Below are 72,089 nucleotides of genomic sequence, written 5' to 3'. Positions count from 1 at the left end.
ATCACGCATAGCTTCAGCCATGGCATGAGTCGCAGCTATAAAAGCCTCTGCACTTCTCACAGGGATATCTCCCGAACTCTCCCGTCGTATACCACGTCTTTGTCTCTGTGCAGCCATCAGAGTCCTGTTCACATCCCACATTCAATATCAAGGTGATCAATATTAACGTTTCAGGTAGAATGTGAATAGTCTCTAAAATGGTTACACAGCGACAATCATGCAACTTATATCTCATAGATATCCTTTAAGCATGAGACACACAACAGAGTATGCAATAAAGCACAGTCAGTCCACTCCCCAGGCTCTACTAGGAATGAACTGCTCTGATACTAAATTGTAACGATCCAATTTTCAGTACGCCTAGGACATACTAGAAACTGAGCGCTACCAATTTTTCATCCTAATTATTATCTATTATTTATTATATGAGCCTGATTCGTTGTTAAAAGCGTAGTTAGTTTGCGAGGTACTTTACTTTTTTTTAAAAATGTTTAGATTAATAAACAGAATCATTTATAATCAATTCACAAATAATAACAGATAAAACAGTTATAAACAACCACACATAAATACATCACATGTAGTTGACAACACTCGGTGATTCAGCCTTTATTAGAGTATAAACTTTTAGTTAGAACACCCCATGGATATAGCTAGATAATAACTATATATATATATATATATATATATATATATATATATATATATATATATATATATATATATATATATATATATACATACAACGTCCCAGGCCCTGACCTGTTCAAAAAGTCCCTAAGCTGGCACCCAGGCTAGCCTAGACTCTATACTCACCTAGTCCCTCTAAACTACTAAAGCGAGGGAAAGTACGCTCTAAGTCTTCAAAACTCAAGTCAGGTGGAACTTCATCAAAAAGTAGAACATCATTTGTTACTCCTCTTCATGATCAGACATTGCCATATGACGTCTCTCTGGTACCTCATCAAGTAGCCACACAATAGGAGTCTCGTACACAGGATTTAGGTTAAAGTTCACGTACAAACGGGGTGCAAACATTGGCTGATCTCACAGTATATACATATAAACAGAGAACGAGATTCACCCTAGACTCAAAAGACTACCTAGAGCGGAATCCTTTTTGGGAACGATCATCAGTGAACTATGGAAGGGTACTCATGCTTCCATCTGAAGGGGGAAGGGAGAGAGAAGGGGTAAGAACTGGGGAGTTCTTAGTAGGGTCGGGGTTATTAGTTAAGTTTATTAATTCTGTGTTGTTTAGTAGATAAATAGCAGAATATAGAAAAACAGTAAATAGAAGATACAGATAAATAGAGAAGATAGAGAAAATATATAGCAGAATACAAACAAAAGAATACAAGAAAATAACACGAACACAGACACAGAGAATAGAATACAAACAAAGAAAGCATACATTCATGCAACAATCATAATAGAGAAAATGCACAACCAAGTATGATGCATGTCTAGCCCTAGCGCAGGTAATGAGCTCATTTGTCGATTTCTACCCGCTCCCGACGTAACCCGAAGCAGCTGAAATGGATATGGTTTTCCAGTTAGCATAGGTACAGTTCTCACTAACTGACATATGCGTCATATCTTCTGTAAGCAAACTCTGCCTTACAGGTGACGGCATTCCAGCCGTGTATGAAATAATATCCTCTGCAAGTGATCCCAGGTTATCAGTTGTAGGTATAGCTTTCAATAGCTGTGTAGCACTGGAAAACCTTCTGTGGTCATACCACTATCTATCTGACTGCCTTCACACAGCAGATCATCAAACAAATAATTCTAGAGTTGCCTTAAGGCAACAAATGACCTCTCAATAGGTCATCTGCTCTGATTTCTCTGTTTAACGTTAGTATTTAAAGCTTATGTAAATTTCGGTATGAATAGTTAGCCTGTCCCAAGTATAGGTTCATTAAGTCTATACTGAAACAGTTTAACTGTTCATATAATACCTAACCCTAGTCGCAACTTAAGGACTAACTATGTTGCCCTAGTTCGTTCGCTAGTCTCTGTCTGTTTTTCTGTCATTAAAACTTTATAGACTTTTTCTTTGGTTTTTATCTTTTCTTTAACTTTCTATCTTTCATTTATCTTTACCTCACGGATATGTTCTTACCACTCCTTAAGTGTTTTATGAAGGTAATTATGAGATTCTGTGCTTAAAGTTGTCTTTCTAAAGCTTTTACAGAAAACTGCTTTTTTCGCATTATTTTATTATGTTTATTAAAATATTATTTTTAATTAAATATTATTATTTAATATTTTAATATTATTTATTATTTTATCATTAAATTTTCGAGAATTACCCTACTTTAACTTTTAACCTTTAAAAATTCACTTTTTACCACTTGTAACTTTTAATATTTCTACTTTTACCACCCTAACTTTCAGAAATTACAAAATAACCCCCAAACACCAAAATATTTACTTCCTTACCCTTTTTAAGATCTAAAAGGTGTTCTTTAATGTTCTTCATCACACTTAAAGTGTTCTTCATGTTCTTCATAAATTCTTCAGATTCTTTCTTTGTTTTTATCCGTTTTTCAGTCTTTTCAGCAACTGATTTTTATTATAATTCATAATAAATTAGCAGCCACTAAAACTCCATCTTTTCTACATGATTTCAAAACAAATTGAACCTCAATTTAAGCCTAGGGTTTAGTTTTTCCAGCAGTCCCAAGAACATAAACTCAAAGCTTGAATTTCATCAAATTTCATCAAAATTTCACCAAGAATCAATCATATATGCAACCAATTTTTAGCACAGCCAAATCATACAACATTCACACAACTCAAACACAAATAATCAAGATTAATTTTGTGACACCCTGCCTAGTTTTGCTGCTCCTAATTCGGTTAGACTTTCAGGTGGTCTTTAAGCACTTTTTCCTCCTAAATCACATCAAGAACAACTTTAAATCCAAAAACCCTCAACTAACCAAATCTCACTCAGCTTTTTAGGAAGTGATTTATAACCTTAGACTTGCTGGAAATCCACGTTTCTTGGCTTTCAAGTCAAGTTAAGCATGATTCCTAAGGAAGAACATCAAGAAAACACATTTCTAAGCATGTTTCCTTGAAACCGAATCAAAAGGGAGATGGTGTAGCCAACTCACCTTGATTCCAGCCTTGATAAGTCATATGATCATGTAGAGAAAGAAGAGAGGATCATTTTGGTTGGATTGGAATTTGGATTGGAGTTTTAGTTCAGCAGAAATCAAGCTTTGAAGATTTGGAACTAAGAACTTTTCTCTCTTTTTCTCTCTTGGAAATTTCGGCCACAAAGTGAAAATGAACCAGCCTTGGGAGTCTTGGGGGTGTAGGATGAGTTGTGATTGCTTGGCTTGGAGGTGGATTAAAATAATATTAAAATATCTCAGGTGTATAACTACTAAAACTAGGTGTATCGAAACACTTGTAAAAACATCTCTAAAAATTATTTTCTGAGCTACTAGCATAAGTGACATTAGTAACATATTTATTATGAGAGTAAAACATGTATAATGAGGCCTTAGCATTGCTAAAATCATCAGAGAGTGCTGGTGCTAAGCTGCACCAGTAAACTGTGAACCCGGTTAAACCGATTTTCTGTTTTAAACTAAAACTGGAAGGTAACCTTATAATATCATTCAAGAAGCTTATAATACTAATATAACGATAATATTATCCTATTATATCTCTTCTCTCATTAATCAAATCCGGTTCGTCAAACAAAGACTAATTACGAAAAATAGGATTCAAAACTCCTAACCGATACGGTTCAAAAACTAGGTTCTTCGTGACTGCGTTATCGAGCTTTCCTCACAAAGGTTCTAGCTTAAAGATGACATAATGGCAATGAGGATTGAGATGCTTGATGATATAGCAGAGGTTCTCCCCTTACTGATCTTTCGGAAAAATTCGTACTTTAGAGAAGATCTCGCGTACTCGAAAACCGGGGTTGTTACAACAAGCCCCTATTCACCCCTTTCGCTTGAAATAATGAGAAAATAGCCTGAGAGATGGTGAATGGTCTAACAGTTCCATCAATATCTCGAACGCCCGAACAAAACCCCAGGAGTTAGGGTGAAGCTGGGTTGGGACGCAATTCAACCAATACAAAACCCCATACTCAAACTCGGTAAAGGAAAGTCTCACACCCAGCTCAGTGAATAGACAACTATACATGTAGAAGAAGTACCAATCATCTAATCGGTCACAGACCCGGTCATCCCTTCCACAAGGTAATAACTCTATCCTAACATTACTACCGTTTCTGACCCAAATATTCGACCCCAACAGCCTCACCGACTCCTCATCATCAAACTGAGACACACGCTCTTTTACCCTAGCATCAACCCAATCATATGGGTCACCCACATTACAGTTCTCCATCAAGGGCAAGGAAAGAAAAAGCAAGAAAACAAAGCAGAAAGGTAGGAAGAATCAAAACTGACCTTGCTTACTCATTTTCAGATAAGAAGAGAAAATAAACTTTTTTTTTCCAAAACCCAGCAGTTTGAAAGAAAAGAAGTATAGCAAAAGATAACTCCTATAAAGCAAACGGTTACCAAACCTTTTCATTTACTCCAGATTGTCAAAAAAGAGAGAAGCATTAAAACCACTACTAAATCCAACGGACATGGGTGCCTAGAAAAATGGGACAGTTTCACATCAATCATGTCATGATGGCGCACAGAACGAAGCTACTACTACAAAAATGTTTTGAATTCTGCACAGAACCAAGCCGAGCTTGGGGGCTGTAAGGAACATACACGGCAACAACTCAGCGACCGAGGATTGCGGTATCCCTGGTTTGAAAGCTCGCCTTAGTCCTGTCTAAACCAAGGCAAGCTTGGGGGCTATGATACGTCACCACTATCCTCGGCCGCCCGAAAAGCTCGGCACATGAACAGATAAGATCGGCCTCGCCCATTTAAAAATAGAGAACGTGCTTAACAAACCTAATCACCAAAACAGAATACCATAACCAACCTACAAACTCGGACTTATCCACATTAAACGGGTAAAACAGCTTCTATAAAACCGAATTAATATAATACATTTTTACTTTTAATATTCTAAGAATTAGTAATCAATTACCAATTTTTTTGTTAAAAATTATTTGTACAAAATAAAAATAATTACAAAAAATTGGAGTATTATTCTAAAAATATACGAAGGATGAAGTTTATTGTAGATGCTTTCCCTCCATATAAATATTAGATTGGTGTAACTTCTTAGCCTTAGGAACAAGAATCCTCTTAACTTTCTATTTGGTAAAGGAGAGTTGAGCATACTTGCTCAATATGAGTATGAAAGAATATACATATGGCTAGAACTTTGATTTCCCTATTCTATAAAAGAATTGATTGTTCCTGCTACACAATTTTGATATAAGCATATGTTCTTTGCTTTTCCTTCTCTCACATTCATAGAATTATATCAAATTTACCTATGAGATTGAGAATTTAATCAAGGGCATGCCCTAGTTCATAATCATCATCGTCAATTCATTAACATGTTCATATTATTAAAGAAAAGTACATTGTGATGATGAATGTACGATGAAGACTTATATATAAAGATTTATATGTTCTAATATAATATGACACAAGTGATTTTTTTTTTGGTGCAGCACAAGTGATTATTTAAAATTTATAGTGCTAATTTATTACATAAAATTGTGCAAAAAACATGAATTAAAAATAAAAAATAAACGGTGCCTGATTAATTTAAATATGACTTTTGATATTTTTGGCTGAATTATAATTTTATTTTATAGAGAATTCTAAAAAAACTAATATTTTTAGTGTAAAAAATAAAAAAGTAATTAATATTAATTTAAATATAAGACAAAAATAAAAAATAATCAATTAGATTTTTTCTTATTCTAAACTAATTAAATTATAACTGAAGGTTCTTGATGGTCTAGAAAGGGAGGTTGAATTTATGACTTTTTAAAATTGCCTCAACCAAAAACAGTTGACTTGGTTTCTGTTTGGTCTATGTAAATGATTATATAGAAGATAATTTCATTTTGTCTCATGAATCGTAAAAAATAGAATTAGAGTAGAGAGAAAGAAGATAACACAGTTAGTGAAATTTTTACTATCATTTCAAGTATTACATATACCAATTTTCTAGGATTCAACGTAATCTTATGTGGACACACAAGTTTCAACATAAACTTGACTTGGCTATGTAACTATCTAGACTCAATACACTAAATACTTATCCAACTTAGTAGGGGATATCTCTCAGGTACATGACACAAAACAGAAAATACAACCAAAAGAAATTCGAAATCACTCTTGACTTTTCTCTCAAGTGTTTCTCTAAGCCTTTTCACTCAATGATATTTTCTCAATGCCTCTCTTTCTTGCATTTTATCTCAGAAAGATATACATTGAAATAGAAATACAAACAGTAAAACATGAAGGAGATGATGATTCACAGCCTTTATGCTATAAGTTGAACTGGATTTAGCTCTCTCTGATGAAGCTCTCCATCTTGAAGGAATGTTTCTTTGATCTAGAAACACTGTTCAAAACGTTGAACTCTCACATGGAAGCTCTCTATGAAACTCAAATTTTGGTCCTCTCTCCTTATCTTTAAATGAGAATCATTTTTCTTTTTGTATGTTGCTTGAGCCACAGCAAGGGTTTCTTCAAAGTCAATTTCTTGATCCTTAGGCTAACTGAAATTCTCCTTTTTTTTTTCTTCTATCAACCCCAAAAATTAGGAATTTTGAATAAGGACTTAGCACCGTAGCAGACATAGCAGTAGCACAATTCAACTTTTTCAACAAGCTTAGCAAAATTCAAACCATTAGATTTGTGCTTTGACTCCAATAAACACTTTCAACCATTGATTCACAATAGAAATGTTCAGCCACCACTTTCTTCATTTTTTTTCAAAATAGTGGTGCATAGAGTAGGAGAAGATGTGAAGTAATTAACTTGCATGCAAATGGAAACAAATTACCTTTAACTTCTGAACTTACTTAGCATGCTTTTGATTAACTTAATTTGACAATAACTTCCTTGATCTACTTTTCCTTTCCTTCTTCTTTGGTGTTTGAACTCGAAAGTGAAGCGCTCTCTCTCTCTGGTGTTTACCCGAAGTGAACACATGCTGGGAGTTAGCTTATGGTTCCTTTTCTTTTGCTTGGAAACTAGTAGGCTTGGTTAATGAATCATTTTTTATTCAACTGCTTCGGTTCATTTGGTTTCTAAGGCTTGGGCTGTAACATAAACAATTTGGGACTACACACTTGAATCACATCATCAAAATCCACTTAGGTTATTAACCCAAATCAATCATGTTTGTCTTCATCAATATGTTATTTATTTTTCTAACTCAACAATAACCTTTCAAAAAGTAAATTGATAATTTAGGTTTGGTTTAACAAAGTCTTTTACCTTTTAAAATAACTTATGAGTTCTGCTGGGCAGACAATAGAAGGTACGAACAACGTGAATATTGGGCTGCACTTCACGCCCACTAAGACAAAAAAAATATTTCTATTTATCTACCATAATCCTAGCCTCTCATCTTTCGCCTTTCTCTCTTTTTATCGTAGCCGCTTCACTCCCCGTTTCCTGTAGCGCCATCACCAACACACCTCACTGCCGTTGTTACCGTCTGAAGAAGCAACGCGCTGCACCGTCGTTGCACCTTCTTCTCCCATGCATCGCGCCGCCCATGTGCTCCCTACAACCGATGCCACCGATGCTCCTTCTTCTTCCCTGCATCCCGCCCCCTGCACCTCAGCCCTTACTTCCACACTGCTGCGTCGTGTTTTTGCCACTTCATCCGTAACGCTTTACTTCGTTCACCCAAATGGTATGACCCAAATAAATATCCACGTCATAGTGAAAAGAACCATCCGCATATATAGTAAAATGAACATCCTACGGAGTATGTGCATGTAAAATCAAGCAAATCAAGTACAATACCAATGGTATAACCAAATAAATATCCACTTTAGAATGAAAAGAACCATCGGCATACATAGTAAAATGAACATCCGACTTATTTGATAAGAGTTGTGAATGGTGCGCGATTTATAACCTACAAACTAATCGACAAGTGCACCAGGTCGTACCAAGTAATACCTCAGGTGAGTAAGGGTCGATCTCATGAGGATTGATGGATCAAGCAACAATGGTTAAGTGATTTACTTAGTCAGACAAGCAGAAAATGGTGTTGAGATTTCAACAGCATTAAACAGTAAATTTAGAATTAAAGGCCCAATAAATTGATGTGAAGAATATGGGAGAAAACAGTTAAGGTTTCAGAGTTGTTTATCTTTCGGATTTCTATTTCTTACCAACTATTTTAATTATGCAAGATTCAATTCATGGCAAACTATATGTGACTAAACCGTAATTTCTTAATAATTTAGTCTCCTCTAACTTAGTTAATCGCCAATTCCTTGGTCACTTAATGTCAATTAGAGGTTTAAGTCTAATTCTAGTTTATTAGCTACAAAAACCCTAATTACCCAAAGTTAACAGGATTATACGTCACGTATCCCAATTAGTTCATGTAATTAGCAATATAGGAAGAAATTACTTTCAAACTATGTTCAGGTGAGAGACCTCTTCCAAGGGTCACAAGAATGCATCTAGAATAAGGGTCATACTTCCATTCTACCTAGATTCATAAAATCAAGTATGAAAGTAATCCTTAAAACTGAATCAATACATTAATTAAAACAGAAAAGCAATAATTGCAATCCATAGAAATAAACAGAACTCCTAACTTTAACAATGGAGGTTTAATTGCTCATGGAGAAAATAAACCCTAGCAGAGAGAAAATGCAAAAGTGCGGAAGAGAGAACTCGGCCCAAAGGACTGAATCTTTTTCCTTTTATATCTAATCCTAATTAATGTAAAATATATTTTCTAAGACTAAATAATATCTTTTCTTATTATAAAATAAAATAAAGTTTTAATCAAAATTACTTGAAGATCTTGTGCTAACTTGTGCATAGGCGTGAGGACCACCAATTTTGCTGAACCTAGCGCCAAACTTGGGCTGGACCAAGTTTGGCGCCACTCCACCGGTGTGATTATTGTGGCTTTCCTTGCTCTTGGTGCCAAACTTAGAGAATCCCAAGTTTGGCGCCACCAAGGCAATGCGTTTGGAGAGTTTGCAATGATCATGGCGCAAAACTTAGACTATCCCAAGTTTGGCACCACCAAGGCCGTGATTCCAGACAAAGAAGTGCATACTATTATATATCGTTAGAAAGCTCTGAAAGTTAGCTTTCCAATGCTGCTAAAACTGCATCAATTGGACCTTTATAGTTCAAGTTATTCCCATTGGAGTATGACGAGGTCAGGGTTTACAGTATCATCCACTTTAATTTCTTCCTTTTTCTTCTACAGGAACTCTGTCAAATCCGTCTGAGTGCTACCTGAAATAAACCAAATTGCACACAACTCAAAGTAGTGTTCATAGTGGCTCAAAAATACTAAATCTTGATTAAACTTAACAAATTCGAATGCAAATTCACTAGGAAAAGATAGGAAAAATGCTCACGCATCACAACACCAAACTTGAATTGTTGCTTGTCCTCAAGCAACCAAAACTAATATCCACTTAAGATGTGATTTTGCATGGGATTTGAGTTCTCAATTAAGCTCCTGTCTGCCTCAAAGTGAGGCTAACAACATTGAAACCTTGAATAGTTTCGACATTTCACTATCCTTTGAATCTTAGAAATGTTAATGTCATTCGAAATTAGAATCTAGATAATATTATGAATTCTCTAGTCTTTTTACTTTGGATTAATCCTTGAACACAGCAATTTCCTTTTATTTTCTTTTATTTGGTGCTTTGCACCTTGAGCCTAGCCGTGACTTTAAATGCTTTGTCTCAAGCTTTACTTGACACAAAAACACCACAAGCACTCAACTGGAGAACTCTCTTTGAGTTCTAATTTTTCTTTTAATTACTCCCAGACAGTGGTGCTCAAAGTCTTTGGCATACTCTATTAGTTGCACGTGATCTCGACTCTTAGTGCTCTATCTCAAGGGTTACTTGACACATTCACACCACAAGCATATGGCCAGGAAAACAACTCTTTGAGCTTTTAATCATACTTGACCTTCCTAGCCATTAATGCTCAGAGCCTTGTACTGTGCTTTTCTTTATTTTCTTTTTTGATGTTTCTTTTGCTTCAAGGATCAAAATTTTGTTTAATTTAGAGAATTCATAATATTTCTCTAAATTCCCGTTCCTCATGCACCAACATCCTTTGATTCAAATTCAAATATGCACTGTTCATATCATGCATTCAGAATCATAGGTAATACCATCACATTTAAGTAAATAAGACTACTCTTAAATATAACTCAATTTCTCATGCAATACATCACTTCTTTTTCTGTTGATTTTTCAAACTTAATGAGCGGTACATGAGACACAATTTTTTTAATTTAAAAACAAACAACAGAATTAAACTAAACCTAGGAATTGAAAATGCTAAAAATCATGCAGGCACTCAACGCAACAGAAAACAGGAGATAACGAAATAAAAGCAGAAGGGAAAATAGAATGAAAGGAACTCAACCACCTCGATTATCCTGGTGGCCATCCCTCTCTTCATCATCTTTTAGGCTATGTAGAGCATAGCCTCCAACACCAAACTTAAAGTGGTTGCTTGTTCACAAAGAAAAATAGTGGTGATGGAATTATGAATAATCATGATTAGTTAGAGAAAGCCATTAAGTGAGGCAAGAGCTAATTCAATTAAAATAAACAGAATGAAAACAAAATGAAATTAAGGACAGAATAAAAGGTTACCAACGGTTGAGTTGCCTCCCAACAAGCACTTCTTTAACGTTACTTGATTGACGGTTGATTGTTGCTAAGGTGGAGGTTGATCATAGTGCTTCAACTCCTCCCCTCTCATTGTGAATCTTCTCCCTATATCCCCATGAAGTAGCTCAATGTGCTCAAGAGAGAGGATTATGTTTACTGTATAAGTCAACACTAGATTACTAGTCAACACCACCTTCATTCCTGGGAAAAAATCTTCAGTGGGATCTTTTTATTTCTCCATCCTCTGGGTACTCTCTTATTGGAAACCTCTTCCTTGGTGGATGATGCATTTCCAACACCAAACTTATATTTGATGTTAGGGGGAATTCTGTTGATTGTCACCAAAGGAGGTTTCGGCTGCAGATCTTGTTGTGCATCATCAGAGGATTTTTAAAGGTTTGGATCAATAAGCTTAGTCTGCATGCACCCCTCCTCTTCACCTGATTAATGCATATTTTTGAAGACATGAAAGACCAATTGCTCATTATGCACTCTAAGCACTAATTCACCTTTTTTCACATCAATCAGAGCTCTCCCAGTGGCTAGGAATGATCTTCCTAAGATTATAGAGGCATTTTCATCCTCCCCCATGTCAAGAATCACAAAATCTGCTGGGAGGAAGAACCTACCCACCTTGACCAAGATGTTCTCCACTATTCCATGTGCATGCTTCAAAAGATTTATCTGTCATTTGTAATGCTATTCTTGTTTGTTTTTCCTTTTTGATTTGTAGCTTTTTTATCACAGACAAGGGCATTAAATTTATACTTGCACCCAGATCACATAAGGCTTTCTCAAAGGTAGTGCTCCCTAATGGTACATGAAATTTGAAAGCTCCCTGGATCTGACATCTTCCTTGGCAAGTCATTCTGAATTATGGCACTACATTCCTTAGTCAGGACAATTGTCTCATCTCCCTTTAAAGGCTTCTTTTTTTACAACAACTCCTTCATGAATTTAACATAGAGAGGCATGTGCTCCAAAACTTCAGCAAAAGAAATATTAATTTGTAACTTTCTGAAAACTTCCAAGAACTTTGAAAACTACTTGTCCTTGGTCTCCTTTTGAAGTCTCTGAGGATATGGCATCTTAGGCATTAGGAGTGTTCGTGGTGCGGTTTGGTTCGGTTAGTTAGGAAAAAATCATCCGATCCGATCGTTTATTAAGACTGCAGTTCGGTTTGGTTTGGTTTTTTATCGAGACCATCCGAACCTAACCAAACCAATTAATATAAAATGAAAAAAAATAATTTACATTTAACATAGACCAAACCCTAAAATGTCCCAATTTCACAAACCCTAACCTCAATTTCAGAGCAAGAATATAACTCAATCCAAATTTATCAATTAGAATTCAAACCCTAAACATAATCCTAATTTCACATTGACAGAATTCAAACCATAGCAATTTCATCAATAAAAAATAAAAACATATATTAAAATCTGTGACAACGCCGGAACAGAGGCAGGCCAGAGGCAGAGACGGTGGCGAAGCTGTGAACAAACTGCATAAACAAATACCACAATTAACAATAACCAGCAATTTTAAAATACACTAAACATAGAACAAAAATTATTCAAACAGAAGCAAAAATTCAAACAAAATAAAATTATTAACAATTTAAAAAAATCAACAACAAATAAATGAACCATCAACAATAATTAATACCTGAACAATCAACAACAATTAAAATCAACAACAATCAGTAACAAATACATAATACATAGAATAGAAATTATTCAAATTAATACCTGACTGGGAGGCGCTAGTTCGGCGAAGATGGTAGGGGTTGGGAGGCGCTAGTTCGGTGAAGATGGTAGGGGTTGGGAGGCGCTGGTTCGACGGGGCTGAGAGGGGCTGCTGGGAGGGGATGGGAGGCGCTGTTTGGCGTGGCTGGGAAGGGCTGCTGGGAGGGGCTGGGAGGCGCTATTTGGCGGGGCTGAGAGGGGCTGCTGGGAGGCACTGTTTGGCGAGGATGGAAGGGGCTGGGAGGGGCTGCTGGGAGGTTAGGATAATGGGGTTTCTTTGAGAGTTTTGGTTGTGGGGGGATGTGGGGGTGCGGTAATGGGGACGCTAGGTTATCTGATGGGGGGTGGGGACGTGGGCCATGGGGTAATGGGCTATCGGACTGCTTAATGGGTTAGGTTAACTAATGGTTTTTTTATGATTTTTTAGTTACCAGTTCGGTTTGGTTCGGTTAAATTTTTCAGTGTTAGAACCGAAAACCGAACCGAACCGCATAAAAAATAGCAAAACATGATTTTTTCGGTTTTTGATTTTTTCGGTTCTTGATTTTGTTGGTTCGGTTGATCGATTTTGTTCGGTCCGAATCGATTTTGAACACCCCTATCAGGCATGTACTCAAGAGCCTTAGGTAATGTCAGATGTGTGTCAAAAGTGACTCAAAAAGGATTGTATACACGCCTAGGTGGGGCATGTTCAGCCTCCTCCTTTTTCTCCTCTAGAGCTTCTTTTTCAACTAGCTCCTCACTAATCTTTGCTTCTGAACCTGCCACTGGTCTACTTACCAAGTGAATAGCCTTGCATTCTTCTTTTGGATTCACCACTGTATCACCAGGAAGGGTATTAGGAGGCCTCTCAGGTATTTGCTTGCTCAACTGACCTACTCGCATCTCCAAGTTTCTGAGTAAAGCTCTAGTCTCCTGCATAAAACTTGCAACTAGCGATTCCAAGTCAGTGGACTTTTGAGGTTGAGAAGTTGCTTGTTGAGGCTGAGCGGGTTGGAATTGGTGGCTATTGAAGTTGTTCTGATTAAAATCACCCTGAGAATTATGAAATTCTGCTATCTCTGAGGTTGATCTCTCCATCCAAAGTTTGGGTGATTTCTCCACCCCTGATTAAAAGTCTTGGCATATGAATTATTGTTGGGGTTTCTAGGAACATTCCCCATAAAGTTGACCTATTCAGGAGGAAATTGAGCATATTCATAATTCTCACCTTGAGTAAAGTCACCATTCATGTCATATGGAGCCTGTTGAGGGGCATTCTGAGCACTAACAGCTGAAATTTGTATCACACTCAAATGCTGAGTAATCATACTGATTTGTTGAGAGATGGCTTTGTTTTAAGCAAGAATAGTATTCAAGGTATCCAGCTCCATGACTCCTTTCTTCACATGATTCCTCTCAGAAGTGTACAGGTATTGGTTGTTAGCAACCATCTCAATCAGATCATTGGCCTCTTCAGGAGTTTTCTTCATATGTAGAGATCCACCTGTAGAATTATCCAAAGACATTTTGGCCATATCAAAAAGTTCATAATAGAAAATATTTACCTTGATCCACTCTAAGAACATGTCAGGAGAACATCTTCTGAACATCAGCTTGTACCTCTCCCAAGCATCATAGAGGGACTCATTTTCTCCCTGCCTAAAGGTCTGGATAACTGTCCTGAACTTAGTCAGTCTCTAAGGGGGGAAGAACTTGTTGACTACTTTATCCTATGTATTCAAGCTTTCCTTGGGTTGAATATCAAGCCACTCATTTGCTCTATCCCTCGCAGCAAATGGGAAGAGCATTAGCTTATAAATCTTGGGGTCCACTCCATTTTTCTTTACAGTGTCACATATTTTCAAGAAGTTAGAGATGAATAAATTAGGATCTTTTTGTGGGAGTCCATGAAACTGGCAAGTTTGTTGCACTAGAATGATCAATTGTGGGATGAGCTCAAAATTGTTTGCTCTAATGGGAGGCACACTAATACTCTTTTCATAGAAATCAGGAGTAGGTATAGTATAAGAGCCCAAGGTCCTTCTAGGTTGTACATTCCCATTCGGATCTATGGTGAACTTTCCTTGTTCCTGCACACACAACAAATAGAAAATAAGAGAAAAGTGAGAATCTCTACATCAGAGTACAGAGAATTCTCAGTGAGGTAACCTGTGTAAAAGAAATAAAATAAAATAACTGAATAAATTAAACAAAAAATTCAGACAACTAATAAGCAAAATAGAACACAAAATTTTGAAAATAAATAAATAAAAAAATATATAACTAGAAAAAAATTTTACGAGAAAAATTAAAAAAAAAAAAACACTAAATTTTTGAAAAAAATTAGAGAACAAGAACAAATAAAAACTAAAATTAAGAACACCTAAATTAAGGAAACCTTTTTTTTAGCAAATTTTCGAAAAAAAGAAAATAATAAATAAAATTAAACTAAATTAAAGCAAAAACGTCTAATCTAAGCAATCAAATAACTGGAAGTTGTCAATCACAGTTAATTTCCAGCAACGACGCCAAAAATTTGGTGCGCGATTTTTAACCCCTCAAACTAACCGGCAAGTACACTGGGTCGTACCAAGTAATACCTCAAGTGAGTGAAGGTCAATCCCACGAGAATCGATGGATCAAGTAACAATGGTTAAGTGATTTACTTAGTTAGACAAGCAGAAAACGGTGTTGAGAGTTCAATAGCATTAAGCAGTAAAATTTAGAGAATTAAGGGCAAACAATAAATTGATGTGAAGAATACGGGAGAAAACATTTAAGGTTTCAGAGTTGTTTATCTTCCGGGTTTCTATTTCTTATCAACTATTTTAATCATGCAAGATTCAATTCATGGCAAACTATATGTGACTAAACAGTAATTCCTTAGTAATTTAGTCTCCTCTAACCTAGTTAACCGCCAATTCCTTGGTCACTTAATGTCAATTAGAGGTTTAAGTCCAATTCTAGTTTATTAGCCACAAAAATCCTAATTACCCAAAGTTAATAGGATTATATGTCACGTATCCCAATTAGTTCATGTAATTATCAATTTAGGAGGAATTTACTTTCAAGCTGTGTTCAGGTGAGAGACCTCTTCCAAGGGTCACAAGAATGTATCTAGAATAAGGGTCATACCTCCGTTCCACCCAGATTCATAAAATTAAGTACGAAAGTAATACTTGAAACTGAATCAATACATTAATCAAAATAGAAAAGCAATAATTTCAATCCACAGAAATAAACAGAGCTCCTAACCTTAATAATGGAGATTTAGTTGCTCATGGAGAAAATAAACCCTAGCAGAGAGAAAGTGCAAAAGTGCGGAAGAGAGAAGTCGGGCCGAAGGACTGAATCTTTTTCGTTTTATATCTAATCCTAATTAATGTAAAATATATTTTCTAAGACTAAATAATATCTTTTCTTATTATAAAATAAAACAAAGTTTTAATCAAAATTACTAGAAGATTTCGTGCTGTCTTGTGCATAGGCGTGAGGACCCATTGTTGTCAAACTCTCGAGTTAACTCGTAAACTCGTACGAGTTTACGAGTTTAGATATGGAATCGAGTTAACTCGGACATAGACTCTATCCTGAGTAAACTCGGCTAGACTCGGTCAAACTCGGACAAACTCGTGAGTTTAGAACCGAGTTAGTGAGTTTGTGTTTTTTCTTCATTTTTGCTCAAAAAACGTTATTTTGAATAAAAAAAACACTTTTTTTTATTAGAGTTACGATAACACTCCCAAAGAATGAAAGAAAACTTACTCACAACTCACTCATCTGCGTCGTTTCTCTCAAGTCTCACTTTCTCCATGTTCTGCCGCAATCGTTGTTCCCCGTCGAGTTGTCGCTGTTCGCCTGCGTCTGCTACCTCTGCTCTTATTTGCGCCATTGTCTTTGTGAATTTTACCTATGTTGCCCTCTGCTTTGTATTTCGTCACATCTCCACTATCTGCAACTCCATCGTGCTATCACCGTTCACGAGTTTGACTACTTCTCCTACAGTCCTATCTCTGCTCTGGTTTTCACCGTTGTGAAATCCATGACTCTTTGTCGCCATTGTTTCGTGCTGCGTGCTGTTACACCCTCACCACCGCTGCCTGCTGCACCCTTGCCTTCGATCTGCTGTTGCTGGGACTTTGCCCCTTCTTTTCTTCTGTATCCTCTATTTTTTGTATGCCATTTTTGAGTGTTTACTTCTTGATTTAGTTTTTTTTTATTGCTTCTAATTTTAACCTATTGCTTATCGCTTATGTTAGATAGCCAAATGGTTCATCCATTTATGGCTGATTAGTAATTAATTATTTTGATTAAAGTTAATTTGATTATTTGATATTGTTCAATGTTCAATTAAAGATTTAGTATTACAGATTTAGAATTTTTAATTTTGTGTGTTCTATATTGTATTTGTATAAGAATAATTATAGAGGATTTGAATGTGTATTTTAAAATATTTGTTATAATGTATGCTACTATTTTAATTTATTATGTGCTTTAAGATTGATATTATTAATTTTGAAGGGTTATAATTGAGTAAATATACATTATATATATATAAACTTCATAACAGGTGAATTTGTACGAGTCTACGAATTAACTCGTAAGTCGAGTCTAGATCAGCTCTACGAGTTTACTTAGACTCGCGAGTTTGACAACCTTGTGAGGACCACCAACTTTGTTGAACCTGGCGCCAAATTTGGGCTAGGCCAAGTTTGGAGCCACTCCACCCGTGTGATTATTGTGGCTTTCCTTGCTCTTAACGCCAAACATGGGATGTCAGTGCGTTTGGAGAGTTTGCAATGATCATGGTGCGAAACTTGGAAAATCCCAAGTTTGGTGCCACCAATGCCGTGATTCCAGACGAAGAAGTGTATACTATTATATATCGTTGGAAACCTTTGGAAGTTAGCTTTCCAATGCCGCTAAAACCGTGTCAATTGGACCTTTGTAGTTCAATTTATGCTCGTTAGAGTGTGAGGAGGTCAGGGTTGACAACATCGTCCACTTTCTTCCTTTTCTTCTAGACGAACTCTGTCAAATCTGTCCGAATGCTACTTGAAATAAACCAAATTGCACACAACTCAAAGTAATATTCATAGTGGCTCAAAAATATTTAAATTTTGATTAAATTTAACAAATTCAAATACAAATTCTCATACGGACAAGTAATAGCTGTAGTTGCAAGAACCTGATCGGACATCGGAATAGCCCATTTGACCAAAAAAATGACGAACCAAACCATAAATTGGTCCGGTTTAATCTACTGAGTTGGGATTTGAAGCCACGCTCAAATGGAATTTTTGCATCCCTCTAGCCAGTAGCCAGTGGGCTATAATGTGTTGCACTTTGTTATGTGTGTTGCTTTACATGTCAAAAAATTATAATCAAATTGGGCCCTTTTTTTTGTCAGAGTTGGGCAACGGATATTTGTTTTTCTTTTTCCCCACTAGATATTGTTGGACTTGTTTAAGTGTTCCATGATTTTCATCTTTTAGAAAAACTAAAATTAAAAAAATTAAACCTTTATTTTTTAGAGACCATAGACAATAATTTCTGTTTATCAATTTCAATTGGACTAACAAATTTAAATAAATAAATTACATGGTTATTTACACATGAATAATACAATGTAATAGGTATAAATTAATTAATAAATTTTTAAAATAAAAAATTTAATATAAAAATAAAAATAAAATAAAAATTACTTGTTACAAAAAAAATTATATACAATTTAATATAATTTATGAATTGTTATTTTTATTGTGTCAAATTAAGATATTATTGTAGTAGTACTAATTAATTTTATGTTTATCTTTGTACTAGTTATTTTAGAATTTGAGACTTAATTATTCTTAAAATATTAGTAAATATATGTATTTCAAATTTTAATTTTAAATTTTTGACTATTTTATATTTTTAATTTATATAGAACCGATTCTATCGGTTCAATAATAATCTACCGATTCAATTAGTAATCTAATAAACCAACAGTCTAATCGGTTTGATTATCAATTCGATTCTAATAATTATAGTAGAAATCGTACGTAGTATGAATATGTTTAAGGGTGCTAATCCTAAATTTTTAAATTTGACCATATTTAATTAATTAAAAATCTAAAATTTAAAATTACTTTCACATTTCTTTTTTAATCCGTTATTCGCATTATTTAATATATACGTTATTTTTCTATACTTTTTCATAATTTATTAATGCTAATTTTTAAAAAATATAAATATCTATATTTAATAAATTAAATTAAAAATAATTTTTAATAATATAAATATAAAAATTAAATTAAAAAAATTATTAATATATAAAAATATATTAATTTTTTTTATTTTAATAAATATAAACTAACATTTAAAAATACGATTGCCTTAAGGGTAATGCTATGGTGCTGAGAGAGAAAATTTTCAGTAGGTGCTGAAATTAAATGGCGCAGTAGAGGAGTTTACACGTGTGTTTATTGTTTCTAAGGTTCCCGACAAGTCTTGTCGTGTGTCCAGAGAATTGATGAAAGAGGCCAATTAATTAAATGTCATTTGATTTTGTTAATGGTGATGATTAAGTTGTTAGGCTTTTTTTGGGAGTCCAAAGTGTTGTGAAATAAAAGATATATATAATAGAGATGTACAAATAGAAGACTCTAGTATTAAAATAATTAGCCCAATAATAATTTATATATGTATAATAATATTATATGTTGTAATGTGTATATATATACAAAGATAGAAAGAAGTATTAAAAATAAAGAGAGAGAGAATCGCATCTGTTTATTGTTGCAATCTCAATATAATAAAGATGGTTAATATTGCTATTAATATTATATGTAAAGAGTAATAGAAAATAGAATTTAAAATACTTATAAAATAAAAGAAGAGGAAGAATTGTAATAATAATATAAGGAGAAGGGTATTTGATTGTAACATAAAAGAGGATTTATTTGTATGAGAAGGAAGGAAGGATAATATATTTATTCTGTTGTTGTTGTAATATATGAATAGAAAAGAACTTTTGTACGTAGAAAGAAAGAGAAGATTTTGTATTTGTATTATTGCTTGTGTGTAATTGTTAGAGGCTTAAGCCTCTATTTATACACGTACATTAGGTAACTTTTTCAACTTCATATTAAATGAAGTCATTCTTGAGAAACTATATATCATGGAAAATGGTCATCCACGTAAGGTATGATAAAGTATCCTTATCACAACACTCCCCCTTGGATGACCATTTAGGATTATGCCTCGTTAAAACCTTACTAAAGAAAACCCAATGGGAAAAAAAACTTTAGTGAAGGAAAAAGAGTACAAAATCCTTTGTGATGGGGACTGCCTCATTAAAAACCTTGTCAAGAAAAACCCAATGGGAAAAAAAACCTGACCAAGGAAAAAAGAGTACAGTCTCCCCCTCTTGCCGACATCATTTAATGTCTCGAAATCGGCGCATCCCAATCTCATGTACCAATCTTTCAAAGGAGGATTTTGGGAGTGACTTTGTGAATAAATCTGCCAGATTGTCACTTGAACGGATCTGTTGGACATCAATTGTCCCTTGATTTTGAAGGTCATGAGTGAAGAAGAATTTGGGAGAAATATGCTTTGTTCTATCACCTTTGATGTATCCACCCTTAAGTTGAGCAATGCATGCTGTATTATCTTCAAACAGGACAGTTGGAGCTATCTTATGATCAATCAGTCCACATGATGACATAATATATTGAATCAAACTCCTCAGCCAAAAACACTCGCGACTAGCTTCATGAATCGCCAGTATTTCAGCATGATTAGAGGAGGTTGCTGCAATCGTTTGTTTCGTGGACCTCCATGATATAGCTGTACCACCATATGTGAACAGGTATCCTGTTTGAGATCTCCCTTTATGTGGATCAGACAAGTATCCAGCATCTGCATAGCCAACTAATTGTGACTTGGATCCATAGGGATAAAACAAACCCATATCAACCGTCCCATGAAGATATCGAAAAATTTGTTTGATTCCACTCCAATGTCTTCTGGTTGGAGAGGAACTATACCTTGCTAGTAAATTCACCGCGAATGATATGTCAGGTCGCGTATTATTAGCAAGATACATTAGCGCTCCAATGGCACTAAGATATGGTACTTCAGGACCAAGGATATCTTCATTTTCTTCTTTAGGACGGAATTGATCCTTTTTCACATCTAAAGATCTTACAATCATTGGGGTACTTAATGGATGTGACTTATCCATATAAAATCTTTTCAAGATCTTTTCTGTGTATGTTGTTTGATGAATAAAGATCCCACTTTTTATATGCTCGATCTGCAGGCCGAGACAAAATTTAGTTCTTCCAAGATCTTTCATCTCAAACTCTTCTTTTAGAATTTTTATAATTGTTGGAATCTCTTCAGGAGTCCCAATGATATTTAAATCATCAACGTACACAGCAATTATAATGAATCCAGAAGCAGTTTTCTTTATGAAAACACACGGGCATATATCATCATTCTTGAAACCGTTTTTGGCCAGATACTCAGTAAGACGATTATACCACATTCGTCCAGATTGCTTTAGACCATATAAAGATCTTTGCAATTTGACTGAGTATAACCCTTGCGAATATTCATTGGATGGTTTAGATATCTTTAGTCCTTCGGGGACTTTCATATAGATATCCCGGTCTAATGAGCCGTATAAATAGGCTGTTACCACATCCATTAAATGCATATGCAGTTTATGATATGCAGATAAACTGACCAAATAACGCAATGTTATCGCATCCACTACTGGGGAATACGTTTCTTCATAATCTATACCGGGCCTTTGTGAAAAACCTTGTGCCACAAGTCGGGCTTTGTAGCGCACAACTTCATTTTTCTCATTTCGTTTTCTCACAAATACCCATTTGTATCCAACAGGTTTTACATCTGCAGGTGTACGGACTACAGGTCCAAAGACTTCACGTTTTGCAAGTGAGTCTAATTCAGCCTTCATGACTGCTTCCCATTTTGGCCAATCACTTCTTTGTCGACATTCTTCGACTGATCTTGGCTCAAGATCCTCACTTTCATGCATGATATCTAATGCCACGTTATATGCAAATATTTCATTGACAATTGTCTTATTTCGGTCCCATTTCTCTCCTGTAAAGACATAATTTATCGAGATCTCGTCATTTTCACAATTTTCAGGTACCTGAACGTCTTCTGGCGTTATATCAGAATTTTGGACAACTGCGGGTGTCTCTACTATGTCTTTTTCAACAGGAATCATATTTACCTCTTTTCTCTTTCGAGAATTTTTGTCTTTGGAACCGACAGGCCTGCCACGCTTCTGGCGTGTATTTGCTTCAGTGGCTATTTGTCCTACTGGGACATCAATTCGAATTGGGACATTTTCCGTCCTGCCACGCTTCTGGCGTGAATTCGCTTCAGTAGCTACTTGTCCTACTGGGACATCAATTCGAATTGGGGCATTTTCCGCTGGCATATAAGATTTGGTTATCCTCTTTGTATCGGAAAATGCATCAGGCAATTCATTTGCTATTCTTTGCAAATGTATAATCTTTTGAACTTCTAGTTCACATTGCGCTGATCGAGGATCTAAATGCATCAATGATGATGCATTCCAATTAAGTTCCTTTTCAGGAAGCTTATTTTCTCCCCCTAATGTTGGAAATTTTGATTCATCAAAATGACAATCCGCAAACCGGGCTTTAAACACATCACCAGTTTGTATCTCAAGATACCTCACTATAGAGGGAGAATCATATCCAACATATATCCCCAATTTTCTTTGGGGTCCCATTTTGGTGCGATTAGGTGGTGCAATGGGAACATATATCGCACACCCAAATATTCTTAAATGGGAAACATTTGGCTGCTGGCCAAAAGCTAATTGTATAGGAGAGAATTGATGATAACTCGTTGGCCTCAAACGAATAAGTGCTGCGGCATGTAAAATAGCATGCCCCCAAACCGAGGTTGGGAGATTTGTTCTCATAAGCAAGGGTATAGCAATTAATTGGAGGCGCTTAATAAGTGATTCTGCTAACCCATTTTGTGTGTGAACATAAGCTACTGGATGTTCAACACTTATTCCATTAGCCATACAATAAGCATCAAAAGCTTGGGAAGTAAATTCACCAGCATTATCAAGACGAATTGCTTTGATTGGATTTTTTGGAAATTGTGCTTTTAATCGAATAATTTGAGCCAGTAATCTCGCAAACGCCAGGTTGCGAGAAGATAATAAGCACACATGTGACCATCTCGAAGATGCGTCTATCAGGACCATAAAATATCTAAAAGATCCACATGGTGGATGAATAGGTCCACATATATCACCTTGAATCCTTTCCAGGAATTCAGGAGACTCAAATCCAATCTTTACTGGTGATGGCTTTAAAATTAACTTTCCTTGAGAACATGCAGCACAACAAAATTCACTAGTTTTAAGAATCTTCTGGTCCTTTAGTGAATGTCCATGAGAGTTTTCAATAATTCTTCTCATCATGGTTGTTCCCGGATGGCCCAAACGGTCGTGCCAAGTTATGAATTCATTTGGGCTAGTAAACTTCTGGTTTACAGTGGCATGTGATTCAATTGCACTAATCTTAGTATAATACAACCCAGATGAAAGTGAGGGTAATTTTTCTAATATAACTTTCTTATCTGAATCATGAGTTGTGATACATAAATACTCATGATTTCCTTCATTCATCGTCTCAACATGATATCAATTTCGGCGAATATCTTTGAAACTCAACAAGTTTCTCAGAGACTTGGTAGATAATAGTGCATTATTTATTATAAATTTTGTTCCTCCAGGAAACAAAATTATAGCTCTTCCGGAGCCTTCTATCACATTGCCTGAGCCAATAATAGTGTTAACATATTCCTCTTTTGGCACAAGATGGGTAAAATATATATCACTTTTGAGAATAGTGTGCGAACTTGCACTATCCGCAAGGCATACATCTTCATTACATATCCTTGCCATTCTCTTCAAAAACAAATAATAATAGAATGAGTAGTATGTACAGATAAATTGAATACTTGATCAGAATTATTTTTCTAAGAAATACTGTACATAAAATAATGTCATATACTAAAATTTTATTTTAAAATTTGACACAATTAATAATTTCAAAATTCATAAATATTAATATTTCATTATTTATGTACATCACATTTGAAACTTAAATACATAGAAAATAAAACTTAACAATAAGTTCTTTACATTATTTATTTACATATATACTTCACAATCTCATAGATTAAACTATTCCATCATTGATCAAATGACCAATATTTCCTTCAGGATCCTCAAAGAAATCAGATACATCATAATGAGTGGTGGAGTTCTCAGCATCATTTGAAACAAAATTTGTTTCCTTTCCTTTGTCGTTCTTTTTCAAAGATGCCTGGTAAAGATCGACTAGGTGCCTTGGGGTACGACAGGTACGAGACCAATGGCCCTTTCCACCACAGCGGAAACACTTCTCCTCGGTTGATTTATTCTGCCCGATATTCTTTTCTTTGTCCCACTTCTGGTGAGATCCTCTCTTTTGAACATAATTCCTTTTCCTTCCATAATTTTTCTTGTTATTAAAAGCTTGCCATTTACCTCTTCTGGGGTAATGATTTGCCGCATTTACTTCAGGAAATGGGGCGGCGCCAGCTGGGCGCGCTTCATGATTTTTTAATAACAACTCATTGTTGTGTTCGGCAACAAGAAGGCAAGAAATTAACTCAGAATATTTTTTGAACCCTTTCTCTCGCTACTGCTGCTGCAGGAGCACATTCGAGGCATGGAAGGTTGAGAAAGTTTTCTCCAACATATCATGATCCGTTATTTTTTCCCCACACAATTTCATTCGTGAGGTGATTCGAAATATTGCAGAATTATATTCATTTATAGATTTAAAATCTTGTAAACGCAAATGCGTCCATTCATATCGGGCCTGAGGAAGTATCACCGTTTTCTGATGATTATACCTTTCTTCAAGGTCTTTCCAAAGATCTGCAGGATCTTTTAATGTAAGATACTCATTTTTCAATCCTTCGTCAAGATGACGACGGAGAAAAATCATGGCTTTAGCTTTATCCTTGTGGGATGCATTATTTTCAGCCTTAATGGTATCTCCAAGATCCATTGAATCAAGATGGATTTCAGCATCTAGTATCCATGATAAATAATTGTTTCCAGATATATCGAGAGCATTGAATTCAAGATGAGAGAGCTTCGACATAATGAAAATTTGTTACCTGAGTCTTCCTAAAGATTTGATCAGAGTCTCGTGCTGATAACGTGTTGTGAAATAAAAGATATATATAATAGAGATGTACAAATAGAAGACTCTAGTATTAAAATAATTAGCCCAATAATAATTTATATATGTATAATAATATTATATGTTGTAATGTGTATATATATACAAAGATAGAAAGAAGTATTAAAAATAAAGAGAGAGAGAATCGCATCTGTTTATTGTTGCAATCTCAATATAATAAAGATGGTTAATATTGCTATTAATATTATATGTAAAGAGTAATAGAAAATAGAATTTAAAATACTTATAAAATAAAAGAAGAGGAAGAATTGTAATAATAATATAAGGAAAAGGGTATTTGATTGTAACATAAAAGAGGATTTATTTGTATGAGAAGGAAGGAAGGATAATATATTTATTCTGTTGTTATTGTAGTATATGAATAGAAAAGAACTTTTGTACGTAGAAAGAAAGAGAAGATTTTGTATTTGTATTATTGCTTGTGTGTAATTGTTAGAGGCTTAAGCCTCTATTTATACACGTACATTAGGTAACTTTTTCAACTTCATATTAAATGAAGTCATTCTTGAGAAACTATATATCATGGAAAATGATCATCCACGTAAGGTATGATAAAGTATCCTTATCACAACACAAAGAATGTTTGGTATATAATCTCTTGCGAATCCAAAAAAGATTGGTGTTGTGATAAAAATATTGTACAGTCCTATAAAATGAATAATGATAAAAATATTCACACTATTTAAGTATTTATATATAATTTATTGGTACCAAAAAAGAAATCAAGTCCCAAATGAATTGAAATCTTGTCTTCTATTTTTGTTGGTACTTTATTTTTTCTGTGTACAAACTTTTTTTTATTATTTGTTTACCTCTATCAAAAATTTGTAATTGTAATAGTTGTATATTATATTTATCATTGTAATTTTTTTTAAATATAAATTATTCATTCTACTAAAAAAGACAAAATAAATAAAAAACTAACTATAATTAATAATAGAATCATATCAAAGTAATATTTATAATCTAAAATAGTACTAAATAAAATAATATTAAATAAATTATGAGTAATCTAATTTCATAAAGTATATTTTTATATATTATTCATACCTAAAACAAACAACAACTAACATACATGAAGTAGTCTAATGAGTTATAATTCAAATAGTATAGTTTTCTTATATTCATCTAAAAAGTCATACTTTTGAGTGTCCCTATCTTTAATAATAATAAAAAAAAAACATTCATGAAGTAGCGATGTTTGTGAACCTATCTATATATACGTGTCTTTTTATATTATTTGTCAAAGTGGCATATTTAAGAAAGATTAAAAAAAAATCTACGCATAATTTACACACTTATTTTAATTAAAATAAACATTTTAGAAAATTAACTAAAAGGTCTAGCTATTTTCACATTTAAAATAAAATAAAAAATAATTTCACATATTTTTTAAAATCTAAAGGCTACATATATAATTTAAAATATTTAACCTGTATAATATGCAATTAACCCTAAATATTGTATAAATAATTTCTTCCTACACTTCATTTGGAATTTGATTTCTTTTTTGGGTAGCCAGAAATTATTTATAATTACTGTGCTATTATTATTATCATTATTCATTTTATTAGGCTGTACAATATTTTTTATCACAACACTCAATCTTTTTTGGACCTGCAATATATTACATACCAAATATTTATTGGACTTTTAAAAAAAGCCCAACAACCTAATCATCGTTATTAACAAAATCAAATAACATCTAATTAACTTTTCTCTTTCATCAATTCCTGGGCACATTGCAGAATTTGTCGGGATTTTGAAGACAATAAATACACGCGTAAATTTTTCTACAATACCACCTAATTTCAGCAGCTACCGAAAATTTTCTCCTTCAGCACTATAGCATTACCCTTGCCTTAATGGTTGTAAAACAGTAAAAGCATTCCTATTCATTTAAAAACTACGTGTCAAACAACTGTCCAAAAACTTTACAAAACCACGCCTCCGTGCCACTCACACGTCACACCCATTATAAAACACCTCTCTTCTTCATCTTTTTCAATTTATATAGTCCAACCCCAAAAATCTCCTTAGCAAAATACAAATCCCTTGGGAGTTTAGGATGATTTGCAACGTCCATGCTTCTAAGTCTTCTTCTTTGGTACATGAAGGTAATTTCTGTGCATAAAAACATTCATTTATTTCTTGTTGTTGCTTAAATACGAGATTTGTTGAGTGGGTAGCAAAATGGATGTTGAAACCAAGGATTTAAGTTAAGGGAGTTAAAAAGTTCAAATTTTGTGAAAAAATGAACTGAGTGTTGAAATTTCATAGTTTTAGTTTGGATCAAGATGTATAGTTTGAGGTTGGATCTTTATATCTGCAAAAAGAATTTGAAAGTAGAGTTCAAACAGATGTATGTTAGACTTGTCTACATGGAAGCAAATGTGTTGCACACGAGGTGTTTGAGAAAATGTGTGAAAAATTGAGTTAAATGAAAATAGTTGTTTATCGAATAACTTTTTTTTTATTGAAAATATGAAAACTCTAACCTGCAACCTCTTAATTGAGTACGAGGAGACTATACCATTTGGTGTTCTATAGTTACCAAGTAAAAATATTATTTGGTAGTGTTGCATTTTTTCATGATTTTGATTGCCACTATTTTTGAATCTACTTATATTTAGTAATGACACTTTATTATACTTTTATGGAACAAAAATATTGAATGTTTATCGCATATTTGTGTATAAATATATGTATAATACTAAAATATAAAAAAAATTATAATGTTGACAAATCTGTCTATAAAAAAATTAAAACTAACTTATAGTCTTTTCATAAAAGATGGGTAATATGGATTCCCTGACATTGTAATTCCAAATCTTCAAGATAATGAAATGGGTGTTAGCTTCTTGAGGAAGTTTGCTATTTAGTGTTGTTTGTTTTTGGGCCTTGGGTCCTATTTATAATAAAAAGAAAAGATGGGCTTTTATAGATAAAGTTATCTAAATCCTAAAAATTTATTATAAATTTTCAATCTACTCTTTTAAACTAACCTAATTATTCTCAGTTCCTTTTTCAAATCCTCTCTTCTCTCATCACTCCACTTCCTCTACTTTTACATTGGTTTTCTTTTCACTTTTACTTTTTGGTTTTCTATGGTATCTTTTCGTTCACAAAGATTAATTCGCTGCGGTACTGAATTCTATTTAAGGATTTGTCGTTGACCAATGGGTTACTGGATGCACAAAGCAGTATACCAACAATGCCTCCTTCAACCCTTAAATTCCCCAAAATTCAACTCTAATTCTGCCATGAACAACACCACCACCAATGATACCAACAATTTCAACATCACCTGGCACTCTCAAAAAGCTGACAACAATGACCACCACTCCTTCATGGTACAAATTAATTTTAATTTTTTTAGAGATTTGTTTGTAATCTTTTATGGTCAGTTTTGATACTTTAGACTATATATAATTTAACTTATTTTTAGGTATTTTATTTTTTAATATATATTATACTGATTTTAATATATACCTAATATAGTTATTTTTATGTTATTTACGGTAGAATAGCCAAAATAAACACATTTAGGCTAGCAAAACTATTAATAAAAAATTAAAAAATTCAAAAGTACACTGGCTTTTAATTGATGGTTGGCTTTTGTTTATGTGAAAACGGGTTGAATGTTTAAGCCTGATATTCTTATAAGTTCATGACGTGATTGAGTGATTCATTTTGAATTTTGGATGTCACTATATACACTTAATTATTAGTGTACATGATGAGATAAAATAATAGTGTAAAATCTTTATGATTTAAGTCTTTGATGATTAATTCTTGATCACTATATATACATATTATAAGGGAAAGATCTACACTTTTGTCTAATTCTCTTGATAGCTAAAGGATCCATCATGTGTCACCTTTGAGAAGATTAGATAGGATGTATGTTTTCAAGTACCAAAGCCGCACACAAATATTATCCTTCAACTATTTGACCTCCTGAATCTTGAATTACAGAGGTACATACATTTATAGTTATCGTTCTAATTCTTCGTCTTGATCATTATATATATCCATCCCGTCTTGATCATTATATATATCCATCCCGCCACCTTTGAGGAGATTAGACAGAATGTGTGTTCTCGAGTACCAAGGCTGTGTTTGGTTAATAGGTGGAAGAAAATAAGACATAGATACAAATAGACATGGACATAACCATACATTTTTTTTTGTTTGGTAAATAATACATAACACAAGACACAAATCACAATTATATTAAAATATTAATATTATTCTTCTCTTTTCATCATCAACACCATATCACTGTAACACCACATCCACTGTCTCTACTTCAATTTATTACTTTTCTTTAAACATTGGTACAATCACTATCAATATTTTCAACAACTCAAATAGAGAGGTAACAAAACTCATATATAGATTATTATCAAAAAAAAAAAAAATTAAAAAAAAAAAAGAAAGTTATGGAAGGGAGAGAGAGAATTGTTGTCATGGAAGAGAAGCAAAAGACAGCATGTTGGTGAGAGTAAAGGAGAACAAGGGAATGTCTGGGGAAGGAGGGTAGATTTGGAGAATCACAAAATATTAATGGTAAAAATGAATAAAAAATTTGTGTCCTACATAAAAAAATCCGTGTCTCAACTTCTTGAAGAGCCATTTAGGCTGCGTTTTTTGTGTATCCTTTAATACATAGACATTGAAGATACATACACAACAAGACACAAATTTTTTAAATTTGTTTGGTATACAAATATCAAACAGAAGACATAAATCACAATCTTGTTAAATTTTAATATTACCCTTATTGTAAACTATCACCATTACACAAGCATTGTCTCAACCAAACTACCACCATTAACAATCAATCACCATTTCAATAAAAAATAACTATCAATAATAATCTAAAATTAAATAACAAATTTAATCTAATAAATATCAACAAAAAAATTCAATCTAACAAAATTAATACAAAATTATTTTAACAAAATTTAACAAAAATTCAAACAAATAAAAAATTAAATTATACAAAAACAAAAAAATAGTACCAGAAGAGAGAACTCTAACGTAACGTGGTAACAGAGTACGAATCTAGAAGCACAGTGTGCGGAAAAATGGAGAATGGATCTGAAAACATGGTGACAGATGAGAGAACGGTGTGCAAATCTAGATCGTCGACCAGAAGTGAAGCAGAAGCAACAACTACAAAAAGTGACGGTGGCAAACTGGGGCAAAGAGACAACCGTGAAAAGAAAAAAAAGTGAGGGAGGAGAAAAGAGAGGATGGGATGGCGGCAGTAGACTGGTGGTACGACGGGAGGAGAGGCGGTAGTGGAAGAGAAAATGGACGAAAGGAGACTGAAAAAGGAGAAGAATTTGAAGGTTAACTATGAAAATTAAATGTTAAAAATATTGTGTCTATGTCTCAAGTTTAGTGTTCCACCCCTCCCTGCTATACATAAATTTTGTTTCTTTGTGTGCCTTTGTGTCTTCCCGTGTCTATCAGAATTTTGTATCTTACTAACCAAACGAAGAACGTGTGTTTGGTTAGTGGGTGTGTCTACCCAAGACATAGACACCGAAGTAGACGTTCTTTGTTTAGTTAGTAAGACACAAAAACACAAAATTTGTATATAGCAGGGAGGGGGTAGAACACTAAACTTGAGACATAGACATAATATTTTTAATATTTAATTTTCAAAATTACCCTTCAAATTCTTCTCCTTCTTCAGTTTCCTTTCATTCATTTTCCCTTCCACTTCCAAAACATAGAGTTTAACCTCTCATCTTCTCTTCTTGCCTCTCTTCCTCATTTCTTTCCACCCCGACCACCGCTTCTCCCCTTTCTTCCATCTAGACCACCACTACTACTCCCATTCCTTCCTCCCTTTTTTCCTTTCTCACTTTTTTTTCTCTTTACTTGCCGCCATCACCTTTTGCAGTTGTTGCCTCTGTTTCACTTCTCGTCGACGATCCAGATCCCGTTCTCTGTTTTCCCGCATTGTCTTTTCAGATCCGTATTCTTTTACCATGTTCCAGATCCGTTCTCCTTTCTGGCACTATTTTTTTTGTATAATTTAATTTTTTATTTGTTTGAATTTTTGTTAAATTTTGTCAAAATAATTTTGTATTAATTTTGTTGGATTAGTTTTAGATTATTATTGGTGGTTATTTTTTGTTGAGATGGTGGCTAATTGTTAATAGTGGTAGTTTGGCTGAGATGGTAGTTGTGTAGTGGTGGTACTGGTAATAGTTTACCATGGATTTTGATCCTCTAAAGTTTGAATTTCACTTTAGAGAGTAAAGTGTGATCTCTCACCATTTATTTCATAGGTGAGACCAAGAATAAATATGAAAGAGAAATCATTCAATGATAGAAGATCACACTTTACTTTCTAAAGTAAAATTCAAATTTTAGAGGATTCAAATCCTTTACAATAAAGGTAATATTGAAATTTAACAAGATTGTAATTTGTGTCTTCTGTTTTGTACTTGTATACCAAACAAGTTTAAAAAATTTGTATCTTATTGTGTCTATGTCTCTGTGTCTATGTATTAAAGGATACACAAAAAAAACGCAGCCTTAAAAAATTCTGTCTCTCCAACCAAACGATAGATGTGTGATAGATGTGTGCCACTATGTCTATGTACAGGGGTGTTCATGGATTGGATCCACTCCACATATCCGCGTGTTTATCTGAATCTGATCTGAAAATTGCAGATATGGATCCTATCCGCAAGGCTATCGAATCAGATCGGATCTAATCCGCACACTAACAGGATCGGATTGCGGATTTTGGGTATTTATCCGCATATCCGATCTATATATCGGCGTATCCGCAAAAATAAAGAAAGAAATAAAAAAATATTATCTTTATGTTTTATTTTAACTAATAATTATCGTATATGTTGTATTATTTTAATTATTTAAGAAAAATATGTTTAATATTATTTTAAGAGTAAACATATTTAAAAGAATAGAAAAAATAAAGACAAACAGAACACCCAGTTAGGAAGTGGATGAGATGGAAGATGGACAAAGGGTGAAAGGCAGAGAAAAACCTAAGAAGACTATCCATGAAGTGGTCAAACGAGATCTACATATAAATGGTCTCTCTATAGATTCAATGACATCGTTTGATTCATGTAGCCGACCCCATCTAGTGAGACAAGGCTTTGTTGTTGTTGTTGTAGAAAAAATGAATTTTATTGATATTTTTTTAATAAAAATAAGCTTTTAAAAATATTTTTATGTTTTACGGATATATCCGATATCTGATATCCGATCCGCAGATCCGATCCAAGCTTAAAAAACTACGGATATTGGATCCGATTCGATGATTTTAGTGCGGATCGGATCGAAATTTTGGCTATATCTGATTCAATCCGCGTTCACCCCTATCTATTTATTAGATGGACACACCTACTAACCAAACACTGTCTAAAGTCTCCCACAAATATTATTCTTCAATCACTTGGCTTCATGAATTATAGAGGTACATATATGGTTATCTTTTATTTGGTATTCTAACTCTTAGTATAAATTCAACAAGTTCTAATTCTTATGTTTTCTCTCTCATTGGCACTGAACATATATATTTTGTATTTGGTGTTTCTTTAGATAGCAAACTATGATTTGCTTAACTTTCTTTTGGTATGTTTAAATTTTTAGGATAGCAAGTTTTTACTTACTTAACTATAGCTTGCTTGACTTGATTTTGGTATGCTTAAATTAGATGACTATGTTCCGTTTAAGTTTAATGGCAATTACTAGTTTGATTATATCTGGTATGTTTAAAGTGGGCGATTGAATATGTTCTATCTGATGATTTTACTAAACTTTGAGAAGGGGTTGAATTAAAATGGTTTTAAACTTGTAACTTTTTTTTTATTAGAAATACAGAAATGTATTTATGTAGGAGACTTTTTGTGTTTTGTTTCTAATATCTCTAAAGAATAGAGAAAGGAAAGAGAGAATTACACATGTATCTTGAATTCTTGATTTAGTTTTCATGTCCAATGAAATCAACAACCAATCTCTACAATCATGGTAGAATTTTAACTATAATTAAATTGATTACCTGCTCCAATACTAATGAATACAATACTAAGTGTTTTTTTTTTTTTTTTTTAGGTTTTAGATGATTTTTTTAATAGTTTTAAATGTTCATTTTCTTAATTTTCAGATGTTCTTTGAATGCTTGTTTTCATTTTGATCTAGATGTTTTTTATTTATATTTTTTATGTTTCTTTTCATTTGGTTTTGAATGTTTCTCTTGATAATTTGAATTCAAGTTTGCTTCAAAGAGAAAATTCAACAAAAAAGGACCCGAATGATTTTGAGCGAAAGAAGGTGGTGGGCGGCGCGGACGACTTCTGAGCGAGGGAAAGTGGTGGGCGGCACGGCGCAGCAGCATGATTTTGGACTGTGGTGTGTGGATTTAGGTTTTTTTCCCCTCCGTGTTGAACTTCTTTTGCAATCCATATACTAGTTGGCTAGTATCCGAATCAGTTTCCTTGCAAAGTTGTTATTTATATTATTTCCAAAAGGTTAAGTTCTAAGAGAATAGATATAGGTTTTGTTTGTGACAGAGGAGAAGAGAACCTGCGCTAGTTTGGTGGAGGACTGCCTCCACCATTAGCCTTGTAAGTCAGCAGTGATCCTCCCTCTCTCTCTATCCTCCCATGCTTTCTTTTTTCCCTCACTTCTTCCTCGATCCTTTCTTCTTCTTCCACCCTATTTCTTCTTTTCGTTCTCCTTTCTCTCCTCTCCGGACCCCTCTTTCTCTCTTTGCTTCGCAACGTTTTGACTTTGTTTTCTTTATGGTTCTTACTCTTCAATAACCTCGATGTTGTTATCCCCCCCCCCCCCCTTTGGTTTCTGGCTTTATCCTTTACGGGGATGTTTCTTTTCTTTTGTGGTGTCTTGATTTTTTCTTGATGAGTAATTTGTATATGGTGGTAAAGATATGTGAAAGAATACATCGAGAGTTGTTTTTCGATTGTGGAAATATTTTCGGATAGAGAAAAAATTCAAACTTTTTCATAGGAGAGAAAATATCTCACAATGTTGCAATATTTTTTTATGTAGTTCTAAAAACTAGAAAACTCAAATTTGTCTATTCAAAATTCTTTGTAGTCTGAATATTAACCCGACTTTTAGGTTTTAATTCAACATAAAGAATATTTGTTTGTCTTTTATGAAGTGAGTTATAATTTTAGGGTAAAATATATTTTTTAAGTCTATGAAATTTGTCAAAATTTATAAGAATACTCCTAAATTTTATTTTGCTTCAATTTTGTCTCTAAGTTTTCGATTTGTATCAAATATATCTTTGGCAGCTAAATTTTTGTAAAGTTTAGGACCAATCTAATAATAATTCATGACAATTATGTCTAATTTACTTGTGTTAAAAGTTATTATTGTGAAAAGTCGTCAAGGATATATTTAATGCAAATCGAAATTTTTTGAGATAAAATTAAAACAAAATAAAATTTGGAAATATTTTTAAAACTTTTAACAAACTCCTAGAACAAAAAGTATATTTTACCCTAATTTTTTTATATATATGTAAGTATTATATGAGTTTTCCTCAAATGAAATATTATCTTTTGTAAAATAAGAAAAAGAAAAAAAAAATGATCCTTAGTGATTATAGCCACTATAACCCTATTCCATTATTCAACAATTAATTTTTGGTATAACAACTAACTTTGGTTTGCCTTTTGTAGGTACCTGGAATGATGTGCTCCATCTTACCTAGAAAGCTCTACTCAACAGAAGAGAACAGAAATTTTCTTAGATACCAACTCAAGAAGTACATAAGATGTAGGATGATTTCTTAGAACATTTCACTTCCATCGAGAAAGTTCTTATAGAGATCTAATTTATTTCGATTATGTTACGTGTACAACAAAATTAGTCACCAAAATCAATCACTGGTATAAAATACAGGTTGGAATACAAATATACATTGAAAATAAATTAAACCACACATGTATTTATACACAAATACATTAGTAGTTAATTTTAGTGATTAATTTTAGTGTACTATTTTTGTCCAAAGATTTAACTTTTTATTCTTTTCGTTGCTAATAGGTTTTACTCCTAGTGGTGACATCCTCTTCGAGTACCATGGGGCTTTTAAACATGGACAATTCTCATAGCCAAGATTGGAATTTTGGTTCCCTTTGTTGCGGTGGACTAGACACTTTACTACAAGAATAAACCTCAATTGGTAATTATTAATTAACCAATCTTTTATTATGATTGAAAAAGCAATTTCATCATTTAGGTTGTTTGGAACACCATGGAATTAGAATTGTTTTTATTTCAAAATCAAATTCTTTGTTTGGAATTAATGCAAAAAAAATTGAATTGATTTGTGAATTCTATAGATTTACTTTATAATTAAAGTCAAATCTCTTCATTTTTTTAAGGAATTTGGTTGAACGTGAAATAATTTGGTGTATTTAAAATGTAAAAGGTCATTCGGCTGTCCCTAGCCGATCGCACTGGCTGGCCCTGGCCCTAGTTGATTTTGACAAGCTGACTTCTTCCAATCCATCCCACTGCGTTTATTGGTAGTGATGAAAAATTGTGTGGTAAGTAGATGATAAAAATGTAAAATTAAATTATTTAAAAATGTTATATGCATACAAAAAATCAATAATAAAATATAAGCTATTATATATTTGTATATAAATATACATGTTTAACTCATTTTCAATGTTTAATATGTATTCAATACACATTTAGTGACTGATTTTTGGCATACATATAACTAGTGGCAAATCATTATATCAATTTATGAATTAAATTAACAAAAATGTTATTTTCATATTGAAAAATCAGCCACCATATACACAAATACATGTGTATTTTTTTTTTTACAAAGATAAATGTCATTTTATTATTAAAAAAATAAAGGTATTTCTATAAGTACAAAAGAAATTGGGTTTTCCAAATCATCACCAAACGTGATTAGAAGACAAATAGCTTAAGAAAAAGTAATGTAAGAATAAAAGGAAAATATCATCATCCATCAGGTATGGCTATGGTGTTCATACAGTAAATTGCTGGCTTCTTGCACTATCTCTGGCGTTGGGCTTATTAACTTCTCAAAGACACACCGATTTTTCGCCTTCCAAGTGCTCCAACATAGTGCCACAATGAAGAGGATTTTTTGTCTACCGTCGATTTTAGTCGCTGCCTAAGATCAGGCTCATTGCTACCAATTGGGAAAGGTTTCCTCTTCTCTCTGCCATAGGTCAGGAGTTATTAAGCTTAGTCTCCACATTATTGAAGACAGAGGGCATTGGAACAAAGCATGAGAAATTGATTCATCTCTTAGCATGCATCTTGAGCAAGTGGCAAAGGTGGATGCAAACCGGCCGAAAGCTTTTCATGAAGACTTCCACAAAAAAAAAATCTTAATTTTATGAGGTAATTTCAATTTTCAAATGCTATTCGATACTCTGTTATTTTGTATATTCTGAGGCCTCGGTAAAATAGGAGAATGAAAGAACTCATAAGCAATCTTCTATCCTGATCCAACTTCATATATACCAGATTTTGTCCAGCACCAATTAACTTCATCCTCCTCCTTTGATGGTTTGATTGAAAAAAATTTATGGAAAAATTGACTCAATCAGATTTTTGTTCTAACTTCTATTAGGATTTAGTAGCACACTAACATAATACACTTGTAGATTCGGTTGGATTGTGATTGCAGCTTGAGGGACATTAAAGGGAAATGGTAGTGGGAGCCAGGGATCTTGGAAGATACGGACATTAGCATCAGAACCTATTTTTCATAACAAGCTTTCTCAATCACCTTGCGCCCTTCAAGAACAGGTCTCCAACTCCACGACGGTATGCTACATATCTCTGCATGTAAGAAATCTCTATATCTGAAATATTTAGTTTTGAGCATTTGTGAAAGTGTAGATTACTTGCCCAATAAAGCCAAATTTTGCGCCCTTAGGTCTTTGATTCCCAGTCCTCCGTCATTTTTCGGTCTCGTCATTGTGCCCCATTTAGCCCATACCATTCTTCGCTTTGTCTTTTTGACCCACCAAAATTGCGAGAGCATGCTATGAATATCAGTCAACAGCGTGTTCGAGAGCTTGAAACAAGAGAGTGTATAAATAGGAATCGCTTCCCCTACCGCTCTCAATAGCGTGTGTTTGCCACCTGAGGTCAATAAACTTTTTTTCCAATCCAGAACCCTCTTCTAAACTTTATTTTTGATAGCTCCGAAAGTTGTTTCCTTTGATTTTTGAACTATGGAGGGCAGCCCCAAATATTTGTCTTGGGATCCGATATGTTCAATATTTAGTGTCTGCACAATAGCTAGTCTTGTGTCCCGAAGTGTGTTGTGACTGAAAAAAATGGCCGACTTGTTCAAGTTGACTTTTTGTCCACTGAAACCCTCATAGATCTCTAACAATTCCAAAATGATTTGGCTTGTATTAGGTGAGCCCTTGCAAAAAAAGATTGAATCATTAGCAAACAAAAGGTGATTAATTGTTTCGCATCTTTGATTAACTTGAACCCCTTGAATTAATTTGTTTTTCTCTGCCTTGTGTAATAAGAAGGATTTTACAAAAAAGAAAGAGATATGGGGTCACTCTGTCGGATGCCCCTATTTGGCCTAAAAAAGTCGAAAGGTTGACCTTCCATAATTTCAGAGTAAGAAACAGTTGTTACCAATTCCTTAGTCCAGTTAATCCATTTAGCGTTAAAGCATAGCTTATTCATGATATACCATAAGAAATGTCATTCAACCCTATCAGAAGCTTTGCTCATATCTAATTTAATAGTCATCTCATAATCTGTCCCACTTCTCATATTTTTCAAATAGTGCATACATTCGTGGGCAATTAGGATATTATCTGAAATGAGTCTACCCTTGAGAAAAGCATTATGATTTGGGATTATGATTTTATTCATAATACCTTGTAATCGGTGAATTATAACTTTAGAAATAATCTTATACATAACTGAGGACGAATTGATCGGTCTTACCTGAATCATGTCACTGGTATCTGACACCTTTGGAATCAAACAAATTGATGTCACTTTTGGAATCAAACAAATTTGAGAATGGTTAAAACTTTTTAGAATTCTGCCACTGTGAAAGAAACTTTATAGTGTCTTAAAAACGTCAGCTTCTACTATATCCCAAAAAAAGTGGAAAAACTTAGCCGTAAATCCATCATAACTAGGAGAACTTTGAGCATGAACACTGAGCGTAGCTCGTTTGAACTCGTCCATAATTACCGGCTTTTGGAGCCTACGGTTCATGGAAGCTATAATCTTAGGCTCCAAATCCTCTAAATTTGGATTCGAATCGATCGAACAAGAAATAAAAATATTATAAAAGTAGTATTTAGCTACCTTTGCAATATCCTCCGGTTTCGATGTAATCTCATTGTCCCTCTCAACTAACCTCCAAATTCTGTTCCTTCGCACCTTTGACTGAAATTTCTGGTGAAAGAATTTGGCATTCTGATCTTTTTTTAGCCATTTGACTTTAGATATTTTCTCGCCAATAGCTCTCTTCTTTCATATATGCCAGCTCCAGCATCTCCAATCTGGTAATCTCCTCTCCCCCATTGATTCCAGCCACCCGCAACTTTTCTAGGTTAGCTTGAAGATCCTCAATTTCTTTCTGAGAGTTTGCTTTGTGAGTTATGTGCCATTGGACTAATCTATGTCTACATTCTTTCAATTTTTGGGCCAAGGAGAACATAGCCGAGCCTAATATTCCATTCGCCACACTCCGCTGGCAATTCTCTTGATATCCTCTTCTCCACACCAACGTTCCTGGTATTTAAACGCCTTTTACTATGCTAGGATTGAGGTTCGGTTTCCATTAAGATAAGAGCATGATCCGAACCTGATTCTGTGAGCCTGTGTACCACTACATTCAGAAACTTCAGCTTCCATCCCATACCAATTTAATAGCGGTCAAGCCTCTGCTTCACCAACTCCTCTCCTTGTCTTCGATTTGTCCACCTGAAAGGCCACCCCATCGTTCCAATATCCACTAATTCGTTGTTGTCAATAAAATTAATGAATGTCGAAATGGTGGTTGCTGATTTTTGGCCTCCACTCTCCTTTTTCGCTTGGCTTGTTGTACCACTTTTCCTTCTGGTTGTTGACTCATTGTTGTAAGCTCCTCAAACGGTAAGGATCGAATTTATTCCGAACAACTCAAATGGACACCAATAAACCCCCACACCTCATTGCTTTCGAACCTCTTAACTTCAGCTGCCACAAAGAATTCTCCATTGTTTATAATTTGAACATTGATGTTGTCCTTCCAAGCTAGCACAAGTCCTCTTGTCACTCTTGACGGGTTAACAATATGCCAATTTTCGTAGCCGCATACCCGAAATTTTGCTTCCACCTGTCGAGATTGGTTCTTTGTTTCACTTATGAACATAATATTGGAAGAGTGAGATTTATATATTTCTTTTAAGGAGTGAATTGTCAGGGTCTTTTCAAACACCAACAATTCTAAACTATAGTTCTCGTGGCATTTTGGATGCCATCTTCACCTTCTTTTCAACTGTATTTTCATCCAGCTTTGGAAACCCTAATAGGCATTGTTATTAGAAACCTTACCAGAGCACTTTGAAGCCGGTCTCTCTTATTAGTATATTCATTCATAAATACATGTATTATTTAACTTATTTTTAATATGTATTTTATAATACTAAAAGCTGATTTTGCTTGTTTATTTTAATATACACCTAATATTACCCAAAATAAAAACTGTCAAAACATTAAAAAAAAAACCCTTAATTTCAGATTATCTAAAACCCAACAAAATTAACCCACTGGATGACATTTTAAACTAAAGAAATCTCCAAGATCGTCTCTAACAAAAATTATTCAACTTTTTTGAAATTAAGTAATAATAAATTCTTCATTGTGTCGCTCTTATTGAACATTTGAGTGTGTAATAAACAAAAACTGAGTATTGCATCATTTGATCAAAGCATTGATTACAAGACTCTCCTATCAATCTTTACATTCTTTACTCCCAATAATTATATTCATCCTTAGAGAGAAACATGGTCAAACTTTCACATTTCCAGACCCATTCAAAAGTGGCATTTTTTTGCACCTATGAGGCTCATGTTTATGCATGCACATAGTTACCTAAATTTACATTTTTGTACCCCTAACTTTGAAACGAAAATACTCCCAACCACCTCGTTAAATTCTAAAACTTTGTGTATTTCCTTCTTTTGTAGTAGCACTTATATGGTGAGCCATTATTACTGTCAGCTTGTGTTACAATAGAGCTCTGTGGATCATTCTGCCACTGTTGATCCTCAAGACTTGGTTTATTCACCTAAGAGTCCAAATAAAATTCAGTGTTAACACTAAAACAAGATAACAAGATGGAAACAAAATGTGAATCACTTATACAATTAAGAAGACAAAGATGAAAGTACCGGTGTGACTTGCTCAATGTCAATGGCACCATTACTGCAATGATCATTGTTTCCAGCACAATTACTGGAAAAATAAACATTCATTTAGATAAAATATTATCATCATTTCTCAAAATAGAACAGCATATTTTAATATACTATACTTATTGGCAAGAATTGTAATAATGAATATTAACATATATCAAATCCACAAGACCCCATCAAAATTTAAGCTTAGTGAGGAACTTCAATTGAATGAATGCAACTGAAATTCCAAATTTCCAATTATATTGAGGGTATAGTGTTATGCCAAATGCAACTTCTGAAGTGAAAATTGTGTATCTTTTCTTTGATCTCCTTCCAACTTGTTCACCACAGAGTATTTGATGGATCTAATGCCATTATAATCTCATTTCATGTTAGGAATTAATAAACAGAGCTGATACATACTTGTGGATTTGTGAATTCTCTCTCTCTCGTTTGTCAGTTTCTTCTGCTTGGTGTAATACTTCAGATATCAGATCACCGTCAAAATTTAACTTGTTTCCAGGCAAAACATGCTGTGTCCTTTGTTGGGACTCTGCAATATGAAACGTTAAAGATGTAGTCACTGGCACATACATTGCTATATAACAAGACACTTGGAAAGTTACAAACCTATTAACAAAACCGATTCTGGAGATGGAATCTTCAGCAGCTTCTGGCACATGATGGTACCCTGAAAATCTAAAAAAGTATTGTCCAAGAATTGCGACCTCTCGAACTCTGTCATCTTTACAAAGCCAAAAGAACCAGTCCATGTGTCTACAACACTAGGAACAGCAGGCAAAACCAGCCTCTCCACTCCCAACTGCATGAGCCTCTAATAAAAGAAAATTCAAGTTAGAAAGAAGGATTCAATGGAACTTCAAATAAAGTGTAAACTATTATAAACAATAGATATGAAAATATATATTTTTTTTTTTTGATATTACGACAATACGTGATTAAATATCTGTAAAATAACTCAACTCATTTTTGCACTATTCTCCTCTCCAGAATCATTTTATGAAATTTAATAACAAATATATAAAGACTTAGAAAATTCAATACCAAAAAAAAAAGAAAATTTGTGTCATCCCTTTGTCCTAGGTTTAGACAGATCTAGAAAATACACTGTCCTTTATATCAATCTCCATATCCAAAGACACTCTAGTTTCTCTTTGTTTTTTTTCCCTAAAAACCATTGTTGTAAAAACCGGATTGGCCGGTTCAATAAAAAAACTGGTGAACCGAATCTTATACCGGTCCGGTATTTGGACCGTATAAGGAATTGAATCGGTATAAACCGGTCAAATCCGGTCTGAATTGGTGCAAACCAGTCAAACTCAGTAAAACCGGTCCAACCGAACCGCTTAGGAGTGAAAATATTTTCAATATTTCCAAAATGCTTGAGGTAGGGTTCGAACCCTTGCCCTCAAGGAAACAAAAAAACTCCACAACCACTAGACCACTATACTTCTTATTAAAATTTATGCAAATTATATTACATATAGATATTTTTCATCAAATAATTTATTTTTATTTAATTTATTTTAATTTTAATTATAAACTCACTCATTCTTAAATTAATTATATTTTTATTTAACAATAATTATAAATTCACTTATTTTTTATAATTATGTAATATCTATTAATATTATTTTTTAATAAATACTTGTAGTATATAATAGTATAATAGATATAAACTAGTTAATAAATTATTAAAATGACCAAAATAATAGTTTTTAATATAAAAACAAAATAAAAATATTTATGATAGTATAAAAATAATAAAATATTGATTGTTCATATTCCATATTGTTTTAAAATAACTTGATATTTTTAAAATATTAGTAAAAATATGTATTTTAAACTTTTGACTATTTTTTATTTAGGACCGAATCAACCAGTTCAACCAATAATCCAGTGACCTGACCGATTCGATTACCAATTCGGTTCTGACAACTATGCTAAAAACAATTGCAGCCATATAGATCTAACTCAGTGCCAAAGCATTCTTGTATGGCCTCAATTCAGTTATGCCAATCTTGTAAGGGCCCATATCATGTTTTCACAATTCTTGGTCTACTTTTTAATTCAATTATCCCTAGCCCAATTTTATTATCCAAAAATTTATATCTTGATTCCGCAGGGTGCTCTGCTGCATTAAAAGATTAATAATGAAGCATGATTATTCTTAACTAATGGGTTATCAATTCACAGTTTACTTTAGGTGTAAACTACAAATATTGTTTTCAAGTTTATTTATTTGTTAATTATCGTAATATTCTTTCCTATTTTCTAAAGAAATGCTATTTTGACTCATTGGTGAAGTTGGCTAAATCATAACTCTGCCGGAAAATCTTGTCATTTTTTACTATTTTTTAGCAACAGAAAGCCAAGGGAATAAGAGAGAAAGACAGAATAATTTTATCACTCAATTGGATTGTCTACACCTAGGTAGAAGTCAAAATAGCATTACTGAATTTTCTACTACTGTAATTCTCTATTATTCATTTTACAGATTCGCATCTTGGATTAGGGATGTACAAATAGGATTCCGATGCATCCAACCCAGATCAAATCTCTATCAGATCGAATTTTACGAATAATATTCGATTCACTAGGCTCTTGGATCTTTATCCAGTCCGATCTGCAAGTATATAGGATCGAATATCCTATGGATGAGACAAAACTTATTCCTTTTCCCTTTTTTATATTGGTTATCTTATCTCTACTATTTAAGAATAATTTTTGAATACTGTTTTTGAAGTAAAACATATCCAAAAGGGAAAAAAATTCATGAAAAAATTAAAAAACATTTTTTTTTTTAATTTTGAAAAGACTTGTATCTGCATATCCAATCTGATCCGGTTCAAAAATGGTCAGATCATATATCAGATGTAGAACTAAAAAATGTGTATATTTGATCCGATCTAATATGATTTTTAGAGCAAATCAATTGAAATTTTGATCACATCAGATCCAATATGAAATGTGTACACCCCTTACTATTGACTCTTTTCAGCTTCCCTCATTATTTGGAAAATGAAAATTTTGGATACCAAATGAAACTTCAAGGAACCCCCTTCCATTAATTTTATAGAGAGAAGCTCCATCTTTATTGCTCATGTAGCATTATAGTTCTTCTTTACCGAAGAAGCACAAGAAATTGGACAAGGAGGTGCATAATGTTGGGGACTTATTAGAAAGTTAGTGGATGATTAGTGGCTATGGAAGATTATGAAAGACGATGGCGAGCAAGCTTATGGTTTAGGGTTTATACCATAGTGAACTGGCCAAGTCTCTAAGGTGGTTTGATCCTAAGCATTTGAATTTTGGAATTATTTCAACAGTTGAATGCATGCAATTTGGTTTATCCATCTTCTCCGTGCACTAAGGCAATCCAAGGGGTGGTTCAACTTCGACTGGCCAGTTCACTCCAATTTTGACCACAGTTGTCTAAGTTAATAACATTTCTGGTCCAACTAAAGAACCAAACTGATGACCTCATAACCATAAGAAAATCTGTACCCCCATCCAACAGAGTTGCTGAGTTAACTTTTTAGCCTCACTGTCTCTAGTTTCTAAGTTGCCTTGTGCCAATAGTATTTTATGGAGTTGATGTTAATTTGTGTAGAGAGATCAATTTTGATGAGCTTAAAGCTTGATATACTTTAACTAAAGGTGTTATAAAGAAAAAGAAAACGAATATAGAAATATGATCATATCTTTCATGAGTCATTATTCTCTCTTTTCTGTTTCCTTTTTACCTAAAACCCACAATCTTAGAAGGGCCAGTGTGAAATTGTTTGTTTGGATCTGTATCACAGACGCAAATTATAACTAATGATTTACATGGTATTCAAAGTAAAATCTTCAATGTTTTTAAACAAATTCATCAGGAAAGTTTATAAACCAGAAAGCTAAATGGATAAAAATGAGCATGGTATATCATCGGGAGTAATATTTTTAGATTGGAATGAATCATAAAGTAATATTTAAGAAGTTATTCAAGTCTTGAGCAGTTATTTCCAGTTTAAATGACAATCAATCATAGGACAATATATTGTACAGTGTTTTCTAACAAACAATAAAGGCTTTGCAATGAATGGAGGAGAGGAGAAAAAAGAAAGGGGGGGGGGAAGGGAAATGTAGGTGCCTTGTGGCTTACCTTTTCAAGCTCATTCATCAAAATGCGGCACATTCCATGTCGACGATACTGTAATCTGGTACCAATAAGAGGCAATTCTGCTACCTTCTTTCCATAAACCCTAAAAGAATTAAATAACAAACCAGATGACCAAAACATGAGACAGGAAAGGTACTTGTAGTTCAAGATTTCAAATAGCAGTCATCAACCAAGCAAAGACTAGTAGTTGCGCAATACAGATCCCATACTCACCTAACAGTTGCTGCACTTATCAGTTCTTCATTTCTCTCCAGAAGTACGGTATAGAAACCATAGAAATTCAATCGATTAAGTGTTGACCTATAAAGTGTACATGTTTACATATCAGGTATTGGCACAGAACTATAACAATGTAGCACAATTCAGTGGCAGATATCTAGTAATCAACAAAATAAATATTATTCAAGTGAATGATACAAAAACGAACACAGGCATAAACTGAAGGATAAGAATAACTAACCATTGACTGAATAAAACATCTTCCATGAGATCTCTGGTAGACGAAGGTTCCTTTAGGGGCTCAAAACATTCATGCATCACTCTGAGTGCAACATTGAGTTTGCTGTAACTTTCTGGCAATAAGTAACCTTTAGTAGTACATGGATCACTACTCTCGGAGTTTATATATTTCACCAATGTCCAAGTTAGATTGTTAGTGCCCACTGAAACTGGCTCTCCTAGTAGCTTATGGAGACCAAAATATATCTACAAAAAGTAGAGACAAGTATGTAAGGCAAAAGGCCTTTCCAGCACCACGCATTTGATCATACAAATCTGAAATGCTTCTCTGGCACCATAACATTTGACACCACCAAAGTAAGCATCATTAACTTGCTACTAGTAAATGATCATGATGCAGGCATTATGAGAAATAAAGTTGAAGCAACTAAGTTTACCTAGATTAAGAAGTATTAACCATAAAATCTAACATAGAAGTTAGAGAAGTTTACTAGAATAATTTACGCAGCATATCGATGACAAAATGCAATTTTTGTTTGAATAGAAAGAAGTAAAACAATGCTTCCAGTTAACATAATAGCATAGCATTAAAAAAAATAAACAAATGACCTTGATTAGTATACCTTTTCACAGTCCCTTCCGCAGAACCAGTTTCTCGAGTTAGTTGCATATTTAGTTCTGAGGCACTTAAAGTGATCTGCATAAGGTTGGCATTGATGATAACAAAGCATTGCATCATTCATTTGCATAAGAAGGAAATATCAATGCATGACTATATGGGCAAAAATGGAAATTAAACATAAAAATTGGCTTACATTTATGTTCACACTGAATGCAAACAAGGAAATCTCCCTCCTTTTCTTCTATCTTACTTTTGCCACAAATTGCACATCGACATGATGGGCAAAACCAGTCACCATCAGGAACTTTCTGTACAGGAAAAAAAATGAAGGCAGCAAGAGGAAACAATTCAGTTCCAACAGCAATTGTTGAATGAAAGTGGTGAATTGAATTAAGATATCAATAACAAGATGCAACCAAATATGATGAGATTGAGGAAGAATGTTATTAGTTACCTCCACACCTAGACATGTCACATGAAATGAAGATGGACATTGATCGCATAAAATTAGATTCCCACCATAGTGGCAAACAGAACAAATATTGTCATTCTCGCCTGTAGGAAAATATTTTGGTGGTTTTGCCATAGCTTCCCTTGTCATATGATCTTCCACCGTTTTTATCAGGCAATCTAATAGTGATCTACCATCTTCTAAAATAATACTTGCAGCCGGTCTGCGTGTACTACAGCCACTAGCATGACTTTCAAAGCCAGCAAGACTATATACTTTCAAACAACAATTACACTTGATTCCATCTCTGGTTATTCTCCCTTCAGCTGAACAGAGCCCGCCTTTTGGCTTGTAAGAAACCTTAGACCTTGGCAACAGAATGTTGTTGTCTATCAACCAAGAGAGTATATTCTGAGGTTTCTGGTGTGACAAAGAAGGGGTAGACACCTTTTGCACCCTTTTATTTGATCGCAGCACGCGTCGAGGTAATCCATTTCTTTGGTGCTTAGATAAGCTGGGCTTTGTATTGTTCAAGAGTTTCCGCTTCCGACTATGGTTTGATCCACTTGAAGTTATGACTTCTGTGGGAGGTACCATGCATTCCTCTCGAAGCCATTGGGACGCTTTCTGCAATAAATTGGCACTCCAAACCTGGTCAACATTATCCTGTGCATTCAAAGGTTGCATTCCGAGCTTGGTCCATTTAGCAACATTTTGTTTAATACAATAATGGCAAGCTGCATGGAGTGTTGTGAGATTTCTTCCCTTGTCTGGAGGGATATACACAAACCCTTGTCTTTTATTTCTTGGGTTTGCATAGTGATAGCTCCATCCTTCAGCCAATAGATGCCTCTTTGCTTTGGACCTACCCACTTTCATGTCAGGCCCTCGCATTGCAGATCTATTCAAGCTATATTCTAAAACAGCTTGAGGACAAAACTCAGGTTCATCTGCAACTTCATCCACAGGAGACGACACAACTGGTGGCAAAATATTTAGATCATGACTGTTTTCTGATTGATCAATACAAATAGGTGCAAGATGATTGTCAGCTGTAAGTTGCATCATACTCTGATCATTTTGGGACGGCAAAGGGTTCATGTCCGAGTTCTGTGCCACATACTTACAAACCCGACTGAGAGAGTAGTAAACACCCTGTTTATCAGGCGACCTATATCTGTACCTATAGCAAGTGTTGCTTGCTTTATACTTTGTCCACTCAATTTCCCATCCAAGATACGCAAGATGTTTTCGTGCTTTTTCCGGGCAAGCTCTTTTAGCTGCCTGTGCATATTCTTCAATGGCATCAGGACATAACTCAACGTCAGACAATCTGAGAGGTTCCCAATGTTGAGTTGAGCTGCGAAGCTTTCTATGTTTTCTTCCATTAAATATTACTTCAGTAGCACCATCGCAGGATATTTCTTTGTGAAACTGAGTTGAGACCTCTTGAACAGGAGTAACTGGTTCTTTCTGCACTGAAACTTCTTTCTGAGGGACAGTTTATAGTTCATACATTAAAAGTTAACACACAACACCAAAATTCGAAAAAACCAATAAAAATAAAAACTTTAAAAAAGATCACGTTCTTAATCAAAAAAAAAAAAAAAAAAAGAAAGAATTAGGAAACCGAGTTCACCTCGACGCTTTCATTTACGTCAAGCTTTCGTTTGGAAGAAATTTTAAGCTTTATGATCAAAGGACGATTCTCCAATGCCATTGAAAGAGAACGAGAGAGAGAATGATCACACACTGGCTTTTCAGTTTCAATGGTTTAGCTGTTACAGCCGCAAAAGCATCAAATCCGAATCTGAGATCTTGAGAGAAAAACTGGTATTATCCGAATCTGATCATGATAGAAGATAATGATTCTAATAAAATTAATGTATGTACCAACTATCTACTAATAAAATTATTGCACATGAATGAGAATTATAGGAAAAGGATGCGGACCAATTCAAACTAAGTGATAAAGATAGAATAGCAAGCAGTATTAGAATACTAGATTCAGTCATTTCAATGTAAAGGTCCACTTTATTAAAAGAGCAAAAAGGCAGGAGAACACACCTTTGCAAGAAGAGTGCCAAGAAAGTGGAAAAATCGCCCTCATAAAAATTACTTCTAATCACGTCAAATATAAACCTATAGTATGATAAGATGACCTTGTCTGCTTTTAATTTTTAAGAAAACATGGCATAAATTGTTAAGGGAAGATGTCCCTGTACCCTGCTATTTATCCGGCAATATATTAAGATGCATTATGATAAATTATTTTTCATTTTCGTTCATTTTTTTAGATTATTGTTCTCTTTTCAAATATTTTAATAAATAACTTAATGGAAATTATTTCTACATAGATGGTCACATATATGCACCGAATTTAACAGGCAACCATAATCAGTAAAGACATTAAGGATTAAGGATTTTTGATGAACAAAGAATGGCAACAACATTCATTCAGCAAACCAATCCTATTCCCGTTAACTCAATTAAAAATGCATTCAAATATACCACAAAAACCCCAACTCAGAGATTCCCAATACTGATTCCTAATCCACATCAACAAATCCTACTCCCCTCTAACAAATTAACACAGCTAACAAGACCAAGAAAAGCTTGCATGTCAACTAAACGCTCATTAATGGCCTCACTTTCAATAAAGAAATCAGCAATTGAGGGGAGAGGGATCCAGTGGTGTTTACCTGCAGTTGGAGGATTGCTATTAACGGCGAGAGAGGAACGACCGGGGTTTGCGCAGAGAGAACGGGACAGGGACGTCTTCTTCCTTCCGACGATGACGAAGAAAGCCCAAGAATAATGGGTACGGCGACGCCACAGCTCCAAGCTCAGAGGTGAGAAGAAGACCACGGACAATGCAAGCTCTCGAACGTCACCGTGGTTTCGTAGTGGGCAAGAAAATAAGGATTGTGGTAGCAGCTGGCGGTGGGTTCTTTTATTTGAAAATTGAAGGAGTAGGTTTTTATTATCACTAGTGTAGTACCCGTGCCATGCACGGACATAATTTATGCATATAATTATGAATTAATTGAAACAAATTAAAAAATAACTGTTGATGACTACAAACATAGAAAATATTTAAAGAAATGAATAAGAATATATAATAATTATTTAAAATAATGAAAAGTTATGATTAATAATATTATGTATACGTATTGTTGTTAAATGTTTATATATAACAGGAAGTAATTAATTTATGTAGTTAAAACAAAGTTTTAAAATAATGATGAGAAATAAATTTGTTTATGTATATATATATTTTCACGACGTTTTAAACCAATATGTGAATTGAATAATAAAAAAATAATGGTTAATCTGATATAATTTTATTAATAATATAATTCAGTAATAAAGTAAAATAAAATTTTAAGATATATTTTAAAAGATTTCTCTATACACAATATTTATTGTTGTTGAAGTAGATATACATGTGTTATTTTGAATCAACACTCTTAAACCTAGCTTAGATTTAACCTTTGATAAAGCAACATATAGTTGTTCATGTGTAAAAACTGGCTTGGGTAAATACAATTCAACTGTGCTGAGAGTCTGTCCTTGTGACTTGTTAATGGTCATTGCAAATGAGACGACCAATGGAAATTGCCTTCTTTGGAATCTGAAAGGTAACGTTAAATTATTAGGAATCATGTTCATGCGAGGTATTAGAACAATATCTCCTGCTTTATCCTCGGTCAAAATAACACATTCTATTACATGATTATCTAATCTCCTTACCTATAATCTTGTACCATTGCAAAGTCCATTAAATTGGTCAATATTTCTTAGTAACATAACAGGAACACCTACTTTTAATATAAGTTCATGAGGTGGTAAACCTGAGCAGTTAATTGCATTTAGTACGTCAGGAGTAAATGTATCAAGCTCTGACTCCATGCTACCTTCTTCAACGCACATGGAGTCAGAACTCAGATAAACCTTCTCGTCTACTTCAATATGCTTCATTATATGATTATTTACCTCGTGCACAACATCTAGTGTAGGAGCAAGAATGGTTCTCTCCTTGAAAAAAGTTGACTGCTTCAAATTAGTAAGTATATCAGGATATACAAATCTAATGATATTGTCAAAGCTATCAGCATTGTCCTTAATTAGAATTTCTTCTGGAATATTGACCTCAGACTCACCATCAATTGAATCTCCTTCAAGACCATCACCAATTCTAAGAAGCCATTGAGCAAATTGTTTGATTTCAATAGAATCAGATTCAGGCACACCAACTGTAAGACGCATATTCTGAGAAAGAGTAATTACTTTGCATGATGACCACAGATAAGATAAGTTAATTGTAGCTTGTACAATATCTTGTCTAGATCCCATAGGTATGACAGGTAGAATCTGTCTAAAGTCACCTCCAAGTACGACTACCTTACCACCAAAGGGTAAGTCTTCATTGTATGATGATGAAGATCTAAGTATGTCTTTGAAAGACTTGTCGAGTGCTTCATAACAAATCTTGTTTAGCATCGGAGCCTCATCCCATATAATAAGCTTTGCTTTGCAAATCAACTTAGCAAGCGGAGACCCTTGTTTTATACTACATACAGAATCTTCATGAAGTTCCAAAGGTATCTTAAACCTAGAATGAGCTGTACGACCTTTTGGAAGCAAAAGAGATGCAATTTCACTTGAGGCAACATTAAGAACAATTTCTCCTTTGACACGAATAGCTGCAGAAAGTGCCCTATATAGAAATGTCTTACCTGTTCCACCATAACCATATATGAAGAAAAAACCACCAAGGTTATTATTCACGGCTTCGTTTATTCTATGAAAAGCATTTTGTTGTTCACAGTTCATTTGGGACAACATAACTTCTAATTCGTCCCTTAGGGCAACAATATCAAAAGTTAGCTCGTCAGCTATTATCCGATCATCCAAGCCATCAATGATATCTAAATCAGGGAGAGGAATACCATTAAACTCTCGAAGTGACCTACCATTAGCTTGCAACATCATCTCAACCTTTGAAAGAGTCATATTCAGTAGTTGATCATCACTAAGCTGAATGTCTAAAATGAAGATGAAAAAGTTGTTAAGCAATTGATGATGTATTTTAAGATAAAGAATATTATTTAATCCTATAAGCGAAATTGATTTAACATGTTGAATGATATACCTGGATTAAGTGTTGAAATTCTATGTGAATATAACAAATCTTCAGATAATTGTTGGTAGCACTGCTGCCATACCAATTCAGGTCTAGATATGTTATTAGAAATCAACAACACAACAAACAGATTTCGTAAGTAGTTTCCAGACGCCCAAGTGCTTGCTTCTAGAATTGCATCAACAAATTCCTTGTCATCTTGTAGGAGTCCCAAAGCATAGCATGTTTCCTTGAATGAGTTGTATACCACACCATCCACAGTACGTAAATCAGTAAAACTCATGCATCCTCTTTGTATGTTTAACAATATTCTCATGTAATAATCCTCACCGTACCACGTGGAACATGAGTCAGCCGTCCAATAGAAAAGCCTTGTTTGCGAGGAAACCACATGCATGAATCATCTTTCCATACAAATTTTGTAGGAAATTCGCTGTATGTTAAAGATCTAGCAAAAGGATACTCACGATTAGCCAACATCCAAGCAGCTAACTTAGTAACCTTACCATCTACACGTCGAATAACATCAGCAATGTTCTCATGGTCCTTGAAAACAACTGGTTGCTTGTCAGGTAGGTGGAATGGTAGACGAATCACTGCAGGTTCTTTAAGCTGAATCTCATAACCAAATATCCGCCAAGCTGCCTCACATGCAGAAATGTAACGACAATCATTGTAGTTATGTATCTCATCAACAACTTGTTGAGAAGACCCATCACCAGATGTTTGGTAAAATGAGGCAGTAACCCTATCATTACCCTTACGGACGTACTTGAATAAATATTTAATAGAAGAAGTCTGACATGTATGCTCCACGTTAATGTGACAACCATACTTTAAGAGTAGATCAGGATTGTAAGGTACAATATAAGAATTATCCAAAATTGCATTCTTCTTAGTTATTGTATGACCATTATCCAGCCTTTTATACTTTAGGAAACCACCCTCGTCAATAATCGTTCTATTCCTGAATGGCTTTGGAAAAAACTTAGAACACCTTCCATTTATCATGCATGGACTACTGATGTTGTGCCTCCCACATGGACCATGAACCATGAACTTCTCAACAGCTGCATAAAGTCTAGGCATATTAGTCTTATCAGGGATTTCAGCAGATATCACGCTGTCAATATCATCGGGTGATTTAGGCTTATATTGTGGTTGCATGAACAACAGAATGTGAGCATGTGGTAGACCTCGTTTCTGAAATTCAACTGTGCACACATCTGTATAAATAATTGACATCAGAATACAAACAAAAAAAGTATAAGAATAATAAATATATATATATATATATATATATATATATATATATATATATATATATATATATATATATATAACTTACATGCAGAAATGTTGCCAAAGAACCTCCCATTCTTGAAATTAGATATCAACTCATCTAATTTAATACTAAAGATTCTTGAGGCAATATCAGGACGATCCTCTGCCTTAAGGCCAGTGCCATGTAAAAGGCGTTTGATCTCGTCCCATTCAGGATTGCAAGTAATTGTGATAAAATAATTGGGGTATCCAAAATACTTGCAAATGGCAAATGCATCTTTACAATTGTTAAACATGTATCTAGGACCACCAGTGAAACTGCTTGGAAGAATTATTCTTTGACCAGAAAGAATCGCATCAGCTTCTCCCCTAACTAAAGATTCGTGCAATGAGTTGTACTTGTCAACCCTGAGCTTAGGTTGGTTGTTGCGTAAATATCTAAGACGCTCAGACTCAATCATAGTATATGAATCAACTAAGAACTGCTGAAATAATCTTCTTGAATGTAATAGTATAGATGATCCTTCCAAACGCATTTGTATTCTGTATGAAAAGAATTCTCTTATGCTTATAGTCTTTCTCTTCTTAGTACCAGAAATATCAAACGTGGAAGAGTTCTCAATACCTGGCCTAAAACCATCCTCCCCATAGGGAAAAATCAAAGGATACTGTAGAGACAGGTAAGACGGGTGAAGGACATCTATCCTTTTTAGCCTGTTAGAGGTAGTCTCAAGAATGATGTCTCTCTGCAAACTTGACTCATCAATATCACCAACAATAAGTATTGCAACCTCAGAAGCTGTTGGGAGGTTATACCTCCTGCCATCCTTTTCCCTTTTTCTAATTAGTTTGAGCTTGATATTAGTTTTTGAATCTTCTTTGAAGCGACCGCGTGCACATCGAAATGACTTTGGAAGAGGATTGTGAAGATCCATCATTTGTTTCAACTCATTAACAATTGTTTGCTCAATAACATTATTCGAATTGGAAGATCTGTTTAAACAAAAAAAATTATTGCTACTCAAACTTTTAAAAATATAATATTTTCATTAAACTATTAGGAAATATTCTATAGTAAATAACATAGTATATTTTTGAAAAAAATTATGTACCTGATGGCAGATATGCGATTTTGAATCTCATTTTCAGTGTCGTATATGTATAACTGTGCAAACTTTGGAATATCACTTGGTGAGGGAAGCAAACTTCCAATTGAATGGTAATTTTGACCACTAAGAGAGAACGTAGGAGGTGCAGATCCATTGTTTATATTGTGATTAATTTTACCAGCCATGGATATTAAGCAAAACATGGAATTAAAAGAACGTATGTTCTTGCGAAAGTATCTACCACGTTCATCATCCTCAAAATGCAAATCTTGTAAAATCTGGGGTGCCTCCCTAAGAAAAGGAAGCTCAACCTTCCCACTCATGCAACATGTGCGGAATATAGGGATATTACTTCCTTTGCTCTTAGATAGCCTTTCACCGTCCCACATCATAGCTTTGCAATATCGACATACATGAATTGGATCCCCAGCATCCCAGGTAACTAAATTTAATAAAAAAATATTTTAAAAAAATCATATACGGATACTTTTTTAAGAAAGGCAACAATAAATATATCTAAAATATATATTTTAGGTTAATATCTACCTATTTCGCATGTCAAATTGCAATTGGATAATGTGTTTAAGCTAGATGACCCTAAAAAAATAGTATTAATTAAAAATGTGAAAATTAAACAAATGAAAAAAGGAAGAAGATTTAAACGAAAAAGATGACAATTAAAAAAAAAAACCTGTATTATTATTATGAATTTCTTGTTGAATATAATCTGAGTCAATCACTATATCATCAAAGGCATCAAGACCTGAATTAAATAAAAATATTTAGCAAAAATATCCAACAATTGTTCGGATTATACAAAAGAATAATAATTAAATAAAACTTTATAACACGTTAAATATATGTGAAAATAATTTACCTTCATAATGTCCATTGTTAACATGTGATACCGGTTTCTTATTGTAGACAACTTGGTTAGAGCTCTCACCATTGAAGAATTGAGAAGAATTAAACAACTCTTTGCTATTTCTACATAATGATTCGATGATTGATTTCTCCCTAAGCACTATACTCTTACTTGGGAGTATTTGTGTGCTGCCATGTATATTTAAATGTTTATAATTATCCAATTATAGTGAACTTAATAAATACTCTGAATATATAGTAATTAAATCTGAAACATAGAAAATTAAAAAAAATTATGCTAAACAAAAAAAATAGTTGTATCAAATATAACCTATTTAAATATTACATTGAATTATGTATAGAGTACAAAAAAAGTTATCAATAATTAAATGTTAGCTTGAATTATGTATAGAGTATGAAAAAAAAGTACGAAAATAGTTATTAATAATTAAATATTAGCTTGAATTATTTATAGAGCACGAAAAAAGATAGATAAAATATTAAATATGTCGAAGAAAGTAAAAATATAGAAACAATAATATGTGAAAAAATGTAATACCTTTAAATATAAGTTACCTTCGTAGCATATGAAGTATAAATCCACTAAATATATAACAAATGAACATTACATTATTAATGCATTTAAATAAAAAATTAAAAAAAATTGAATCAAATTTTTCCATGAAATCACTATATCTAAGATATAAATATAGAAATAACTACAAAGTGGTAACCTTAAAAAAACTATTGAATTTTTTTTGTCCCTTAAAAAAACACTAAAATTATATAAAAATAACAACAAAGATGAAAAAAATCATACCAGGAATCCAGGATAATGTGTTTGTTGTTAGTTGAGTTGTTAGTAACGTGAGGATTAACTAAAGTTGACCTTGAAGTGTTAGCCAATTGCTCATTGTAATTCTCTTTTTCCTTATTTTTTGAGAATGTATTTGATGAGTTGAGTACTGCCTGGTCAAATAAAGGAATGACAAAATGTTGAGTAATAATATATATAAATATTTGGTTGTATAATAAATGTGAATGAAAGGTCTTACCATTTGATATATTGGACAGAGGAGTTCTGGAATGTTGAAAGCTATTATTTTGAGAAACTCCATCACCAGTTGAATATACTTGATTGATACATAACGTTGAATTGATTTTCTTATTGAGCAAATACTGAGAAACAAAGCCAATACTTAATGAACAAAAATCCGTTATGTTGTTATTAGAAATCATGTGGGACCTTCTCTTTATTGGAAGCAATGTGTTGTTTGCAAAATCTGGTATTAGTATACATAGTATGTTAAAAAAGATTAAGAAAAATATAAAAAACTTAGAAACCATATGAGTATAATGATCATATTACCATTCTCAGAAGCATTCTGTATGGAAGCTTGTATTTTTCTATTTCTCTTCTCATTGATGATACAAATCCTCCTCAGCCTAGCTAACTTAGGACTAAGCTTATATTCTACTGAATCCATCTATTATCTGATAATACTTAACAAAGTTGAAAGTATGACCATGAGATATATCTGAAGTATAAATGATGTAAACATTCAAAAATATAAAGGTGGCGGGAGATTGTGAAAATTTATTTAAAATTTCATGTGATTCAAAATGTGAGAAATCATGTAACTAAAAATATAAAAGCTACCTAAAGAATTGGAAAGAAACAACTAATTCTTTAAATAGAGTCAAAATCATATATATGTTCTAAAATTTGAACATCAGTGAATGAAAAAAGAGTAATGTAATGAACTCTATTGATTGTACATGTGTACTTGAAAATGTTAGCTTCAATGAAAGTGTAAAGAAATACATGATGGTTAAGTAACTAAAAAATGTCCATGAAGAATACAGTTTATATAATGATTCCATCGCATGGTTTCCAATCTTAGTATTCAAAATGAAGCATTTGTTTTTGTCTAAAATATGGTCAATTCATGTTAAAATAATGTTGGTTAACAAAAAAATGTCTGAATCACACACAAAAAAAAAAGATTAGAACTAAGCTGATGAAAACTTTGAATTAAGTTTCAGCATAGTTTTAGTAACATATTTAAAAACGAAGTTGAGAAGAGAGGTTATCGATGAGTATATTGCTATGAAATTAATAATTGTAAGATTGAATGGAATAATTTAGTAAAAAAATCATGTAAAGATAAATGATAAAATAAATAAATAGCAAAATAGAAATTAGTAACTTAGGATTAGATATTACATGGGAAAGACGAACAAATTTTAAAGTAACTCACTGAACCATAAAACCTCCCCTAAAACCATGATTAAGAATCGCTCGTGAAAGAGGTAAACACTTATAACTATTCAACGAAAGAATGGTTCAGAGGATTACTAAACAAAATACAAAATACTTAACAAAGCTGAAATCTAATCCTAATAATCTTATCATAAAAAATAAAGCAAGAATTCAGATCTTCATGATTTCAGCTAGCATAATAGTCTCATCAATTGAGTTAACTGTGAGCCTCACTACACTTCCAGGCCTAAGGTGGTTCTCAGTTAGAAACTCTCTCCATCCATTGGTCATGAACACCTCAAATAAACGATTAGAAAATGTCCATTGTAAAGTCATGAGTACACATATTAGGGAATGCTTTGAAGACAAACTTGATTGGTAATATCTGAAAGATACAAAATGAAAAAAAATAAGTAACACATTGTACATATTTGATTAGTTTGAGTTAAATATAATATTTTCAAAATTAAAAAAAAACATTACCAATGAACCAGAAAGAAGTTCTTGTTCTGTAATGAAACATACGTATGATGATGAGTATGAAGAGTTGGGTTCTTTAGTAGGGAGAAACTCAAAAAAAGAATGAGCATTATATCCAGCAGAAGAAGGATGGTGGTTGGGAATAAAAATAATCTGTTCCTCATTGGATAGCTTAAAGAAATCACGTATCATCTTTTGATAATTTATATCTGGTTCAAGGTGAGAAATCCCTTTAGAGCTAATCACTGGATCAGAATGTGTGAAACTTTCAGAGTTGAGTTGGTGATGGTCATCCAGAGGAACAACATTTAGATCAATTAATGTTGATTGACAACTAACTGAATGCATGTCCTGTTTTGGTTGTGATTTTTTAACGGAAGTGGTGGACACCAACTTAGGAGAACTTCTCAATGTAGAGTGCAGCTTCATATTCTTTTTAGATGAATGCTTGTAACGTTTGTGATTCTTTTTTGATGGCTTGTAAGTAACTTTTTGGTAGTGAACAGCCTCAAGTACATAATGATCTTCTAATATATGCTCTTTACCTTTAGAAACGTAAATATTGAATGTAACAGTAACTTTATATCAGAAACACTGGCAGACAATTTATTCATGAACCTGTCTCTAACCATGATGACAAAGAAGATGTCCTTGTAGAGATACCTTAGCTTAATGGTACCTCTATTGGATAATCTATAGAGATTAACTAAGTTCTCAAGACCTTCGATTATAAAAGCATTCGAATGACCTCTTTGAATATGTAACTGAATCTGGTTATATTTAGAGTCAATAATCAGAATTTTATCCTCAAAGGATTTCTTGTACTCTCTGTAAAATATGCTGGGAAGCTCATGGATGTTCTGTGACCATAATATAAAATTAGATCTATGTATGAATATGTATGGAATCAACTAAACATTAGGAACAAATTAAACCAGAATTATTAAATAAATAAAAATCAAAATCAATAACAAAAGGGTTCTTGTTGTGAGGGAGCATATAATACCGAAAATGGGTTGATATATGGGTAAAAAATACGACTCTCTTCCACCAATTTATGAGAGCTTTATTGGGTTTCCATCTGATATGAGAAAATGTGAATTATTCTAGCAAGATAAGTAGCACAGACTGGTAGTACTGAAGTAAGAACTAAAACAATAAATGAACTGAAGCTGGAAATGAATGTTTAATAAAAGAAAAATGCAAATACCTTTTGGGGAAGTAAATCTTTTAGAGACACACAAATGTAACTATTTTATTAAAAGTAGTATGAATGAAACTGGTGAAGAGGACAACAACATTTATAAACTTAACCATATGTGTTTATAAAAGCAAAAATCCTTGTAGTGTTGTACTTATAGAATGCAATTGAAAGAAAAAAGAAGGAAAGAATATTGCGTAAAAAATATATAATAAAAATTTCAAATGATGATACTATGGATGTCATATGTGTGAAGCTATAGCTTAGAGGTAATTATTGAATGACTTTTTACTGATAGCAAATGAAGATCAAGAAGAAACGTTTACTATTTCATTGAGAATGTAACAGAGTACTATAAGTAAATGACAGATACATGAAGATGAAGTGTTACTCAATTAATGTTTATTGGTGGAGTAAACTGATTAATGATTACACGAGAGAGTATAGCTTGTAGAAGGGTAATGGCCTAGCAAACCATTGGTCATGAAGAAATCATAGTAGACCGTGGGAAAGAAACCAAACAATTAATCTTCATAAAAGCTTATAATACAAAGAAAAGAAGACAACAAAATTCTTAAATAGTAAAAAAAGATTGTGTTCATTTAAAAAATTGAAAAAGGGTAATGAATTCTCAAAATCTGTAGTTGAAAAAGGAACTAATGATGTATGTATGACACAAAAAATCATGGTTGGAATAAAAAAATTAATATAAAATAAAAGAAATCATGTATAGTTTGTTCACATTACATGGTATTTAGATCTGTTATTCAATATCAATATGATGTCTAGGTTACAATGTAGGAAGCTCATGTTTAATAACTGTATAAAAAATTCTATAGGAATATAGAAGAAAAGAAATAACTAAGTTAGAAAAATATTATTTTAAATATTATGATACTTTGGATATCATAGCTTCCAAACTGTAGCTTAGGGATAATTATTGTCTGATTACCTTATGTCAGAAAGTAAAGATAAGAAAAAAAAATGTCCTGGTTTTATCGAAAATATAAAAAAGTACTAAATATAAAAGACAAATATATGAAAATTAACTCTTACTCAATTTATCAGTATTGGTGGAACTATGTGAATAATGAGTACATGATAGGGTAACTTGTGGAAGGTAATAGCTTAGAAAAGCATTGGTCACAAAAGATCAGAGCAAATAATGGGGGAAGCAAAAAGCCAATTACAGTTCTTCAGGTTGGAAATTGAAGTTGCAGACACGGCTAGTAGGTGTACATGATAACCAATTCATAAAAAGAAGAAAAATTTGTAAAAAAAAGTCAAGTTAAGGTGGAAAGTTTTTCTGAACTAAATGAAAAATTCATGATACATAATATTCAGCAAATTTAGTATCATATCATTCAAATTAAATGGAAATTTAGCAACAAGATAGGTAAAGATATATACATGTAAATTTGTAAGATATACTTGTAATTTTTTTTCTTTTCAAATTCTAGACAGGTAATGTTTAGAGTACTAAATATCTGTGTTAAAAAAAGGTAAGTAATAAAAAATCAGCTATTACATGTGCACAATGTAATATTAGAAAAATTACTAAATGAATCACATAATTAGCAACGTGCATATAAAGATTCAACATTACTGTAATTATAGGTGAACATTCTAATATGTCGTGATTTTAGTTCATATATCCTACATTTATGAAAACAACATGATACAGGTGGTAAGGTAACAAAAACGAAGGAAAAAAATTCCAATGAAAGATAACTAAACTTTCTTATATGTTGTTGTATGAGTTCATTTGATGAGTCAATTCATAGAAATTAAACTGAAATGAAAAAATGACGATTAGTGATATTAAGAGACTAAAAACTAAATTAGTTGCTTTGATTTTATTTGGACAATTTTAATTTAAAAACTTGAGAAAAAATAGCTAATAGTACATCACACAATGGAAAGATATGATCTGTAGAAGAATTCAAGCAATTAAGAAAGAAAAGCGGTTTAGTGAAAGGAAAAACATAACAATACATGATCCCGGTTAAAGGAAATACATAACTTAGAGATAGAAGTGATCATGAGAGTGAACTGATCAAGAATATGATGAAAGAAAATTAAAACATAAGTAATTAACTAAATGCATGTCAATATAGTTTACATTGATAATATCTTTATAGACTAAGGACCTTGAGATGCATGTTAGATTCATCATTGGGGTATACAGAAAATCTCAATCAAGTGCCATGTCTGAATCCATTAGACTTTGCAAGATGCTTCCAACCTCTAGTCAGATATAGCTGAATCTTCCTTTTTTTATTCCAGCGTAATCCCAGTTGGTATGAACATCCATTATCAAGAACAACATTCACATTGTCAGGCTTGCTTGGAAAAGCATTCTGTGCGAATCTGGTGGGCAGAACCTGTTACAAAAAAATATTACTACTAAATTGTGAACAAATTTAAGAAAAAAGATATAAACTCTGAATAAATATAAACTCACCACAGCACTATTTTGAATCTGGTTGTATGAAACTTGTTTAATGCACCAAAAAGTATTATTAATTAAGTAGCAAGTGTCTTTGGTATTAAAATCTAAAGTTTTAGCACGGCAGACATAACCTGACTTTAAGGGGGTGGAAGAACCTAAATCTATGTTGGATGTAGTTCCATTTTTAAAAGAGCCACAGTTAAAACCCAATGCATTACCATAAAGAACAGGTAAAGGATAATTCGTAGAGTTGTTGACAATGTTATTAACTGAACCATAACGAAATGAATCCTCATAGTGTTGGAATTGATAAGAGTTGTTTGCATTTGGATTTGTTGTCATTAGCTGGTTGTGAACATTATATTGAGTAAAGGCAAAAAAGCTAGCACCAAGATCAACCTTCTGTGTAGGTAAAGAACCATTAGTGTTACTATGTGGAGTTGAAATAATGGGAGAAATATGAGTATAAGAGTAAGCTAGGTTTGTATTTTGAGGTAACGAATGTGGTATATCTTGAAGGATATCTGCAACTGACTCAGTGTTTAAATTTCCAGTGGGGTGGTCTACAATCATCTTACACATGTTATTGTCTTTGACCTTTAGCAAGACAAATACATCTTTCCCAACATACATTAACTTCAACCAACCACCTTTCTTAAGAGAGTAGAACTTCAGTAAATTTTCCAAACTAGATAGAATATAACTAGAAGTTTTGCCTTTCCCCAAACGCAGTTCTATTTGATTATCATTGAGATCAACAAATAACATCCTCTCTTTGAGATGATCTTTGTAGGTGCGATAAAAAATTGAAGGCAACTCGTGTATTATCTAATACATAAAAAAAAATAAAAGGTGTTTAAATACTAATATACAAAATAATTATTGAAAAAGTGCAAAATATTGATCAATAAATAAGTTGATGAGCAATCATTTAAGAATATTACCCCAAGAGGATCCACTTGCATGTAGAAAATTCTATCATGGTTAAATTCGGGAGGCATAAAATGAGTAGTATCCATTTCTGATATTAGTAAGTAACAAAAATAGTATAATGGTATAAAAAACTGATCTTGTGTAAAAGATATGATATTGAAGAGACAGTATTGAATTCGAAGAAGAAAGAAACTATAAACGTAAGAAAGAGGAAGAACCTGTTAGTTGTTGAAATATCTCTGGAAAAAAGGCAATGAATTGCAAAGGGTAGATGTACTTTATATAGATGTAATAGTCTTCTTGAAAATGGTAATGGCTATAGTAAGTACATATAAGATATAAGATATAAATTACATTAGTAGAGTGGGGATAACCAAAAAAAAAATCTTACATAAGTAATTAGTGCATGTTGTAAAATATTAATGTGTCAGGATAATGTCTTGAAGAATCAAGTCTAGTGAGAATAGTTGTATGTGTATTCATTGCATAATAAATTAGTACGGGAATAAAAAAACAAATAAAAAAGATTAAATTTTCAGCCATTAAATTAGAAGGAAGTATGGTATAAAGAACTGTTTGGTCAATAAGAAAAAAGAGAATATAAATATAATATGAATATAAATATAGATTAATAAGAGGTTATACATTAAGAAGAATATATAGAACTTAAGGGTTTTTAATACACAATTTTAACATATGTTAGTCCATGCACGAATTGGTTGACATCAACTGTGAAATAAGTGTAATTAGATTTTATTAATTAATAACGGTATTTACATGACATTTTGTCAAGAAGATGTCAAATAAAAGTACTCATTGTGTTAAGATTTAAAAAAGGAGTGAATACAAATTGTAAATAAAGGAATAATGAAATCAATAAAGATAATAAACCTGATTTAAATATATGAAATTGAGTTAATAGATAAGAACCAAGCATGAGTTACATATGACATAGAAATTTGTATACAACTTACTATAATAGAAGGACTATGAATTGTGTGCATAGCACTAACATTCTTATTGGAATAAAAGGCACACTAAGACTAACTTAAAACATAACCTTGATGTGATTAAATCACAACAAACATTATTTAGCAATCAAAACGAAACTACAGAAATATAAGAAAGGTTCTTGAAAAGCTATTCTTCATGAAGCTTTGCAACATTATGAACTTATTCAACAGTAATCTTCCGAGACTTAGTAGATGACTGGTTCTCAGAATCTGGATAAACATCAATAAGACTTTTGGTACATGAAGCAGCCTCGATGAGTCCCCTTTTTGGAGTCGAAAATGATTCAGTATTATCATCACCAATTATCTCAATGGAAGGCGAACCTGTTTGCTGTATAGAATGCAAAATTGCAATTAAATTATATAGTTAATTATAGTAGCCCAAAATGATAAGGAAAAATGAGGAATCAAGAATTTGTAACCTTGGAGTAGAGTCGGAGAGAATAGTAATAAGTTCAGAATTTTCATGGACCAAATTTTTCTGAAATAAAATTAAAAAATATATATAGAATGAACCAATAATATAGATTTAAAGAAACTTGAAATCTTTGTAAACATACATTATATATCTTGTGTTTATCAAGAAATTTTGAGATGATTGAATTATCAGCACAAAGCTTAAGTATAAAAATTTTGCATGGTTGGAAAGCATTGATATCTTCCATCTTAACTGAAATTTTAAATATGAAGTTCTTGTCAACGAAAGCATTGAGCTCCTGAGGATATTCATCCTTCAAACCTCCCTGATTAAAATGCAACATATGAATTGAATTAATGAGGTAGAAATTGGCATATTAATAACAAAAAAATAAATTAAAAAATAGAGAAAGATTTAAAAAATCAGATACAACCTTGTTGACATGAGACAGGCGCATATCAGAAGCAGATACATCAAGGTATTTGCTAGCTTCTTTGTCATATAGTATAAAGGAGGCGGTATCTAATTCATCAGCAACTCTTAAATTTATACTGAATCTGAACATGTTTGATGTTAATAAACAAAAAATTTGGCATTGATGAAGGTTAACAAAAAATAATTATAAATGTAGAACTATATACCTAAGAACATGAGAATTTGGGAATGTGTCACATGTAACACAATGGAATGAATTCTCAGATTCCTTTAGAGCATGGAAACAATGCTTGCAAATCTTGTACCACCAGCCACTCTTGTAGTTAATAGCAACAACAGTCCCATATGTGACATAGGTACCATTCTAGAAAAAAATGGATTTAAGATCATTTCAATATATATATATATATATAAGAGAAATAGAAAAATCAAATCTCAGAGGATTCCTTAAGATCACATATGTTCTTGAAACTTGTTTGGTTAATAAGATCATCCTCAAGAGAGTATGATGGTCTATCAAATAATTGAGACAGCTGGTTTGCAGGTGGAACCCCAACCATTATAACACTGTAACAATTATAAAACAACAAAAAAAATCAGCTTTGAATAAATAATAATGATTGAAAAAAATATAAATTAATCAACGTTACCTCTTTCTAAAATCCTTCACCTCTGGAAAGTCAGCGTTGATGTACAAAATGGAGTTGCAATTTGTATTAGATACACCCATTGAGCCTAAAATTTGATATAAAAAAATATAAGAATGTAAATAAGAAAGTAAAAATTTTACATGTTGATTAGCAGATTTGGATAGAACATTTATACTAACCCTTGAAGAGATTGAACTTTGCAAATTGAATTATTATTATATACTCATATGTGGGTTGATCCTCAATATGCTTAACTAACATCTTTGCATACTCTTCCCACAGAGTACACCTAATTTTACCATTACCCCTATTTAAAAAGCATATAACAAAAATTTAATGACGGTGAAAAGGAGTAATGAAATTATAAAATATAAATAACAGAGTTTAATAATATATATAATGGTTGGGAATACTTCATATCATCAAGTTCAACCACAATGTATACACAACTCTTGCCATTCCTTGTAAACTCAATCGTGTCACCATTCCCAGTAATCAAGCCAATAACATCTAGCAAAAAAATAGGAAATTACGTGTATAAAAGCTGGATAACATAAGAAAAATTGATCTTAAAAGTTCAAATAATTTATACCAATTAAGTGGGACTGAGGGTTGGAATGCTTGAGTATCAGTTCATTAGATACGAAATGGAAACTATGATCAATGAAGCCAAGCTCATGAATAATCCTAAGCTGAGTTTCTCTCTTAAAATATATACGATGAGAATGAGTTGTTGGTTTGTACTTCTGATCATTCAGTGACAATGAAAAGTTGGATATTGTGTATACTTTGCCATCAGATAAGTCACCCTCAAATAGTCTCCCAAGAGGATTCCTTATGGTACATTGAATATGATCTCCCTGAAAAGCATAAAGATATAAAGTTAATAACAAATTCTTTGTGATCTACAAAAATATCTTATATGAAAATTAGCAAACTACACAAACCATTTCATCCATCACGACCAGTTCTATCATCAGTTTCTGATACTTAAGCTCAGAATAAGTTAGTGACCAAGACTTAATAAGCCTTACTTTGATTTTATAGACCTGATTTTCAGATGAGGGGTCTATTGTAAGACCCAGAAATTTCAGAAAAATCTTATTAAGAATTAATGTTGATTTATTTATTCATTAAGTACCTTAACCTCAGGAATTATTTTATTAAAGAAAAATTAAAGCAAATTTTGATTAATTGAGTTTAAAGTAATTTAAGGTTTTATCTAATTTTATAATTATCGAATTATTTTCTATATTTGAATAATAAAGTTTAGCAAATATAAAATAATAAGAATTTTATATGGTTTGGTTTAAGTAATTGAGATTTTAGAATTTAATACTAATATTTTTATAAATAAAGAAAATTAATTATATTACCTTATAATTTTAATTAGAGTATTTGATTTCAAATCAATTAGTATTTTGATACAATAAATGATATTTCAAAGTAATTTTAGAGATTTAATTAAATTTTAGATGAATCCAAAAATTCCCAATTTTATCATAAAATCCTAATTCCCAAATCAAAACCCTAAATTCCCAAAACACAACCCTAACCCCAATTTCCCTAACCTAGCCGCCATACCCTTTTCCCCAAAATAATCCAACACCCACAGCCAAAACCCAACAGCTAGAAAAGAAGAAAGAAAGGGGAAGAGAGGAGAGGGGATCCGTGAGAGGGAGAGCGTCGGGTAGGAGGGAGGAGCCGTCGCACCACCGCCGCGCTGCTCAGGACGCCACCTCGCCATCACGACCAGTCGCCACCGTGCTGCACAGAGAAGCGAGAAAGTGCGAAGAACAGAGGGAAGAGAGAGGAAGAACGCGCGCCAGGGAGCTCAGTTGCGGGGAGAGGAGACGTGTGGCTGACCCGTCGTCGCCAGTCCGTCTAGCTCGACCAGCCGCCATCGTCGTCTCTGTCCTAAACCGTCGCCAGATCCGCCGCTGTCACCGGGAAAAGGAGCCAATGCAAGGAGAGCCGCACGTGGAAGAGAGAGAGAGAGATCCGAGACTGAGCTGGTTCTCCTCACTGCCGATTTGTCCAGCCGCCGTCGTACCCTCCGTCGCCGCCGTTGGTGATGGGTGGCCGAACCTTTGCCGCCGAGAAACGCCACCTCTGTTACCTACGACCACCGCCGGTAAGGGTTTGAGTATTGGATTTCATTTCTTTTAAGTTTTGGAAACGTTACAAGCACTGCTTATTGGTTTCAGTTGCTGTCGCCGCAAACCGGTCGCCGCTGCCGCGTGAGGTGGCTGCCGAGGCTGCCAAACCAGTTCAGAGACCACCGCTATTTCGTTTTCGTACTGCAGTAAGTATTTCTGTTTTGGAGACCCTGTGTTAGTGTTTTGTTTAAAGTATTTGCAACATTGATATTTTTAAGGATTAGAAATTGAGTGTTGCGTGTTGCGATTGAGGCTGTTCTGCTATTGAGAAAGCAAGCGGAGCTGAGGTTTTGGTTGCAGTTGAATTCAGGCTGAGCGAAAAGAGTTCAGTTGACACGTTTGGGGTTATATGTTTTGACTTACCGAGGTAGGGATTTTCTTAAAATTCATTTTATCTTATAGAGTTGTTATAAATAGATATTAATGTGAGAAACATATGTCTGTGATTATGATTGTCTTATAAATGTGGTTGTTTGTTGGACTGAATGACTGATTGCTTGATTGGTTGAGTAGTTTGTGATTGCTGAAAAGAAATTAGTTTGAAAGGTTATTTAGTTGATTATTATGAAAAGTGGCTTTCTTGGTTTTGAAGCTGTTTTTGAGAATGTAAACGAATCGGCTTTGGAAATGATTTGAAATATGAAAATGAATTAATTTTAGAAACGGTTTAATTTTGAGTTAGTCTGACTTTATAAATGATTTAGTATTTGAGCTGATTTGATTTTAAAAAGAGATTTATTATTGGCATTGATTCGCTTTGAAAATAATTTGATATTGGAATTGGTTGAGTTTTGGAAGATGATTAAGATTTGGAAATGGTTGAGAAAAGGTTTGAGAAATGTTTGGATGGAACCCGAAAAGGGTGGCAGAATCCGAGTTTTAGAGGAGATGCTGCCGAAATTTTTATAAAATTGGAAGTTTTGTTTGAAGTAATGGTTTAAAAAGATTTAGTTCTTAAACGTTATATGTTTAAGATTGATTTATTTAGAAAAGAAAGAATTATGTTTTGGTTTGAGATTGATGATTAACGGAAAGAAGGATGATGATGATTGATTTGAAATATGATTTTTGAATGAATTTGGAAATGGGATATGGATTGACGAATGATGATGATATTGAGAATGGCTTAGATATTGATGAATGATGAATGAACTATTTATGTGGCTTATGAATTTGAAATATCTGAGATACGAGGTTCCCTGGATTAAGTGTCGTGGCTTGCCACCACGTGTACCAGGTTGAAAACTCGATACTCTGTTGACCCTACAACGTAAGTGTGACCGGGCACTATATAAATTCCCGGGAATGTTACCCCCATTGAGCAATATTGATTATTTGAGAAAAAGCTATGCATAGACTCTTGGGGATGCACGTCGGGGGACAGTCTAAGGACAATTCAGACTTGTCGGGTTGGCTGGATAACCAACAGATGAGCCTCATCAGCCATAGGACAGGCATGCATCATATGCATTTGTATGCTTTGCTTGAGTTTGGACTTGTTTTGGTTTGCCTAATTGCTAAACTGTTCTTAACTGCTACTTGAACTATTTGCTGTAACTACTACCTACTTGTGTTTTCCTTGTCTGTCTTGCCTGTGTTTGTCCTGGCGTGCTACATTTGAGAATGAACCTTGGTGCTAAAATTATGATTGTGTTGTTTGATTGCGTGGTTGGTTTCTGATTGAGATTTTCTTATAAGAAAGGAAAGGTTTCGGATTTCTGAAAGATTAAACATTGTTTTTTTGAAAAAGTTTTGAACGATTATCTATTGGTTTTTAAAAGATTCATAAGGCAATGATAATCACTAAGCTTGAAAATAGTTTTCTTATTAAATATCTTCTTATGACAACTTTGAAACTCCGTGGTGAGACCGTGTGGTTAGGTTCTCACCCCCCTACAGTTTTACCTTTTCAGGAACCGGATGAAGAAGCATTAAGAAGAGTCATACTGCGTTTGGTTTATATGATGTTGTATTAATTAGATTATTTTCTTCCCTCGTCTTTGTTATTACAAGTTTGTAAGAGGGATAGGAATTGTATGTTTTATATGTATAATATATTGAACTATTAGGTATGGAGTCTTGTATATGAATATATGCCTGTTTGTATTTTTCTTAAGATAAAACATTTATTTCTGGTTTTTCAAAGAAAACAGCGATACAGTGTCGAATCATAGGCTCCTATTTCATTATTTGGTATGTAAAATAGTCGTAATACTCCTTGCTATCAGAGTGCGCAGCCGGAAGTGTGACTTCTGATAGTGAGGGTGTTACATTATGGTATCAGAGCGGTTCATCTTGATTAGAGCCTTGGGGATGAACTGACCATGCTTTAATTCATTCTCTGATTGTCTGTCATGTCGTAGGTCTTGTCCAAGTAACAAGAATTAAGAGTTTTGTGAACATGACTATCTATTGATTAATGCTGTTAGCTTATCGTTGTATAACTGATGATGTTATGTCTGGCCAACTTAACGTTAAAGGTTATGTCTACGAAAAAGTTAATGGGTTATCATAGATGAAGTAAGATTGATAAGAGATATGATTCATGGGCTTTGAGAGCGTTAGAAATTAATTTTGAAGTTCATTCCTTTTCGGCGTATAATCCTTTAATCGTGCCTAGTGTTATCTCCTTCTCTATCAATTGCATTGGAATTCCTTATTCATTATTTCCTTCATGAAATGTGATTGATTTAACTTCCAACCTTATCTTACCATTCATACATTGCCTTTGCTTGGTTTTGTATTCGGTTGCTGCTTGAAACTTTTAAGGTATTTACCCTGATTACTATTGATAGCCATCTTTATAAATTCTGTACTCCTTGACTTGATCTTGGATTTATTCTGGTGCCACAAATGATTATTAATGATTGACTTTAGCTATCTTCACTTGTGAGCCTTGTATTTCTTTTTAACTGGGTGGTGTCATCGGATGTGATTATCGTGCCATGTTACCTGACGTATCATTTATTTCTCTTTTCTTTATTTTGGAATCACTTGCTTGACTACATTTTGAAAAGCAATTTGAATTCTCTTACGCATAATCTAGTTGATCGGTTCTTAGTTTTCTCTTTTGATTCTTACAATGTAGTCATTGATTTTGAATTCCTTTACATGAGTCAGGAAAACCCTTAAATTGACTCGAACCTGCACCGTTTATTTAATCCTCTCGGAAATTTTGTTTCAGTCCTTTCTAAAGAAGTTTTGATTTGATTTGTTTTCTGTTTTAATGTATTCCTGTCAGTTTGCTTGAATCTTTTGAAATATCTCTCTTAAGAAGTACATGCACAACCCTTTAATTTTAAGTGGTTTTGAACTCTGAGAGTTATTGTCATAGTAAACTAATTATGCGGTTTGATTCTTCTGCTCTATGTTTTGTATTTTATTTGTATCTGCTCTATTGTGATACTTTGTGTCTTATAGCATTCTTTTTGAATTCTTACTTAAGATCTCTTAAAGGAATTTCACTTTTATTCTTCTCTATCCAATTATACCCACAACTCTTCTTTAAAAGTCTCAACAAGATTGCCCTTACTTTTGTACGCACTTTCTTATGTGAATTTTGAAAGCTTTTATGTGGTTTGAATACAACTTAAATTCTTCCAACCATATTATAGTCTTCTATGCAAATTCTTACTTGATTATATACTTGAGTATCTTTCAAGATTTTGCATTTTTCCTAGTTAAAATTAACAAGCTTTTCATACCTTATTATGACTTAAACATGTCTTGGCACAATACAACACTTATGTTTCTAAAATTTCTTTGAAAAATGTTTGTCCCATATCTTCCTCTAAGAAGGTGAAATGATTTTCTTAGTTCTGTCCATTGTTAATGGATGTCCTAATTAAGTGTGTTCTATGTCATCCTCTTAACATCTTATAAACATTGTCTTGAATCATGTTATTTTCTCTTTTGCGAATTTTGCATGTCCTTTATTCAACCTACATTTGTTTCGGCTGAATATATTCACTTTTCTTACAATTCCTATTGAAGTTCTTTGGTTCAGATCTCCTAGAAAAGATGTAAATTGACCCTCGTTCTGGAATATTTCATTGTTATTGCACATTCCTGTTAAATTGCGACTCTATTCATCCTTTTGACTTCATGCGAACGTTGTCTTTGTTATTTAATTTGCTCTTCCTAGGTGTTGTATCCCTCTAAGTAAACTCGAGTTTTTCGGTGTTACGTGCGACTTCTAGACCTGGGTAACAATATGTTAGTTTGCTAATACACAGCTTATTGACGCGGGAGGTGAATTTGGTGAGTTTGAAAATGTCGCAGGTTATGGTATTTGATTTTGCACTGATGTGTTTGAGCACGTGTCAGGTTGCTAAGTTTTCGAACTAAGATTGATTGTTTAGATTTGCCGCTTAACAATGAATGAGTTTAAAACCTTGATTAAGTTTGTTGAAAGTTAAAGATAATAGTTGAACGTGGATAAAAATGAGAATTCAAAAAGAATGGAAGTTGAGAAGTTTTCCATATAAGATAAAGTGTGTTTATGAAAATTTTTACCTCGGATTTCTCTTTTCTAAATAGGGTTTGATTTCTATCTTTGGCATAACTTTTATACGCATTTGTTTGAATATGAACCTCGAGAATTTTTGAATAAACATTTGACTTTCTCCCAAGTTTTATGATCACCTTCAGTTAAGTTGTGTACCTAATTATCTTTCTAAAATATTTGAAAAAATATTTTTCGCTCTTAGTCCAACCGGTGTTTACTTTGTTTTTTTTTTCAAAAAAAAAATTCTACTTAATCTGTTTCAACACGAAATTGTATTAAAGTAATGCTATATTAATATTTTTATTATTCTTTTACAAGGTGTTTGTTGCACACCTTTTCTTTAAGAACATGAACTAGTTTTTAAAAAGTTTTACACTCTTCATGAGCAATGCATTCGAAAGTATTTTAGCCCTACTCTTGAGTCTTATAAGCTTTGTTTTCGGTTTTAGGTATTCCCCTTCTGTAAACCTTATACTTCTTTGACTCAACTTAATTTTGTTCAAGCTACCGCATTACTTTTTCTTTTATCATTCCTATCAGACTTCTTTTATTTGGGTGTTATTCTTTCATCAGTTCTTTTAAAATTCTTGTGGAGGCTATTTTGTTGCTTGTCCTTATTTTCAAAGTCTTGTATCTTCCTGCATAAACTCGAGGGTTGCTTTAGAGTCACGTATGACATTTTGGCGTAAAAAGCGAAGCGTTAGTCTCTTTAGAATGCAGTTCGTAAACGTGAAAGGATGGAGTGGTAAGTGTACAACGTTATGAGGAGTTGTGGAAGTTTGGTTCCTTGCGAGAAAGTTCACAGATGTTAGGCTTGTGATCGGTTATGGAGTTGTGAAGTGACTGATAGAATTAGGGAGTTGAAGTTCTGAAATGGATAAGAGGTCTGTGAATGAGCATTATATCCGTTGTTTTATACCAACCTGTTCTGTAGCCCTTTTTGCCACACAAGCTACCATTTTGTTTTATGAACTTCTATCTTAATTTGCACCCTATTTTGTTCCTCCAAGCTTTTGTAAAGTTTTGAACATTTATATATGCATACTAAGATTTCATACTTTTCTATAAAGTGTTTAAAAAGTAGAGTGTTAAACTTATGTATTATTTTA

The 72,089-nt window shown here is 33.3% G+C and overlaps 4 protein-coding genes across 23 annotated transcripts; 1 reads left to right on the top strand and 3 right to left on the bottom strand.

Annotated features, from left to right (window-relative positions):
- The first annotated feature begins 26,774 nt into the window (after positions 1-26,774).
- On the top strand, positions 26,775-43,297 carry LOC148550299 (uncharacterized). 17 transcript variants are annotated; one of them, XM_088492944.1, is made up of 8 exons: positions 26,775-27,007; positions 28,054-28,243; positions 34,601-34,697; positions 34,968-35,106; positions 35,356-35,473; positions 35,941-36,314; positions 36,604-36,743; positions 42,867-43,297. In XM_088492944.1, exons 2-4 carry the CDS (start codon positions 28,070-28,072, stop codon positions 35,033-35,035), a joined length of 339 nt encoding a protein of 112 aa, XP_088349070.1. In that variant the 5' UTR covers positions 26,775-27,007; positions 28,054-28,069; the 3' UTR covers positions 35,036-35,106; positions 35,356-35,473; positions 35,941-36,314; positions 36,604-36,743; positions 42,867-43,297. The 17 variants fall into 17 exon arrangements, with proteins under 17 accessions (XP_088349070.1, XP_088349068.1, XP_088349067.1 ...); XM_088492942.1 differs by having other exon boundaries at positions 36,581-36,743; XM_088492941.1 differs by having other exon boundaries at positions 35,918-36,314; positions 36,581-36,743.
- LOC107616197 (increased DNA methylation 1-like) lies at positions 39,585-49,000 on the bottom strand. Of its 4 annotated transcripts, none has more exons than XM_088492924.1 (12): positions 48,769-49,000; positions 47,706-47,912; positions 46,070-47,557; positions 45,809-45,923; positions 45,617-45,690; positions 44,995-45,239; positions 44,748-44,834; positions 44,517-44,616; positions 40,979-41,183; positions 40,772-40,901; positions 40,343-40,406; positions 39,585-40,239 (listed from the first exon to the last, which is right to left on the bottom strand). In XM_088492924.1, exons 2-12 carry the CDS (start codon positions 47,784-47,786, stop codon positions 40,108-40,110), a joined length of 2,721 nt encoding a protein of 906 aa, XP_088349050.1. In that variant the 5' UTR covers positions 47,787-47,912; positions 48,769-49,000; the 3' UTR covers positions 39,585-40,107. The 4 variants fall into 4 exon arrangements, with proteins under 4 accessions (XP_088349050.1, XP_088349052.1, XP_088349051.1 ...); XM_088492926.1 differs by having other exon boundaries at positions 46,070-47,539; XM_088492925.1 differs by having other exon boundaries at positions 47,706-47,883.
- Positions 49,001-51,524: 2,524 nt separating this feature from the next.
- On the bottom strand, positions 51,525-55,956 carry LOC110264976 (uncharacterized). The gene is made up of 8 exons (XM_088494416.1): positions 55,839-55,956; positions 55,650-55,752; positions 54,483-54,658; positions 54,297-54,368; positions 54,152-54,202; positions 53,609-54,047; positions 52,561-53,489; positions 51,525-52,438 (listed from the first exon to the last, which is right to left on the bottom strand). The coding sequence occupies exons 1-8, from the start codon at positions 55,954-55,956 to the stop codon at positions 51,525-51,527; spliced, it is 2,802 nt and encodes a 933-aa protein (XP_088350542.1).
- Positions 55,957-62,971: 7,015 nt separating this feature from the next.
- On the bottom strand, positions 62,972-66,061 carry LOC110264975 (replication protein A 70 kDa DNA-binding subunit E-like). Its single transcript, XM_088494415.1, has 12 exons — positions 65,899-66,061; positions 65,262-65,383; positions 64,907-65,174; positions 64,728-64,824; positions 64,494-64,621; positions 64,315-64,399; positions 64,101-64,231; positions 63,871-64,030; positions 63,663-63,786; positions 63,372-63,554; positions 63,227-63,292; positions 62,972-63,148 (listed from the first exon to the last, which is right to left on the bottom strand). Exons 1-12 carry the CDS (start codon positions 66,059-66,061, stop codon positions 62,972-62,974), a joined length of 1,704 nt encoding a protein of 567 aa, XP_088350541.1.
- Positions 66,062-72,089: the final 6,028 nt, after the last annotated feature.

Source organism: Arachis ipaensis, chromosome B7 (genome assembly GCF_059453495.1).
Source record: "Arachis ipaensis isolate K30076 ecotype BB chromosome B7, ASM5945349v1, whole genome shotgun sequence".
Classification (NCBI taxonomy): domain Eukaryota; kingdom Viridiplantae; phylum Streptophyta; class Magnoliopsida; order Fabales; family Fabaceae; genus Arachis; species Arachis ipaensis.
Note: the sequence above shows the minus strand (reverse complement) of the source record. Positions and strands in the feature narration are given on the sequence as shown.

Bases quoted from the DNA above. Each gene is read 5' to 3' on its own strand.
- LOC110264976 (XM_088494416.1), bottom strand. From the start codon at position 55,956: ATGGATTCAGTAGAATATAAGCTTAGTCCTAAGTTAGCTAGGCTGAGG. The intron at 55,753-55,838 runs GTAATATGATCA...TACTAATACCAG, and splicing joins ACAGAATGCTTCTGAGAATG to ATTTTGCAAACAACACATTG. The intron at 54,369-54,482 runs GTAAATTATTTT...TATTTAATTCAG, and splicing joins TAACAATGGACATTATGAAG to GTCTTGATGCCTTTGATGAT.
- LOC110264975 (XM_088494415.1), bottom strand. From the start codon at position 66,061: ATGGCGAGGTGGCGTCCTGAGCAGCGCGGCGGTGGTGCGACGGCTCCT. The intron at 65,384-65,898 runs GTATGGCGGCTA...GTCTTACAATAG, and splicing joins GGATTATTTTGGGGAAAAGG to ACCCCTCATCTGAAAATCAG. The intron at 65,175-65,261 runs GTTTGTGTAGTT...TATGCTTTTCAG, and splicing joins TGGTCGTGATGGATGAAATG to GGAGATCATATTCAATGTAC.
- LOC148550299 (XM_088492944.1), top strand. From the start codon at position 28,070: ATGGGTTACTGGATGCACAAAGCAGTATACCAACAATGCCTCCTTCAA. The intron at 28,244-34,600 runs GTACAAATTAAT...TGCCTTTTGTAG, and splicing joins ATGACCACCACTCCTTCATG to GTACCTGGAATGATGTGCTC. The intron at 34,698-34,967 runs GTAGGATGATTT...CGTTGCTAATAG, and splicing joins ACTCAAGAAGTACATAAGAT to GTTTTACTCCTAGTGGTGAC.
- LOC107616197 (XM_088492924.1), bottom strand. From the start codon at position 47,786: ATGGCATTGGAGAATCGTCCTTTGATCATAAAGCTTAAAATTTCTTCC. The intron at 47,558-47,705 runs GTGAACTCGGTT...ACTGTCCCTCAG, and splicing joins ACGTAAATGAAAGCGTCGAG to AAAGAAGTTTCAGTGCAGAA. The intron at 44,835-44,994 runs GTTAGTTATTCT...TACACTTTATAG, and splicing joins GATGTTTTATTCAGTCAATG to GTCAACACTTAATCGATTGA.